Consider the following 68,691-nt stretch of genomic DNA (forward strand, 5'->3'; position numbering starts at 1 on the left):
TGCATTTCGATCACCTCGTCCTTCGTGGCGACATACCTTTCGATTTTGGGGAAAACAATGGTCGAAATTCCCGGACAATGGAAAGCGAGCAAGCAGCATCTCTCTTTGTTCTTTTCTTAAGCAAAGATTGTTTTTTTCCCCTTAATTTTTATTTCGGGTGAAAGAGTTTATGCTTTTCTGAAAAAGAAAGTGTTGTTTTACAAGTTGGAAGGGATCCACATTCTCTATCATAATGGCAGCACTACCATTACAAGCACTGACGTGTGGAACAATAGGAGTATATGACCCACATACCTGTCACGGTAATGGTAGTGATATTATGTTATCCGGTTGTAAGAAATCAGGCTGCTCCAAAAATACTCAATGAAGTTGGTGTACTGCTCTAGTCTTCCACTGAGTAAGTAGAGCAATTAACTGTGCACCAGTAATCAAATCTTTGCATTTACTCGCACATTTAGTAATGCAAATCTCAGCACAATGAATTACTGGTACTAGCATCCAAGTCAAGTTCATGGAACCGAATCTGAGAGTACATTAAACACCAAAGATATATCATATCATATCAAATATTCAAATCAAACGGCTAGAATGCAAAACATACACGCACGCATGTCACGCGTTTGAGCCAGTCGAGGACCACCGGTGGGCCCAGCTGTCAGCGAACGTGGGAGTTGGCACAGGAGAGCGCGTCATCGAGCCGAGCCGATCGATCAGTGGGTGAGGGTGAGAGTGGCCGGCCTTGGCCTTCTATAAAACGTGGCACCTCTCGCTCCTCCTCGCATCATCGCTCGCAGTCGCAGCACAAAAACATTTCTCTCGCGAGTCGCGAGTTGCACCGATCGAATTAAGGGTCGAAGATGTTTGGGTTCGGGCACCACCACAACCAGGCACCGGCGGCGCCGTCGGACCCGAACCAGATCTTCAAGATCTTCTGCCGCGCCAACGAGAACTACTGCCTCACCGTCCGCGACAGCGCCGTCGTCCTCGCCCCCGTCAACCCCAAGGACGAGCACCAGGTCAGGTCCCCCTTCTTATATATGCCTTTTCTTTTGTTTCTATATTCGATCGGATTTTGATGTATACTGAAATGGAATGAATTGAAATGCAGCACTGGTTCAAGGACATGAGGTTCAGCACCAAGGTGAAGGACGGGGAGGGCATGCCGGCGTTCGCCCTCGTCAACAAGGCCACCGGACTCGCCGTCAAGCACTCCCTCGGCCAGTCCCACCCCGTAATACTATATTTCTATTTTGCTGCTAGCTTTGTGCGTGCTGCCATGGAAGATCGAAGAACGTTGACTTCGATGTCATGGACTCATGGCGGGTGATGGGTGTGCAGGTGAAGCTTGTGCCGTTCAACCCGGAGTACGAGGACGCGTCGGTGCTGTGGACGGAGAGCAAGGACGTCGGCAAGGGCTTCCGCTGCATCCGCATGGTCAACAACACCCGCCTCAACTTGGACGCCTTCCACGGCGACAAGGACCACGGCGGCGTCCGCGACGGCACCACCGTCGTGCTCTGGGAGTGGTGCAAGGGCGACAACCAGAGCTGGAAGATCCTCCCCTGGGGCCCCGAGGCTCACTCCTCCTCCCCCGGCGCCGCCACCGCCTGCACCATCGGCGGCGTCCCCGTCCACACCGTCCGCGTCTTCTCCGCCGCAGGCGAGGACTACTGCCTCACCGTCCGCAACGGCACCGCCTGCCTCGCCCCCAAGAACCCCAGGGACGACTACCAGGTACGTATTCTCCTCTTAATTATATACTACTATTCAGATAGAGAAAAACCTTGAGAGATTTGTGGTTGTGGTTTGTAGCACTGGATCAAGGACATGAGGCACAGCAACAAGATCAGGGACGAGGAAGGCTACCCGGCGTTCGCGCTGGTCAACAAGGTCACCGGCGAAGCCATCAAGCACTCCACCGGACAGGGCCACCCGGTGAGCAAATCTTTTCTTACAAAATAAATATTTTCTTACATATGCAACGAATCTCTGAATCACAACGAACGATTTTCTCTGCGCATGCAGGTGAAGCTGGTTCCCTACAACCCAGAGTACCAGGACGAGTCTGTGCTGTGGACGGAGAGCAAGGATGTGGGCAAGGGCTTCCGCTGCATCCGCATGGTGAACAACATCTACCTCAACTTCGACGCCTTCCATGGCGACAAGGATCACGGCGGCATCCACGATGGCACCGAGATCGTGCTGTGGAAGTGGTGCGAGGGTGACAACCAGCGCTGGAAGATCCTCCCCTGGTGTAAGTTCCACCGCTAACAATGCACAATGCCATCGCTGATCGATTAATTTCCTTCGGATCCTCTGAAGAAATCAGAGATTCTGACACTTGGATTGCTGCTTCTTTGCATCTGCAGAGATTCCGGGGAGGGGGAGCTGCATTGCATTGCCATCGTCGTCGCGTCTGCTCTGCTTCTACTCTAGCTAATAATTTGATCGATCTGCTACCGAAATAAGACCGTGTTCGTTCGTTCGATCGATCGGAGTATGGCAGTCAATGGTGTCCGTCCGTCCTCGAGTTTGTGTCAGTGTGTGTCCTTTTGCGAGCCAGTGATTGCTATGAGATGAAACAGTGGGTGATGTAAGTGCAGGAGGAGGGGCCATATGATTCAGAAATCTGATGCAACTCATCTTGCTTTCCCCTGTACTCTCTACTTTTCGTATGCCTAATGAATGAATTATGAATGGCTCATTTGTCTCGACCCTGTTGTTTCCCCTTCTTCTGTTTGTGACGTGTAATTTTGCTGAAAAAAAAGGCGTGGTACTGGAACACGTTCTCCAAGTCATAATGATGAAACAAAATGCTTTGAATTTGGGTAGGACGAAACCCGATTTCGTCGAACTCGAAAAGCAGAGAGGCGTCCAAGGCGTCGATCTCGTGAAGGGGTTCGGATTTTTATTCACCCGGACGAACCCCTTCTGGCCGTCGCGAACCGTTGGATTGGAACGGGCGGCTAGGGCTAGGCCACGGAGGAGGACACACGATCGAAGAGCACCAAGCGCAGGAGGCCGGCAAGGCAGTCCTGGTTGGGCTTTAGTGCACTGGGCTGCATCATGGCCCATACGTACAAACAGTGCAGGTAGCCACAAAAAGAAAAGAGTTCACATTAGATACCTCAAGTAATGGGTATAGAGCGTCCCCTACTATCAAAACATTGTATATCGAGTCCCGCGGTGGTTTAGACGGCAGTTGTATCATATGTGGAAAAAATATTGACCTAGTCTTCACCTGATAAGTCACTTACATGTAATTACAATCAGCGGAAAAAAACAAAAAAACATATGAAGAATAGGATCCACATGTCTGATTTAAAAAAAATCATTGGTCCCAGATGTTATAATCTCGGGTCTGTTCACTTTAATATCATACCATTTTTGGTAAAGTTGCCAAAAAATATGTCTATGTTTAGTTTGTTGCCAAATTTGATCACAAATCCTGCTAAAATTGTAGCAATATTGTCATCTTGCCAATATTTTGGCACTGCCAAAACTTGGTAACGTTTATTTTGGCTACAATCTAAACATGTCCCTCCTCCTTCCTCATTCCTCACTCTCCACCTTACGCCTTTGGTCGATGGGTCGCAGAGACCCCAACCTAGCCAATGAACCATAGTGTTACGCTAAAGCATGCCCACATGCCCACAAACGAGCCATAGTGCCCGTCCGAGAGAGAGAGAGAGAGAGAGCGGGGGGATAGGGAGAGGAGAGGAGAGGAGAGGTGGAGGTGTGAAGGGAGAAGATGAGTCCCACCTTTTTTTTCCTTACCGGATGCAACTTAACCATAGTGGAAAAAACCGGACCGGTAGATGACCCAGTCACCCTTCTGGTTCACCGGTCTCGGACAGTTTGACCATGAACCAGCCGATCGAACCGCAGTTTACTAAGTGCATGCATGTAACGTATGTATTTCAATGCTAACACATACTCCATCCGTTTCAAAATGTTTGACACCGTTGACTTTTTAGCACATGTTTGACCGTTCGTCTTATTCAAAAAAATTATGAAATATGTAAAACTATATGTGTACATGAGAGTATATTTAACAATAAATCAAATGATATGAAAAGAATAAATAATTACTTAATTTTTTTAAATAAGACGAATGATCAAACACGTACTAAAAAGTCAACGGTGTCAAACATTTTGAAACGGAGAGAGTACATCCGATTGGTAGGATGGCCACGGGAGTTGCCATGCATCCCATTGACCAGGGATGAACCGGCCATCGTGTGGCCCATTCATTCATTGACTTGCCTTAGTCCGGCTGGACCAAAGGCGGTTTATTGCCCGGTTCATCACAAAACCGGCCGCCAACCTCTGGTTCCGATTTTTTTCCGGTTAAACTGTCAGTCCGTTCCAGTTTTTTTTCCACTATGCAATTAACGCCATGTTGTAGAAAACCACCGTACAACTTGCCAATAAGGTAGCTTCCTTCTTCTTTCTTTTTTTTTTTTGAGAACTAGGTTAGCTTCCTTCTAGAGCTCCTTGTACGACCTCGTTGGAAAACTCATTGTTGGACCTAATTCATCACTCTTTTTATTTCAAACTAAAGGGTTTCCTTTTTAGACTTTTCTAATTGTTCCAAACTAATAGAGGTGGCATCAATCAAATTTGCTCTTTCTTGTCCTATCTAAGAGTATCTTGATGAAACTCTTATCTTTATCGACTTTCGTAATCAAAATTTTAGTTTTTTCAAGCTGCTCAATGGTCACTTTACGACATGATTAGTGTTATGCTCGGTATTATTGTAGTTGAGGGAGAATAAGTGTAACTTCCGTTCATGATCGGCCCGTTAAGAATTTAGACCCATTAGTCCCACCCCCAACTCCCTTTTCTTTTCTTCCTTTTTGGCCAAATTTTCAAATTTCTGGTGGATACACTGCACGCCCGGGGAATTTTCTGTCGAAAAATTGTATAGGTAATCCCTAATAAATTTCTAAATGTGCTTGGCTGATTCCTTTTCTTCTCGATCGATCCCGTTATTCCTTTTTAATCTTTTCTTGTGCGGAATTGCAGCACTTTTTCTCTGCTTGATCACAACGCAGCAAGGACATGAGAATACGTGAGATTCTCCGGGCGATGGAGCTGCACCGTGTGCTTTGCTATCGTCTCGCGTCGCGCTCGCCTGCAATAATACGGCAGCCAGATCGAGATGGTTCCCAAAACGACTAGAAACGGAATCACGTAAAGCACCATGGATGGATGGAATCACCTTTTCCCCAGGAAAGCGCAAGTGTGGAATGGCATCATCTATCCTACCAAGTTCCTAAGCCCCTGACCATGCAGTGCACGAATAATGCACATCGATCAGCTATCTAGAGAGAGAGAGAGAGAGAGAGAGAGAGATAGATAGCATCTCGATCAGTGCTACTGATCAATCGATCATCCCCTATAAATCCCCCATCCCATTGCCATGCATAGAGGCAGCACATCAACGATCGAACGAACAACGCACTCTGCAGCTAGCTATACAATCTCTGTTTAATTAGCTAGGTAGCTAGCGAGTCATAAATCAAGAAGCCATGGACTTTTACGGGCGGCGCGAGCAGTACGGCGGGTATGGCGGGTACGGTGGCGGCGGCGCCCTGGCGACGCCGGGGTACGCGCCGGCGGCGCCGTACGGGATGTCGCAGGTGAACATCGAGGGGAACGGGTGTGGCAGGACGCTGCCGCCGCAGCCGACGGTGAAGGTGTACTGCCGGGCGAACCCGAACTACGCGATGACGGCGCGGAACGGCGCGGTGGTGCTGGCGCCGGCGAACCCCAAGGACGAGTACCAGCATTGGATCAAGGACATGAGGTGGAGCACCAGCATCAAGGACGAGGAGGGCTACCCTGCCTTCGCCCTCGTCAACAAGGCCACCGGCCAGGCCATCAAGCACTCCCTCGGCCAGTCACACCCTGTAAGCTAGTCTCAGCGTTCTTTCTCTGAATCTGAATCCGCCGGCCATTGATGGCGATCGACGACGATGCTCTTGCGTGCAGGTGAGGCTGGTGCCGTACAACCCGGAGGTGATGGACGAGTCGGTGCTGTGGACGGAGAGCCGCGACGTGGGGAACGGGTTCAGGTGCATCCGCATGGTGAACAACATCTACCTCAACTTCGACGCCTTCCACGGCGACAAGTACCACGGCGGCGTCCGCGACGGCACCGACATCGTGCTCTGGAAGTGGTGCGAGGGCGACAACCAGCGCTGGAAGATCCAGCCCTACTACTGAGCTGATCGATACATCGATCCAGCTCTCTATCAAGGCTCAAGTTGATATCAACGAATCTGGTGCAGAATAATTATTCTCTGCTAGCTACCCACCTATATACGTAGCTAAGAGTAACTTATGCTCGTCCGTACCGTATGATTATCGTGTGGTGTGCTTGTATCTTGTACAAGTTAATTAATTACCTGGCAATAAGAGCTCCTCTCGCTGGGCGACACATATATAAACACATACAGTTGGGGCTTGATTCAACTTGCATATATGCTGTGCATATGCGCACGAATTTTTCAGGTCATCGGACTACGCACACTATTTTTAGAAACATTAATTTCAAAAACAGCGCTAGATAGAAATTCCGGATTTCAACTAAAGAAATGTTAATGGATGGCAAGCAGGCTTTAACAGGCCATATGGGCTGTGACGTCGGACCGTTCCATATTGGAATAAGTTCACTTACCGTCCCACATACCTTATTTCTTCTATTTTTTTTCTCTTTTCTTATCTTTCTTCTCTTCTCTTCTCCTTTCCTCTCCAATCTTCTCGATGCACAGCCGGCAGCAGATGGCACGGCTGTCGCCACTCCGCTCCGCCGGCCGCGTGCTCACCCGCCTTCTCCGGTCACTCGCCGCCGGGGTTACTTATTCCTTCCGAATTACTCGTGTTGTGTTAACGGGCTATTCTTGGAGGATGTGTGGTCCAAGACCAGCCCGGGGTTGCTGATTGTTAATGGGCCCGCCAAGCTCTACGATAGAACATTCATGGTCCTCTGTTGGGCCATCACCTAGTAACAGGCCCCACTTTGGGCCGTCAGTTGTTATCTCTGTTCGATATTGGGCTGTAACTGGGACAAATCGCATCCGAGGAAAGAAGCGGAGTGTCCTTCTGTTCAGCGTCTCTCCTCTCCTCAAGACACGATCGCCGCCGCCCGCCGGAGAGAAGGCCGGCCGGTTCGACTTCGACGCGGCACAAGTTCGCCACCAGTTCCGTCCATCCCAATTGAAATTCAGGCCCTCCCTCCTCTCATCTTGTCCTTCCATCTTTTCATCATTTCCAACCGTGTGAGGTTAGTGGTAACTGGTAAGATCCATGAAAATCTGCAAATTTTGTGCTTCCCACCCAATTTATCGATCTTATTTTTTGTGTTATGTACTTGTGATTTATCCATTCTTCTGGTAGTTATCACACCTCAGATATTTTTCAAGTCAGTTCATGGATGATCCAGACACTTTGAGGAAAAAGACGACGACGATTGTGCCACAAGTTAAAGACGGCCAAAAGCGTCAGCTGCATGACTGCATCAGAAATTGACAATGCCCTTGCGAATTGGATAGCTCTTCTTCATCTTCATCTTCATCCAGGTTGCTCCCCTTCTGTTGTGTCTAGATATTTTTTTCGATGCTGAACTACTCTTTTCAATCGCTGTTCTTTTCCCAACCTGACGTGTCAAGTTCTGTAGTTGAGTTTCCAAACTCTCTGTCAAGACATGGCTTTTCTTTACCAATCCGAATTGTCCAGTTCTGCAATTCACTTCCAAATTCAACCCTATCAGGATTTTACCGTTTTGTTCTGATGGTAAACAAGTGTATAGCTGATTCCTGCGTAACAATATCCGTAACGACTCTATCCGTCTGTACAAGACAAAGATGACACCCTCATGTGAGTGCAGTGACAAGGACCTACTACAGCCATGCGTTACCTTCCAACTCGCAATATTGAGCCCACTACGCCGTTGCCTACTCTTCCATGACAAAAGAATCATGCTCTACCTTACCCATGATCTCTCAATAATACTACAAATTGGCACCGCTGTACCCAATTGATGGAACAGAACAATCAACAATGCAATTCGTATTGCTCTCATTTTGATTAGGCAGCAGTAACCTTCTTCCTGAATCATGACATGGTGTAAAGCAGCATCCAGATCCAAGTACCGACATTTTCGACACAACCAAGTACACTCATTCAGAACTCAAAGCTTTCAAGACCTGAATACTACAGGGATTACGGGATTCAATCATGAATGAATCTAGCATGTTCAATTTTCGATGCAGACGTGCATCACGCATACAGGTCCGTCAGGCAAGGAATTTCATGCCTCCAGCACTCAGCAGGCTCATAAACAAAAATCATGAGCCTGCGCATCAGCATGTCATAACATCAGGCTAGAACAAGCGGAAAAATATGTACAAATTGAAGCCAATCTTGCCGTCGAACCACCGGCTATCTTCCAGATGACAACAGCGAATTCTCAGATCCCTGAATGAACAGCTGCGTCGCCGTTGCGGGCAATGGCAGCCATGGACCTCCAGGTGCAGCAGCTTCCTTCAGGAGGGCGTCTGCAATTGGGACAAGGTCTTGGTTTGGTGTGTAGGTGAAGTTCAGGTCCCTGTTTATGGCCAACGCCATGAGCTCCGACTCCTCGAGCCCCTTCGCCGGGCCGAGGCCACACCTGTCCGGACCATGCTTGGCAAGTGCATCCTTGAACTTCTTGATCTGCAATCACATTTGCAGCAATGCATGTTAGCACATTAACCCACTACTATGGATTGGTGTTTTGGTTGCAGAAACATAATTTGGGGAGGAGCTTACAGTTGCGTTTGTGCAGCTGAAGCTGCTGACACGGCCCTGAGCTCCCCTGTAGAACCTGAAGAATGGCAGAACATGAACATGGAGGCTGTAGCACATTGACTTGTGCTTCTCGTAGTTCACTTGCAAGAACAGCACCTCCGGGTTCTTCTCGGCTAGTTGAGCAATCTGCACGGCACAATCAAACAGATTCTCATCAGCAACCAAAAAAAGGAAAAAGAACACTTGCAGTTATTGGAAACTGAAGAGGATTTGGGCGTGGATTCTACCTTGGGGTGTAGGGCGCGGCAGCCACCGCAGCCCGGGGAGAAGAAGTCGACGACGACGAGCTTGTCGCCGGCGTTGAGGAGGGAGTCGGCGAGGTCTTGCGCCGACTCGATCTCCCTCATGTTGGGCTGCAGGCACTTCTCCCACCACCTCATGGCCTTCCCAATCGTCAGGTTCATCTGTAAAAAGCAACAAAACTTGAAAACGTTAGCATGCATCCGACGCGAACTCAGCTAACTTCTCCAACTGCTCGAACTAAATCCCAACCCCAAAAAGAGTTAAAAATAGCATGCTTGCAGTATTATCCAAAAGCCTAGAACTAAAAATATGAAATTATGTGCTGAAAAATCTCCTGAAGAACTGACGAACAGACCTGCCCATGCGCCGCTTCGAGATTCCGTGGCAGGGGCCTCGCCTTCCTCTCCGTGAGCGCCACCCTCCCACTCGGGAACGTGCTCTTGCTGCTGTACCCACCAATCGGCACAGACTCCGCGAGCGCCGCCGCCGCCGCGGCGCCCCTCACAAGGCCGGCGGCGAACCCCACACCCACCTCCCCGCACGGGGACGCGACGCTGCCGCTGCACAGTGCCTCAGCCATGGCTACCTCAAATCAATTGAACCCCCTCCTACAGCGACCAAGCACGCGAGAGGGAGAGGAGAGACGTCGGAGAGCACGCACAGAGAGAGAGATGGAAGAAGAGGATGAGAACACAACAATGGCGGATGGGGAGATGCGGCGAAGGAGAAAAGAGGCGCCTTTTTAATGCCCACGAGAGGAGGGAGAAACAGAAAGGAAAAAAAAGCGCACTCCTTTTACCCCTTTCACCTTTTCACCGCAACGGCTTTCACATGGGGTAAATCCTGGAGACCGTCCGATGCTCACTGGACGTTGCGGATGGGGGACACGTGGAGGAAAGCGGTTGCCGCGCGTCGGTTTTTTTGGCGTGGGTAAAAAGGGTTGGGGGGGTGAGTGGATAAGATTAAAAGCTGGGGGCCTCACGAGCGGTGGTTGGGTATATAGGTATTGGTGGGTTGAGATGCCACGTGTATTGGTGCACGCTCGGGGGACGTGTGGCAAATGTGCTTTTTGGTCAAGTCTCGGTGGGGACCACGTTACAGCGAAAGGGAGCGTTGATGGGTGACCCACCACCCCCAATCTGCCTTCGTAATAAATGTACTTTACCACTGTAAAAGACTTGATAGTGACATCGAGTATTAAACGGGTTGTACGACAGTACGAGTTATCATACCACATTAACAGTCAAGCTGCATTAAGCTTGATGTCATGTTCAGTTTGATGCCAAAAAAAACATTAAAATTATCAAAATTTTAGTATAGTTACCAAAATTTTGGCAATTATAGTTACTAAAAATTGACAGCAAACTAAATGTAGCCACTTTTTTGACAACTTTATCAAAACTTGGTAAGATTGAAAATAAAATTAAAGTGAACATGCCCTTAATAAACTACTCCTACATACTTCATCCTATAATATAATCTATCCGTCTCGATTATAAGTTTAATTAAATCTGTAGAAAAAAAAGGATATTTTTATCTCAAGTCAAATATATTATGAAAATGTATTTAATTATAGATTTAATAAAACTAATTTAGTGTTGTGAATATTACTATATTCATCTATAAACTTAATTAAATTTGAAGTAGTTTGATTTTGATAAAAGCTAAAACGACTTATAATTTAAAACTGATTGACTATTCGCACAATTTTCAGTGGGTTTGTTTGGAATAGGTGCAGTCGGTGCTTTGATTTTCTGTTCGAGAACCTAGCTGTAGGGTATTTTTAATGTCAATTAGCTCCACGGATTTTCGTGTGCTTTGGAAATTGCTGGGACAGATCAATTAGCCTGGGAAACATGGTGTAGCTGCGCATTTTACTATTCGGGTTATCTATCTGGAGACGATTTCGGAGTATGGAGTAACAAACAAGATCACTTTGTGTTTTGTATCCAGCTTAAGCGCGGCGAGCCTATTGTTGGACAAAATAAGTGGATATGTACGACTGATTTTTCCCTATTGATAGCAAACTTATCTGCAGAAAAAGGGTGTACAGTACACCAGTTGCTATTGATAGCACGGTTTTGCCAGCCATAAGCTACTAGTACTGCAGTAGTTAAGCTGTCCTGTCTGGGAAGGTGATCGCGGTGATGGTGCTGGTGAAGCAGATTTCACAGGAACAGCGTACCGTATTGTTTATATCGCTCTCTTTCTACTGGAGTACTGTATTTTTTTTCTTTTTTTCGTTTGATTAAGAGCAGGCCACAGTTGTGCGTGTATAAGGCAAATGCTATGGTAGATGTGACTACTATCTCTAAATTTATCTATTTTATTCACTCATAAAGCAAGAGGCAACCCATACAATTTACCATCTTATTTCACAAATACCAATATATCTAATACTCTCACATCCTTTTTAAAATTTGTGTGGAGGTTGTCTCTTGATTTAGGGGTGGCTCATCATCTCTCTCTTTACTTTTCTCCTCCACCTCATCACCCAATATAATGTGGCACTTGTAGAAGCAACATATGAAACATTATAGCACTTGCCCTAATGTATTGAATCATCCGAGACATGTGTATAGGAAGACGTATGGTATGGTGGTCAGTTGCGGGATGTCTGAGACGAGCGTGATGCAAGTTGGAAGACGAGAGAGCAGAATCACCTAGGGAAGAGGAGGATTAATTACTCATTCAGTTGGGCGGCACGCAGAATGAGATTAGAGTAGCTACAGTAGGAGTAACAGAAAATGGAACGGAGCGGAAGAGATACCTATGTTTTGTTTAAAGGGAAAAATGCAAGCGCTGTTTACGGAGCAGGAGCCGGCAGCACCGGCCATCGCGTAGGGCGAATCAGAGAATCAGCAGGGTGCACATGGGCAACTCATCTCATCTCATGTGAGTGACGCAAAGCCAAGAAACCGATTTCGCAAAACCGCGCGCGGCACCCAGAGACCGCACCGCGCGACGAGATGGACCGCCGCGCAAGGGACAAAACTCTTGTACAGGCATGCTGCTTCTCCCGTCCTTGTGCACAGTACTACCAGTATTGCGTCTGCGTGTGGATTAGATTGGATAGGCTGCTGCGCAGATGCAGCCTGGCTCTGACTCGGAGCCTAGTCAGCACCATTCATCCCTTCTCTTCGCTGGCTCCTGTACCTCATTTTCATCTCTACCGGACGTCTGGCTGGACTAGCAGTAGTAGTACTACTATTTCATTTGCCGGTAAAAATGGATGCAGCGCTGTAAAACATCAATCAACTGTTTCTCTGTTTGCGCCGGCTGATTCACAGCACAATCACAGCGCTGTACTGTACAGTATGATGGGTAGGGGGTTGCATCTTGCGCCGGTGCCCAACAACCCTGCGACAACCACAGCGCAGAGCGACCGCCGCTTCAGCGTCTTTGGCCCCCAAACTGGGCTCCTCCTGACGCAGAAAAGTGTCACGCCCCGAACTAGTCCCAACCGGAACTAGCCCGTGACGCTCCAAATTAACTTGTTAATCGATACCAGTCCCAGAAAATAGTGCTGGTATCACAGGAAGACAGAATATTACAGCAACAGAGGTCTCTTTATTATAGAGTAGGAGTACTGTCATGTTGGGCTGCGGACAGATCCCGAGCTCACAACTGCATTACAAAAGGGAAGCGGAAGCCAAGACTTGGACCAAACATCAAAGGCGCGACTTGGGAACTAGGCCGAAACCCTAGAACTCATCGTAGCCGGCTTGCTCCTGGAAGAACTCCTTGTCAGCGGGATCCGCTTCATCTTCTTCAGCAACTGGGGGGATTATTTATATAGAGCAAGGGTGAGTACATGAGTACTCAGCAAGCCATGGGAAATAAGTGTTTAATGCCGGCTTCAAGGAAAGGCTGTTGTTTTTGCAATTGATTTTATTTGAACTCTTTTCTGAAACAACTAAGTGAGTGCTTCTCAAACGACACGGATGAGACAGTGTGTCTCGTCCGGTCGGAGTATGTGCAATGTATCAGTCTTTTGAATTGATCAAGATTGGCACCCGGCCAACAGCTTTCAAACGGCCACCCGGGCCTGGCTGATCCCATCAGCCGCAGATTTTCCAAACATCAAACCCATTCCACAACAGCAATTTCACAAGGCAGTAAACAAAACTACGCTAGGAATCACCTCACATCCGCCCATGACCGTGGGCACGGCTGTTCGAACAGTTTTAATAACCTCTGCAGAGGGGTACACTTTACCCACACGACATTACTAACCCGGATCACCCAGCTCGTGGTGATCAGCCACGTCGGGAGACCTCCAAGCTTTCATGACAAGGCATTTCCAAAGCCGACACAGGTTTACCATATGCTGACGAGAGGGGTCCCAGACCAACAACAGGTTAGGTCCCAGACCATACTGTGCCAGGAAGCCCAGGGGTCCTCCCCGACACCACCCCGGCAAATCCACTTGTCTCTCAGCATCAAGGCTCCCCTGATTAGCTAATTACTCAGCCAGGGGTGTCCCATTCCACCCATGTGGTTGCACTATCATATGCTCGGATGAAATTCCAAGGAAACGGTCCTTAAGTGCAAGAGCGGGAAACCGTACACCCGGTACGTTCCCCGGTCCGCGGTTTTGGAAATTCATTTAGTTCGCAAGCACCGACCCAGGTGTCGGGTTTTCCAAGTCTTTTGTAAAACCCAAGTTTTACCCAAGATGTTTCTCAGATTTTAAGTTTGAAGGCGACCGTTGATACCCGTGCAGAGTGCACGATTGCTGAGGCGCAACTAGGTGGGTACAAGGGAACATGGTATAACAATTAACAAAGGAAGGATCAAATGCAACAAATTAGGTATGCTCACCGTTCTGCCTCGTAGTTGGGGCAAACATATTAAGTGCAATCCTAGCAATGCATAATATTTTGCAAGAAATATAACTTAGTTCAAATATAGGCTCAAGATGTTCAAAGGTGGCTTGCCTTGCTCGAGATCTTGAGCTTGATCCTCGAAATCCTCGCACTGTGGGTCTTCGGGCTCCGAAACTACACGCGAAACGGGACAACTCAGCAAACGGCGAAAATAAAGCCCTATTATTGACCTCTAAGCGTGCCATTAGATAGATCTCGAGATTTGAGGAATTTTGGAAGTTGAACGGAGTCAAACGGACTTACGGTTGGGAAGATATTGAATTTCTAAGATTATTGGATTTTTGGTCTAAATGAAAAGGATTTATTTAAATCCTTTTTGAAAAAGAAAAGAAAAGAAAAGAAGGAGGGAGGGAAATTAGACTTCCCTCGGGCGGCTAGGGTGCGGCCCGAGCGAAAGGGGCGGCTCGGCCGGGCTTAATGGGCCGGCCGGCCCAAGAAGGCGGCCCAGGGCGCGCGCGCGGGCGGGGAGGAGAGAGAGAGCCGGTGGGCCGGGTCCATCCCACGTGGTCCCGGGTGGGACCCGCTTGTCGGTGACTCGGCTCACCGTGAGCGAGGTGCACGCGGGTCGTGCTAGGGTTTGGGGAGGGAGGCGCAGCGCATGCGCGCGGTTCGCGGAGGACGCGGTGCGACGGGCCCACGCGCAACCTCACGGCTCACCGCGGACCATGCGCACGGGGGGAAAATGGAGGGAGCGGCTGGCCGGGTCAGCCGATCCGGTCGCGGCCGAGGTGGCGCCGACGTGGCGCCTATGTGGCTGCCACGCGGGCCGGCGGGAGGTAGACGACGACGCCGGCCGGAACGGACGGCGGACGACGGCGGCGAGCGGCGGAGCGAACCATGGCGATACAGGCGAAGGCGAGCACACCGGGATGTTGCACAGGACGAGGGGAGACGAGCCAACGGCTCGGATTCGCCGGAGGGAGCTCGACGGCGGCGGATTGCAGCGGCGGCAACCGGCGGCGAGGGAAGGGGGAAACGGCGATGAGGTCACGAGGGGCCGATTCCCGGCGGCGAGAGCATCTACGCGGCTACGGGAACCCATTGCTAGCGTCGGATTGGGCGGAGCTACGCCGAGCGAGGCCGGCGACGAGCGGGCGCTACGGAGCACGGGCGGCGACAGCGACGAGCACACGGCGAGCGACGGCAGCAGTCGGGGCAGCGCCGGCTAGCTACGGGGAGGCTACACATGCTACTACCCGAGTCTAAGGGGAGGAGATGGAACGAGGAGGGAGAACGGAGGGATGCACTACCGTGCGGGACGGGGCGCAGTGACGAGAGGCCGACGGCACGGGAGTGATCTCTCCGGCCTCGGGCCGGGGAAGAGGAAGAAGGCGAGCGCCCGGAGTCCCCTTCCGCGTCCACGAACGCACCGGCTCTCCCGGTGCTTGGCGATGAACGGCGGAGGCGAGACAGAGGGGCGGCAATGGCGCGGTGGCGGCAAGCGAAACGGGAGGAGGAATCGATGGGAGGGCGCCTTGGTTTATAGGACGACGATGTCGGTTTGGAAACCGACCTTGGGCGGTCAAGGCGCGAGCTGGCGCTCGGCGCTCGCGGCCAAAACGGCGACAGAGGCGGATGACGCCGGCGGGGAGGGGAAAAGGAAAAAGGAAGGGAGAAAGGGAGTTTGCCCCTTGCCACTTTGGGAAAAGGAGGAGGGAGCGGGGGCGACGCGGCAGAGGGAGGAGGAGCTCTGCCTCCATCCCTTGGAGGCTAGCGCGTGGAGTGGCGGGGGCCGGGTCGTGACGATGGCGATGACGGCGGGGGCGGTGTGGAGCGGAGCGGCGACACGGGCGGCAGGCGCGGGCAGGCGCGGGAGATGCTGACGGCGGCAGCGACCAGGCGGTCAGCCACCAAGGCGCGCGCGCGCGGGAAGCAACGGGCGGCGCGGCGATTTCGGCGGCGTCGACGGGAAGCGGCAGCGAGGGCGGAGGGCGCTCGGCTCGGCGCGGCTCACGCGCACGCGTGAGCAGCGCACGGGCAGAGCGGGGGAGAGGGAGAGAGAGAGAGAGAGAGAGGGGGGGGGGAGATGGGCCGAGAGGGATTCGACCCATCGAACTCGAGGGAGGCTAAATAGACTTTTGCGGAGGGATTTGATTTGGGAAGGATTTGGATTCGGGATTGAACTCGACAATAGATCGGGGATTTGAGATCTGAGTTGGCACGGACACTAGACAACAAGCAAAGAAACGGATTTCGCAAATAGGGTTTTTAAGAGATAGTTTTCTCGCTAGGCGCTACGACGGAATGGGCGCTACAAAAAGTGACAACGTGCCACTCCATTCATCGGCTTTACAGAAAATAACACCCACTAAAATACAAAGGATAAAATATCACTCAATATGATATCTTCATAATTATTTATCACTTTGAAAGAATTTAAGATCAAAATATCCTTGACTGGGGAGAGAAATGAAAAAAGAGGGGAGAGAGCAGCACCGAAGAAGGTCAAGCTGAACGGCGTTCGTGCTCGCCGGCGTGCGGGTGACGCCGGAGGCGGCGAGCAGTGAGTGCCAGGTACGGGCGGCGCCGGAGGAGACAAGCCACGAGCGCGCAAAGCCATCCCGTCAACACCGCCATCCCCCTCCCTCCCGTTAGCGCTATCATCCTTCTCCCCCCATCGCCACCATCCGGTGTCCCCCTCCCTCTTGTCAGCGTCACCACCGTCCTCCCCCATCGTAGCGCGTCCCCCGCGTGCTCGTGTGCTCGCCTCCGTCACTAGCGAGTAGAGCCGTTCCCTTTCTTCCTCCATTTCTTTCCACAGTCGAGGGTATTTTTGTCTTAAAATCAAATCCTTTAATGTGGCAAAATATCCTGAAGGTAATATATTCAGTGGCATTTTATCCTTTGCATTTTAGTGGGTGACATTTTGTCTAAACCCAACGAATGGAGTGGCATATTATTCTTTTTCTCTCTCATGATGGATGCTTGGGCTTCGCCTTCGCCTTCGCCTTCGCCTGCTGTCGTGTGTCATGCCTGCAGGGCCACCTTTGCCTTTCTTGCTTTATTGGGCTTCACCTTAGTTTAATCGGACCGTCTAATTCTTATACGATGGACAAAGTACACCGAGGTTCCTTATCTTTTCACCGAATTACAAAAATCGTCCCTAAACCAAAATACCAAATATAACACATCCCTCAATTTACAGAAACGATGCAAACGAGGTCCCTCAGTGGTATTTGTCCGCTATTTTGGTTGACGTGACACCTACGTGACTTCTTTGACTAGGTCTTCATTCCACGTGGCACTTACATAACAGTTTGATCTGGAAAAAAAATGGTGGACCCACTTGAAGATCCCCTTCTTCCTTTTCTCTCTTTCTTAGGAGGAAGGGCAGAGGAGGGTGTGCGACTCCGGTGGCTGTGGGTAACCTCAATAGCGGCGCGAGGTGGCCAAGGCTGCGGTGGCGCTGGAGGTTCAGCGGCAGGGAGCCTTCGCCGCACTCCTTCCCCGTCGGCCACTGGCTGCACCCGCCGCGCCGGCCCTCCTCCCCTCGACCCCACCACGTCAGCTGCAGCCTGGCTCTGACTCGGAGCCTAGTCAGCACCATTTAGCTCTCATTTGCTTCGCTTGCTCCTGTACCTGCAGTACTACTCCATCGGCCGGTAAAAATGGATGCAGCACTGTAAATCAATCAACTGTTTGCCTTGCCCCAGCTGATTCACAGCATAGGCACAGGCACTACTGAGATGGCAACGGTGAATTCACCGTCGGGGGTCATGTTCGCGTCCCCGTCACCGCAGTGAAAATATTTCACCGTCCTCGCCCCCGTCAACCACGACGGGGCTATAATTATTTCAGCCCCGATCACCACACAGTGAAATTTTCCTCGTGGTGAACCTATCCTCGGTTAAACAACATATTCACAGTCACATTATATCATATATATCCAAAATGCTCCATTCAACAAATCAGCAAATTATAGATCACAATGCTCCAAAAATGCTCCTTGCATCGTCGCTGTCGTAGCTTATGGGGGGGGGGGGGAGGCCGAAGCCATGGTCGGCAGATAGCGGCTCCCGGTGAAGATGGCTGCAGGCGCCGCGCCGGCCCGGCGGCGCATTGATGAAAGGCGGCCGGCGACGGCGACTTCAGTCCATGGCGACGGCCGGCGATGACAGCTTTAGTATCCCGGCGAGAGAAGGCAGTGAGTGGCGGCGCGCGTGGTGGCTGGCAGACTGGTGAACGGCGTCGGTGGTGGCTGGCAAAAGGCGGCGCGCGCGGCTCCCGGGCTCCCGGTGGACTGGCGAACGGCGGCGCGCGTGGCTCCCGGGCTCCCGGAGCCGGCGGACTGACTCGGGTGGTGGTTGGTGGCTGGTGCAGATCTGGATGGGTAGAGGATTTGGAGTTTGACCTGTTGACTTAGGGTTAGATTATATACTAGTAATCGTGCACGTGCAAGACACGTGTTGGAAAGATAAAATGTTGGCATAAAATCTTTTATAATATAAGCTTACACAAAGATGAACTCTTTGATGATTCTTTCAGATCAAATCACATATGTTGCTGAATTTCATAACCCTATTTCTAAGTGATTAAGAACTGTCGGGAATAAACATAGTGTCCACCCTAGATAAGCATGCACTGAAGATGTGCAATATTAGTCACAACATCTGCAGTTGGCCTTAGTATATTATCATCATCCAAAAATTATTTTTTCTGGTACAAAAGGAGTAGATGAAGACAAGAAACTAATTACCAGAGATAACCACCTTAGTAAATTATCCTTTAAACTCTTAAATCCAAACGATTGTAGATAAATGAACATAGTAATAATGTTATAGGCTTTTCAACCATGTACATCCTCAGTTTTCCTATGCAGCTGGTCGTTAATAATTAATAAAACATGTGAATCGACACAAAGCATTATACCAAAAGATTCTATAAATGTGCAAAAAGTCAACATGGTGAAAGAAAGAGTATAAACTCACATGCCACATTTCATACATGGTGAAAGCAAGACTATAAACTCACCCATGCCACATTTCTTGCTAGGAGCATATGCTCTGTTCATATATCATGAGAGAATGGTCAGTACTCAGTAGTACAAATAACAACCAATCCCATAGAATAATTCTGTGATCATGCATCAGTGTAACTTCAGTTTTACATTCAATAAGGAATACTGATCTAAAATGAGGACTAAAATGAGAGGATTAGGGTTATACTCATCATTTACTTTCTGATAAACAAAAAATTGTAAATATCCAGGTGAATACATATGTTTTTCTTAGGGGAACAACTAATGATGCCATGAAAACTTTTTCCTCACACTTTCCTCCCTCTGAAGATAACACCCCCAGCCCGATCTGAGCAGTTAATATTGCTAATAAAAGGATGCATGGGGCATGGTTCCAATGTTATACGGAAACATTAACATAAACTATTGAAACTGAATGGTGAGCTATTTTTGCAGTATAAAATTCACATTTATATGTTCATAGATGAATGAACAGTACAGATTTGAAAGCATGAATGTTACCTGTGAAGCAATTGCAGAGCAGTAAATTGAGTGCTTTGCAAATAAATTTCCCGCAAAAAGAAGAAAAGTAGCAACTGAACACCCATATCAAAATTAAAGAGTTATGGGTTGAACCATATCACTCTTACATCAAAATTATGTGGAGAAAACATACCTTTTGACCCAAAATTCTTAGTATTTGTTTTAGGTAACTTAATAATGCCCATACAAACTAAATTGAAGGAAGTTTTCTTTACATAGTTTCTACTACCTCCGTTTCATATTATAAGACTTTTTAGCATTACCCGCATTCATATAGATGTCAATGAATCTAGACATATATAGTATGAAGTACCTTTTTACCTGGTGAGCCTATCAACCACCCCAAATATCATTTTTCAGAGTTCTTGCCCCAACAGAGAGAAACAATATGAAAGTATATTTACAATGACTACTGTTACATATTGGAAAAGGAATCGAATGGCAATGCACATGCATATAGCTATATCAAAATCCTTTTTTGCACGGAGATATATCAAAATATTCATACTAAAACCAGCAACGAAAATAATTTATGTGAATTAAAATAAAAAAAAGTGGTTTAGATAGTTAATTGTGGATTGAAGAAATAAATATAAGGATGCAATGGCAACACATATTCATTTTATATCTTCTATTATTCAGTATAGGAATGGTTTCAGATTTTTCAGGTTTTACAGATAGAAGCAATAACAATATTCCAATATAAACACGAGAGGAACACTCTTACTTGTTGGTGACATCTATAAACGGGAGGCACCAGGGTGTCAATTTAGCTTTCTAGCGTTCATGTCCTGCTTATAAAAATCATCCCAGCATTGTTGTTTGCCTGAATTAGTTGTAGAAAAAAAATATTATTGAATGGATACACAAATTATCTCTAGAAAAATTCTGCACTACAAAAAATAGAAACATGATGTAGTATATCAATTTTAACATATAGAATCAATAAATCACACTAATCTGCTCTGCTTGCTGGGCCTCACAGCTCATAACAACAACAACCGCACATTTCTTCGGAAGTTTGATCATTGCAAGCATGTCATATGCTCTCTGTAAATGTAATGTGCATGGGTGTCATATCTAGTTGCTATTCAAAATTCATATAAAAAAATTTATACTGCACCACTGGGAGTTTATGAGTTACATATTTATGATAACTGTATCCAAATGAGATTATAAATCATTTTCAGATTACCTCTAATAGTAGTAGAGGCAGACCAATTCATTGCTCCATATGCTTCCTTTCTTCCGCTAGGACCGCTACCTGTACTCTCAATTCTTTTGAAGCCCTCATTCCTTTTGTCAGCAGTGAGGGAGGGATACTTCTTTCTAGCATGTTTTCTACTTAATTTGAGTCAACTTAAATTTTAGTTTCTACATGATGATGTTCCATACCTTTTTTTTTTGGGTGGAGGAGAGGTGTGGTAAGCAGAACAGAACATGACCGAAGAGGGAAAAGATCAGCTATAGGAAAGCATATTACCAGTGACATCTATACTAATATAAAAAGGAGTTCACCTCTAGCAATCCTACCGGACAAATCATCCATCTCATCTCATTCGTCCATCCGCCATCTCATCTAATCTCATCCGTCCATCGCTATCCCCTATCCTCCTCGCTGTAGGAAATCATCATCACCAATCCCACCTGATTCCTCTCCACCGCGCTTTCCGCCCGCGCGATGACTCCGCCGCTCGAATCCCTCCGCCTCCTCACTCCTCCTCGCTCCGCGGCTCCGCCCAAATCCCCGCTACCGCCGCCGGTACGCCCTTGCCCCTCGCTCATCGCCACGATCTGCTCCGCCGGTGCCGCCACACTCACGCGCCCCTTCTCTTGCGAATATTCTCACGCACCCCCTCGCCCATCGCCCATCGCCGCGGTCCCCAATCCCCCGATGCTGCCTCTGCCCTCCTCTGTCTCGAACTCACCCGACGCTGCCGATCAGCTAATGCTCCACCGCCGATGCCCGACGCCGTCGCCGCACTCCACTGCCGGACCAGCGCCCTCGCTGCCGCGCCTTGCCTCGCCAAACCTTCTCCCCGACGCCCCCCTCAATCCCTCATACCGCACCCCCAGCTTCGCCGCGGTCCAAACCGCCGGTTCACCCACGCCACCGGCCGCACTCCACCCCACGTTCTACCCGCCCCTCGCCTCACCCACTGCCGTCGGTCGCACTCCAATCCGCCGAGTGCACTCAACCTCGCATCCATGCCTCCCCACCTAGCCTCATGTTCGCACGCCATCACCGCTGCCGGGCGCCAGCCCTCAATCCCCTTGCATCCGCCGGAGACCGAGACTTCTACGACTGCACGAGGTGAGGCTTCGATCTGTGGGAGGGTCCTCGCGCTGTCGTTGTCCTTCTCTACTCCGCCATCGTCCTCCTCTCCGCTACTGCGGCCTAACCCCTAGAATTTAGCTCACGACCCTGCCTCTGTTGCCGTCATCTGCAGCCTCCAAGCCGCCACCACTAAAAGCAGGAAGCCAGCGCCGGAGTCACCACCACTAAAAGCATGAAGATGAGGCCGGAGCACGTGGCAGCATTGAGGAAGACAGCTGTTAGGTACATTGCTTTGTGCCCATGCTCCCCTACTGCTCGATGAAATGATTCAATGGGTAGGTAACCGTGTGCAATGCTTTACCTAATTTAGTACTCTACGTAGTTGTATTGCGAAATGATTGAATGGAAGCCTAAATGCTTATATGTTTTCAATTTCTGTTGATGATTCTGTATGAATGCACGACTTTCAGTTCATCTCTTGTCACTCAAAAGAATTATTATTGAAGGGAAAGTGTATGTTCATGCTTGTGAAGCAATCATGAAATTCACAAAATGAGCACCGATCATTTGAAAGGACTTCATGACCACCTTCAGATGGTTTCAGCTAAAGCACTACACAAACAGTAAGGTTCACCAACAGAAATTGATGATTGCTTCACCCTAGCCACCAGTTCGTTGCCGCCACCTCTGTGTCAATTCTAGAAAGACTTGGGGAAGCTGATCTGCGCTGTAATGGTCTGCAGGTCTCGATGGTCCCATGCCATGGATAAGGATGATTCAGACCGCCCGCGGCACGGCGAAGGGGCTTGACTTCCTCCACTACACTCACCCGCTGGTCATCTAGCAACTTCAAGGCATCTAACATCCTCCTCGACTCGGTGAGCAGCAGCCCGTTCTTCATTTCACTTTGTTCTTTTAGCTGTCATTTCTCTCGACTACAGTAGAAATTTCATTAGTTCAACCAAAAAACTCTCATTGATTAATCAGTACAGTCAAGCATATGTGTTAGTTACAACCATGGTCTGCTAGCTGTGCCTCCATGATCAGCACCATCAAGATCCAAAGATTGATTGAAACAATTAAAAACTCGAATTGCTGAAATCAATTAGAGTTTTTATGATTTGAATGCTGAAAGTCAATGAGAGTTTTTGCGATTTGTAGCCTGAGATCAAATTGAATTTAGCAACTTAGTTAAAATTCAGAGTCTGCTTCACCTAGGCAATGTAAAACTATAAAGGCCTTCACTTAGACAATACTATGCGCCCATGGGCAATCAGTTCTTCAATATAGATTCATGTCAACCCAACTTTCAAAAAGAGTTACTGCTTTGTCTTTGAATCAGTTATCCTTTTCATTTGCGACAATTTTTGGGTTTTATAGAATGTGTTTTGCTTCCTGTATGTTCAGTCCATGATCAACGATATTTTTTGTAATTGAAAGCATTAGGACTTCTTATGCTTTTCAATTGTCTCTGCTTAACATGTTTAGCTTTAAAACAATGCAGCTTCGGAATGATTATTCGCTACTGAAGACAACCTACAACAAGGTTGTTAAGGAAAGAACAATCATCTCTACTTTGTCAAATAATCTAGATCTTCTATTTATTTTATTTTTATTCTCACATTGTCATTAAAATGATATTGCTTTCGATTTACATATATGCACATGATTCCTCACTTCCATGCCCCTAGGTCTCTAACACCTGACACCACTGCTGCCAGTCCGGGCACCCCAATGAGGCCGGTGCCCTCGAATGACACCATAGCAAGTGATAGAGTCGGCCAAGATAACTCCTCTGTCAATTCACGAGTATATTGGCGTGCTTTGGATTAGGAAGGCAGTCTCATCCTATTGGACAGTCAAGGAGAATCTAATTGGCAGTATAAATATAAGAGAATTATGTGATGATCAAGTTCAACATCACAGATTTAGAGATTCTCCCACTTACTTTCTGTGTTCTTTAACTGGTGGCACAATGAGTGCTATCAGTATAATTAAAATATAGATTTTTTTTATATGCATTACTCTTTGGTCAACGAGTTCTTAATAGACCCTTTTTTAAAAAAAAATTCTTTGCATGCAAGAGGAGGCAACCTACTTGGGATGGCAGCACCTCTAGCCACAAGATTTGGAGGGCAACAAGCAGACGCACCAAAGGGAGCTCTGAGGAATGATGTGGCAAAATGAGCTTGCTGGTAAGATATGACATGAGTTCATAGAGTTAATCGCTACTGCAACCATCTCTGGTGAGTTTTTCTTCTTCTTTTTTTTTTTGAGAAAGACCACATAAGAAAGGGATGAGATGAGCACTTCTAGCTGCAAATGCTTAGGCGAAGTTGGGATTCCATACAAAAGAAATGGTATTTAACTTCTCAAGAATACATTGATAAATATAGTGGTGTTTAACTTCTGATGTATGAATTGTACATGCACTAAAAAGCATATTAATCTGCTCTCTTATGTGTGCTTCCCAAGTTTGAGAAATTGCCCAATTTGTTCAATACCTGCAGGATGCCATATGGAATAGCAATAGACACTGACAGTGCAGCACTTTAGCCCCAATTTTATGTTTCGCTATATTTTTTCCAGTTTGCTTTTGTATTGGTTACCTTGTGGTTCATAAGGAATCTGGCAGGCATTTGCGCTTCGGAGATATGATTCATCTAAATCCAGCCTCTATAATTCTTAGCTACTTATTCTCTTACCTACACTCAATGCTTATTTTAAGCATTGAAGCTTGAGCGATTGATCGATTCCATATAGGTATGTTTGTTCCAAATCTTTTTAGCTATACACGTGAGTTTGCTGGGAAATCTTAGCTTGCTGCTTTTGTTGAACTAAACTGGTACAAGACATTTTACTCAAAGTAACCATTTTTTCTGCTCATGAACTGCTCAACAAAATGTTCGTAAGGTTCTATCGTATTCTGAGTATATATGTTATAACTTGATTTAGTATCTCCTAATAATAGTTCCTCCGCACCTCAAGTCCGCCATCATCCGCCTCCACACTGCACCTCTAGATATGTTCATTTACATGTCTGCACTGACTTTTTTTTTCACTGGTCTTGCTTGAAGCAAAAAAAATAGTATAATTTTAGTATGCTCATTGGATCATTTTTAGGCATATTGACCATACTACTCCAGATTAGTACAGGTGTATAACATCCTGTTGTTAAGGTATTCTTGATGCTCATTGATTACCTGGAAAGTTGATGCCTTTAAACTGATATAAGTTTGATTATGTCAATATTATATTCTTAGTAAAGTAATTTATCATTGACTCATAGCACTACTAAGTAGTCTGCGTCTTATGTTTCCTGTGAACTTCTCTCTGCACACTCACTTAATTGAATGTTGGGACTTGGGAATATGTCTAAAGCTCTATTCTAATATGCCTTCTCACCTATACAAAATTTCAACAAACCCCCAACCTATTATTCATCTGGTCCTTAACCTGGACTGAGAATTATTATTCACATGGTTGAGAAAAGTTGCCTCTGGGCTCTGGTTATATATCTTAAATTAAAATTCAAGTCTCTGGTAATTTATTCGAGGGTTCATAAAAGCCAAGTCGATTATTTTCTTAAAAGGGAATGTTTGGTAAGAACTACACTTTCTGATTTTATTTGCTGAGTTACAAAGCTGATGAAGAGATATTGAATTTGACAAGGTGCAAACCCATAATTATTTGCTTGTTTAGTAAATCAAGTTGCATATATTTCTGACATTCTCAAGAAATGGAGTGTGCATCAGGATTTGCTAGCAGCAACAATAAGATACTTTTAATGCACACTGCTATTTGACAAGGTGAAAGCCCATAAGGATCAAATCCAATTTTATTTTCCTTGTGATGTTTATGAAAGAAATCCTACATCATCCAGTTTGATCAAATGGTTAATAGATTTAATCTTTGTATGTTCTATTTGTTAGTACTAGAGATTATGTTGCCATGAGAGATACATTCCTGTTGTTACAGTAATGAGGTGTTTTTAGTTCACAAATCTAACTAGGGGTCTCACATGTTGGCAATAGGGTCATGGAGATACTAATTTGCTGCTTGCTGATTGCTAAGGCGATGGCATTGTTCTATAATAACATTTTCTTTAAGAAGGGAAAGTTATTTTGTAACTATCATTCAATGGAGAGTGGAAATAAACTGGCAATTTAATATGTTTTTATTTGCAATAATATATATTACGAAAACGTGCCTTGCACGTGCATGTTCACTAGTAATTGCAGGAGGCTGACTTGACCAGCCTCCTTATCCGCCTCCACCAATTGTTATTTATATGCATTCTTTTATCAGCAAGCACCCATTGATCCTGCAATTCATGCATTAGAAAACAAAATTAAGTACTACTCAAATACAGCTGACAATAACAAATTAGCTAGCTGCATATTATATTTTCTAGCTCTTCGGCTCTTGACCATTATGCATGAACCATGCTTGCGCCCTTGCGCAGAATAAAGGCTTACATTTTTGCATAGCAGAAAGGCATGATTCTTTGCCTCAATTATTTTTCACATCATGATTAGTGGCAAGCAATATTAAACAGTAAAGGAAAATATCAAGTTTGAAAGAAATACAAAGAAATCACCTAGAGAAAACTCACATAGATTATATAAACAACCTGTACCAGTAATGAAAACATCCAATAACACTTAGAGCAAAACATTGGTTATAATTAGCAGTTATTCAGTCAGATTGTCCCAATATTTCTGGATTGGTCTTCAGATGAAAAATCACTTGTTACTCCTAATGTAGCAGCAAGCAACTTGACTGCAGCTTCTCCATACTTTTCACCATCTGTACAACTTGACTGCCTGGTGCTGTTTGATAGCTTCCAACTCTTGGAGAATCCTCGTGATTCAGCATCAAACATGACATAACAGGAATCGTATCAGCAGTCACCGCAGCATCGTGGTACCATGGCCACCTGTGGGTGACAGCAATTATGAGCAACATCGTGGCAAATTTGTAGAAGATTTGCAATCAAAATTGACACTAAACCAAGAGATTGTTAGGGTAAATACCTAGGGTTGATGAACGTCTATGTGACGGCAATCAGGCAGAAGTCAAGGGCCACAATATGGTGTTGAAGAAGGTGGTGGTCTAGCAACCTGGGCGTTGGCCTCGGCAGCAAAGCTGCGAAGGGGCACAGTGCAGCGACTACACGGTGGAGTGGACTGCGATCTGGCGGTGAGGGGCCCGGGCGGTGAACACAACAATGGAGCCTGCTGCGGACTCATGGCAGAAGGGCTCAGGGTTGAAGGCCTCGGCGGCGGAGCAGCCAGATCCACGCGATCTCGGGGTGGTGGCCTTGGCAGCGGAGCGGCCGGATCAGACCATTTGGCAATCAAGCGTTGATCGCTGAAGTCCGATGCTTTGCATTGAGCGAGGGAGATCGCGATTGAGGTCTGAGCGCATAGAAACATATCAAACTTCAACAAAAAAGGAAACTTATGGTCACTTGTTTTCAGATCGTGTTCGTACGGAGAAGATTAGGGATTAGGGAAAGAGACAGGATTTAAGGAACTTACTTGATGAGGGGCCGAGGCCTGCTCCGGCGGCGGCTCCGAGTAAGAGTCCGGCGGAGCTCCGGCAGAGCTCCGTCTAGGATGCGGCGGAGCGGCGGCAGCGGGGAGGAGGAGGCGCGAGCGAAGAGGCCGGCCGCGTCGGTGGGGATGGGGAAGAAGCAGGACCCGGCGGTGGGGAAGAAGAAGGACCCGGCAGTGGCTCCGGCGTGGCCGCGGAGGAGCGGTGGCAGCGGGGAGTAAGAGGAGCGAGTGAGGAGGAGTCGAGGAGCGATGTCTTCGCAGTAGCGGGTGGATGAGGACGGATGAGCGATGTCTTCGGCCAATCGGTGTGCAATCCTCGGGTGCGAAATCGTATGGTGGAAATAAGTTGCGCGCGGATGGATGGTTCAGATTAATCCGAATGATTTGGCCAGTAGCATTGGAGGGGGGCAACTCCTCCTTTTTATATTAATATAGATATAGATATGCCTGTTAAATGGGCTTTAGTATTATGGACCAAAACATCTAAAAAGCCATGGTACAGTACAGTCAGTCGGGTTAGGGGCCTGTCATCCCCGATGGTGAGAGGTTTTTAACCATTTTATTCCCCTTGGTGAATAGATATTAATTATCCCCGTCACCTAATAGGTGAATTCACCGCGTGGAAACGGTGAATGGGCCCCATTGCCATCTCTAGGCACTACGTACTACTGCTGATGAGTTTATACTACGCCGGTGCCCAACAACCGTATGTCTACTCTCTCATCTGTGGCTCCGGGTCCGTGCGGGACGACCACAGCACGAAGCTCTCGGAGAGCGAGTTCATCGTCTTTGGGCCTGACCTCAATGCCCAAAGTGGCCTCCTCCTGATGCTTGGGCCTCGCCTTCGCCTGCAGGCCCCCGCCTCGCCTCGTCTCTCTTGCTTTCTTGGGCTTCAGTCCAACGAGATGAGCTGGGCCTCGTACTATTTGGGCTTCCTCAAAATAGGCCTTATTACCCTGTTGCCACTTTCTTCTTTTTATACAGTATTTTCTTTGCAGTCCGTCTGCACGACGACGATGAAGAAATGATTCTTGTTCCATCTAACCTAATCTAATTATGGTGTATTATTGGTCTGCCCAATTAATATTCCTTGGCCTAATTCCTCCTCTCTCTCTCTCTCTTTCTTTTCTACTTGCGATTTGTTTCTTGCGTCGACTGCTTTTATCAATCAGGCAGGCAGAAATACTTTTGAGCGGCTCACCACCCAACCGAACTGAACATCGATCAAGCTAAGATCGAAAGAGATACATTGATCTCGATTGCTTTCTGCTAGACCAGACACCGGCAGTGATGCATGGCCACCCTTGATCTCTCATGTGGAGTATTTCTCGTTCCATACCTAGCTAGCCTAGCCTCCTTTACAACTACAATATCCAGTATCAGTACATACTTCAACAGAGAGACAAACAGACAGGACGAGCAAATAGCTAATGAATTGAAGCTCACTTTACGCTTACTTAAAATGATTCCATTCAACGCAAATAGCTAGCTAGCTGCTGCACTGCAATCCGCATGGAGATTGCTCACTCTTTTGACTCCAAATTAATACTAGTACGTCTCCTTTATCCATGATCCATAATATCCATCTATCTGCAAACGGCTGGCATTGGCAATTTGGCATCATCATCATCATCATCGATCCAATATTCCGGTTCTGGACGCACTGCACGCATCATCTCCGCGTTGCAGCCACCACCAAATCCAAATCCTTGCATATATATCTATCACTGACCCTACTAACCGGCCCATATGTATGCATGCATCACCGTCACTGCATATCGATCATATCCCGATATCCGGTTTCACAAGTGCGAACTGTATTATACAAAGTCTAGCACTACTCCACAGTACTAAACTAATAAAGCAAGATAGATCTATCTCCAAAGGAAAGCCTTCTCTTGTAATCTTCTGTCTGGCCTGCACTTATATATCATGCGTCTTCCTCAACTGCAGCAGCTTTATATATATGCTGCTACTAAAACTGGTGCTGCTTCCACATACAAATTGTTCTTTCGCTGTTGATTGAACTTGCACCTCCAACAATTTTATATCTATCTCCTTAATTACCTAAAAACTAGTACTGCAACTTGATTTAATCACACTACTTATAAATAATCATCAGTTCTTGACTTGTGTCAAGGATATTCGATCCTCCGCATGCATATTCTTTTTGTTTGAATTAATGGGAACCGGAAACTGGGAAAGGTTGGTGTTGTCCATTTCTGTAAGTAAAATTTTGAGTGCCTTGGCTGAACTGAACACCTCTCTCAAGCCAGGCACCCATCAAAACCCATTGCATCTGTGTCTGGCTAATCTTAAACTCCTGGATCAAAACACTTCGTAATCGAAAGGGATTTATCACAGCAACGCACTCTAATAGCACAGCACAGAAGCAAACAACTGCCTTAAAAAAAATATTGGAAACATCCAGTATGCTTTGCTTGCCCGTGTTTACAGAAGAACACTGCACGCCTGCTTTTGGATAGAGAAAAAACAAATTCAGAAAAATTAAAACCTTTGCTTGTCAAACTCTCGAATACTACTGCTGCTGATGTTATCTGCAACGTCCCAAATGTGAGCCACCTGTTAACCGGATGGCCACGAAAGGGAGCTGTCAGGGATCGAAGTGCCCAAGTGGCACACTCAAGAAGCATCACACGTGGCATTCATGCCTGCAACACATCGATCGATCGATCGATCAACCCCCCAACTCTTTGGATGACTGATGATGAATCATGCATCATCAGAGATCCCATGCACCTGGACTGTTTATCAGGATTGGATCATATCATAGGACTGGGAATATTTATCCTCATAATATGCATACATGCATGGCTGCTAGCTACAGCTCGGGGAAAGAAACAAATCATTTATTAATTTAATTTTTGATTCCCATTTGATTTGGCAATGGAACATGTGGATGGAATGGATACTATACCAAGCCAAAACAGCTGACGTGGCACAGCAAAACGGCACATGTTTCTTCTCCCAATATACTGCCAATTAATGATGAAGCAGTAGCATTTCAGATCTCTGAAACTCTGTTTAAATACGCTGGGGAATGCAGTCAATAGAGAACTACGAGTAGTAATTGCGAAAAAATATCAGTATTTAGCTCATGAGCCACTAGCTTAGCTAGCTAGCGAGTACTTTTCACAAGTGCACTTGATCTTTTCTTTCTTTCTTTTCAGAAGCCCTCGTCAATTGCTTTCAAGATCTTTTACTTGAGCAGCATTTGACTAGGACTCGAGAACTGAAATTAGCCGTCATTCAATTCTCATCGGTACATGGACAAAAATATCAATTCACTAGGTAGGCTTCTTTCTCCCAATTAAACCGGCCGACAGTGACAAAAATGCAAACCAAACAGCATGGAAAATTACTGGACGACATATATCAGGTCGGTAGCTGAGGATCGATCAGTTTGTTCACATAATTCTCCAACTAATGTACCATAACCTGTATATTAACTACAGTATTATCTGAAAATGGGAAAACATGAGCTAGCTAAATTGGTAGTCCTGGCAAATTTTTTTTAAAAAAGCCAGGAATAAAGGTGAGTGAAGCATGCCGTAGATAAGCAATAGTACGTAGGTTTGAAGGACAAATACTAGCAGTACATGGACTTGGGGTATACTCTAATACATAGTAAAGGCTTTGTCCACTATATACGATCTTCCCTAATAAATATAAATAAATAAATGGTTGGTCCTGATGTGCAAGCTAGTTAGCTATCCAGGTCATCATATAAAAATGAGATTGGTACAATGTAATAAGGCATGTGAAGAATGCATGCTTTATGGTTAGTTAGATGTTCCATGGAAGCCAAGATATAATAGCTAGCATGTGTGTGTTTGGTGATTGAATTCCTAGTAAAGTGTACAATAAGCTTGAAACTAGAAATATCTTGGAGATATAGATATATGCTTTGCACTTTTCCTATCTTGCACTTTTTGCTAGCCCTGCATTGATTGCAAAAAGATCATGGAATGTACCTGCAGTATGATCGATGGAGCTAGTACATCACCAACATGGTACTTGCGCTTGCGGTCCTGCAAATGTGGAGTACTGTACAACTCACACCTATCTGATCTATCTATCTCAGCTCCTTTTTTGTTAACCAAGCAACTGCTCTGCTTTCAATTAATGTTGATCAATTTAATCTCCCACATTATTGGGCAGATGGATACATATATAAGGGAGTTGTTTCACATAAGTTTCTGCAAATATCCTAGTTCCCCGTGTATGACGGCTACAAGTTATACCATAAAGTTTTCAGCATTATATATTACGAGGACTAATTAATTATTTAACTATATGACACCACACTGTTGGAATCAGTTGCCAAGAGAATTTTATTTCATTATGGATGATGTAACATATATTGGCTTAATTATTAAAATATGTGTGGTTCTTTTAGCATGTTATTTTTTTTATTTCTTAAGGGTAACTAGGAATTTATCCTACCACTCTTTTAATTTATTTTAGTAAGAACTAATTGGCCGTATGACAGAGGACCGATGTGATGTAATACATTTTTATTACTAAAAAGAAAAATAATTGACTGAGATGAATCTTCCGTTCTAGAGTATGGGAATGACGGGGCTCCACACAGACGACAGATCCCTATCCGTATGTAGTACGTACATTCCCTCGATGTCGTCGTCGTCTTCTATTAATCCGATATATACAGATGGAGATGGAGGCATTCATATGCAATTATATACTACGCATGCATGCGTCCAGATGGCGTCCACATCGATCACTGCAATTTTTTTCTTCGAGACAACAACGACCAATAAGTGGTGACACGTGGGACCCTGGGCTCCACGTGGTTTGTGGTTTTAGGCCTGGACACGTCGACACGCCTGGGCCTGGCTGGCCCATGAGCGATACGTCCAGGCTTCAACTTTCCCGTGCCGTCGCCTAGCTACCAAAATCCTCCATGCGTTTTGCTGCCTGTAGTATATATGTACCCTACTCGTTTAGCCCTCTTCGTCAAATTAAAACCGTTGCTACGCTGACGACAGCGTGAAAATTACATCAAGGCTAATCAAAACCACAAGTCTTTCGATCGAGTAGTAACAAATAAGTTTGATTTATTTTTTACACACACACCTACCTCTCTGGTTACATTCATAGTACTTTGTTTTATTATATTTTATGTGTGATCTGATTAGATGGTCTAAAACCTTAAGCCTTAAACTTTTGAATTCAGCACTAACCACGTAATTAACAAATTGTGCGTTTGTGGCCTCTAGACTAGAACGAGAGGATACTATATATCGGAGGAAATTCGTATCATTGAAGATTTATATTACACATTATTAAGAATCTCGAAATTAAAGCAACATCAAAGTAAAGTCGTTGTTGGATGGATTTGTCTTCTCGGACAAGGATTACAGGTAATTAATTAAGTACTACGATCAAAAGAGCAGTATCGATCTATAGCTTGTACTGGGGTACAGTTTGCCTACGGACAGACATAAATATCCCAGGAATATTACTAATTGACACTTAGCTTACTCCTCCAATTCATTCATCATTAGCCTCAGCTGGAATAGAGAAGAAACGCGTAGATTAACCTGGAAGATACTATTACACCCTGATCATCATGCATCGATCGATCTCGTGTTTATTACGCGATTAATTGGGAGCACGCGCGTTTCTTTTTCCCCTTTAATTTCTCCCTCCTGTCCTGGGATAAATATACGGATCGATCGATCTACAGGTATATTTGTACGAGACTGGTACGTACTAGTATTCCGTATATATCGATCGGTTAGCCAAATCAAACAATGCAACAGGAAAAAATAACAAGTACTACTAGATTGCGAATCAAATTAACGTGTTTAAGTAGTATTACTGTTATCATGTATGAGTTGTTATAGTAGATACATACCTAGTACCGAGATTAACGGGATCGAGAGTCCTCTGCTTCAAGACATCAACTCTTAGCTGTCTGCAAATTGCCCAATACGCAAACTTAATTATCTAGTAGCTAGTATTACTTACTTATGACATGAGTAACTTAAATAGCTGAAAACCTGATTAAAAACCATTGTGATTTAGGAGGAGTTAATTACAAGCTAGCTAGGTTTGGGTCAGTGGGTCGTGCTATTTCGTACTACGTTCATATTCATCTGTATATACTCCCTCCATACTCGTAAATGAAGTCATTTAGAACAACGACACGGTCTCTAAAACACAACTTTGACTTCTTATTAAAAATATTTATTGAAAAGTGATATATATATATATACACACACACTTTTATGAAAGTATTTTTCAAGACAAATCTATACATATAATTTTTACATTTTTAAACTTAACAATTTGAGAGTTATTCATGATTTATATTCCCAAGGTTTGACTTAAACATTATCCTAAATGATTTTCTTTATGAGTACGGAGAGAGTATGCATACGCATGGATGTCGGTCGATCATACATCAACTAGGAGTAATTAATAAACGTTGTGCTATATAGCTCTGAAATTTCAGCGCGACATGGAGCGATACTGAAACGTGACATAACATATGTAAGGCATATGCTCTTGTCTTGTGATAAGTTTGGCGAATTTGGTGTGGTCGTTAGCGAGTCATGTCAGGCTCATAGCCATATATGAAGGCGTAGCCGTCGACACACATGCAAAATTGTAGCATCTGAGAGGACGGACCAAGCTATCTAGTAATCATGCATGGCAGCTAGACTGCAACTGGTCTTGTTGTCTTGCTGCACTTGTGCAATAATACCAGTATTGTGATTTTTTTTCATTCCCTAAATAACTTTTGAAGTTAAAAAAAAGTTTAGAAACTCCACAGGCAAGTTTAAATTCAACTTACACAAATTACTAAAAATTAATATTTTTAGAGGTTTAGTTTGTTCTTTTTATTTAAACTAGAATGGTCAAATTTAAACTTATTTGTTTGTGATGTGACATATATATCTTATAGTGATATGTCATTTTTTATTATTTCATTTTTTTAACCATTTGATGGGTGCAAAAGTGAGTGTACATCATCCCCTAAGTGATTAATTAGAACAATTTGCCATGCATACTACTACGTCTGTATCAAAATATAGCTATTTTTAAGTACATTATATTGTCTCAAAATATATAGTTATTTCTAACATAGTACCTTGTGCTAAAATAAAGCTAGTATTTCTCTACATACCTTCTCTTAACTAATCACAACCATTCTACTTCACATGTTTTCTTTTCTCAACCAATGATAAACTTTCTTTAATCATTCTTTAATCATTCACACGTATTTTCTTAATAACCCTGTCAACCTAAAAATCCTTATATTTTGAGACAGAGTAATTAAGCACATTGTATCTTGAACAAAAGGATGGGCTGTAGCTGCATGCGTGGCATTTTAAGTAGGAGTACTATCAGTATATATCAGCTGCCAACTCAAATCGTGGCACACATCCTATAGTAACTAGCTCTTTGATAATTGTTCCGATAAATGTACATATGTATAGATTGGTCCCCTTGTGATGATCAATCAACAATCGTACTACTACTGCAGCCGTTAGCCTAGATAGACATGCATATGCATGATCATATATAAAGATTTGTGATGTATGCATGGGATCGATCGATCGAATGATGATATATATGCATTGATTCTTCCAGAATGATGGATGGATCGATTGATATGCATGCCTTCGTACGTACGAACAGTAGTGCGGGAATTTAAATGCTGTCAACGACGACAAAAAGGTTGTCACTATTGAGTAATCAAAGAAGGCTGTGTTCAGCTCAAAGTTTGGATTTTAGTTAAAATTAGAGATGATGTGACTGAAAAGTTATGTATATATGATAGGTTGATATAATAGAAAAGGACTGAAGTTTGGATACACACTTTGGATCTAAGCACAACGAAAGTCGATCGATCGATGCCGTATATTACTAGTACATACTACTCCTATATGATGTACCCCACATGCATGATATGATGCAGATTATCATTGTATAATCACGAGGTAGACCTGACGAAATCCAACTCGTGATGAGTAGCTAGCTAGCTAGGATTAGGAGTAAGCTAATTAAGCTAGCCAGCTAGCTAGATTTCTCCCATGCATGCAGGCCGGCCGGGCCCCATTGATGATGATCGATCGATGTATGTATATGATCATGGATGATCATCCATCTGAAAGCAACTAACGTGGAAGCGCCAATGCATGCACCTGGCGCACATTCATATTCTAGCTTCTAGTGCAGAGTACTCCTTCCATCAAAAAAAAATTAACCTGTGACCACTCCTAAAACAATATATGTAGATAACCTCATATCTAGATAAGACGAGCGGTCAAACTTAAACATGAACAGTGCAAAACTACACTTATTTTAGAGTGAGGAGAGTAATTAAAAATCCAGCAGTAGAATGTTACTGACCGGCAGGCAGTTAGTCCAATTGCACATATGTACAAGGCCAAGCACATGAAAACACAGAGCTCCAGAACCGATCTGGCTGATTGCGTTGTGTAATAAAAACTCTATTGACGTGCAATCCTTTTGCGCGTTCGTGTTTTTTTTTTAAAAAAACACAGTCCCGGGCGACCAGCTAAAGTTTTACGTATCCTGATCTCCTGACTTCCGTTCTTTTATTTTTCTTCAGATTAGCTACTCGCAAATTAACAAGTGCAGTGTATTTTGTTGGGGTTTAATTTGGATGACAATAGGCGAGGTGAGAAGTGAAGCGAGGCGGCCGAGCGCAAAACCCGGTCAGCCTCTCCTTGTGTTGTGTTGTGCCAAATGCAACTAGCCTTTAATTGTGTTTGTTGCGTCGAATGGAAAGCAAGGCAAAGCCATCCATCCATCCATCCATCCATCCATCCAGATATTAGCGACAGCGAGGCGCATCGCATCGCATGCAACACCGCACGCCCACAAGCAAATTCACAAGCCGCTTGTTAAAAAAAAACCCCTCCAAATCTTGGACTTGGATTCATCGTCACAATAGACTTGTTATACTCCATCCGTCCTAAAATAAATTATCCGTCCTAAAATAAATTAAATTATAACAAAAAAATATTATCAAGTATAAATAGGTATATTAGGCAAAGTGAACGTAACTTAACTAGTTAAGTTCTTATGATATGATGGAATCAATCCATCCAGGTTCAAGTTTTATACTTGACACGGTTGCTCGTATTTACTGTTAATTATTCTTTCTGTGGTAGACAACATATCCGTCGACAACAAGACGCCCGTGGTGATATGTTGGTCCAGTCATTCGAAGGAGGTGTTCATAAGGATAGGGTGTGTGTATGAATTTACAGGGGTGAGTGCACGTATGTTACGAGCGTCTGTGTTTGTGTTGTGTTTATAAAAAAAATTCTAGATTATTATTTTGAGAGACGGAGGGATTACTCCACTCTCTCAGCCGGTTAAGGTAAGAGGCAAGGGAGCAATTAAGGGTATGCCTTGGTAATTTACCTTACCTGATGCATGCTCAATCCCATTCCATTCAATTCCCCAAGTGGATTCCACGACAAGGACCTGCCTGCCGTTCCAATCATTGCCTCCAAACAAAACATACATACAAACCCATTTAATTCAATTCTCTTCTCCATCAATATATTTTTCTGCGCAACAGCTGCTTATTCTGGATCAACAGCACACATGCACTGAGCGAAAAGAATTAAGCGACAGATGGATGCAAATCTCGGTTTGGTTAATCGATCAATGGTTGAATTGATCATGTAAGTAAAGCACAACTGATGGTACATGTACAAGGGGTTTAGTTAATTTACTCCTTCCATCCACACACACACATACACAGAAAGAGGCCACATGGCCTATCACACACAAGGCAATATATAATCTGCAGATTAATCAACCAACCGAGACCTTAATTTTGATGAGATATCTCTCTCTAGCTAGCTCATCACCCCCCTAATCACCAAACTAGCTAGCTAGCTAGTAATCTCTATGTATTATCCCCAATCAGATAACTATATACATACAGAATTAAGACAAACAAACCTATATAACTAATTTGATTAAGCTAATTAATGAATTAGTCCGCTCCATCTGCTCTGCACACCTTGATCAGACCAGATCAGCGCGACCTAATCTCTCTCTCTCTCGCATCACCACAAACTCCATCATCATCATCTCCTAGTTAACCCAAACCTTTGACAGTAATCAAGTTAATAAACCAACTAATTAAACAGGATTAATCTGATCGATCATATGGCAAATTAACCACGAAATTAATCTGGTCAGGCCTTCCATATGTAGGAGTAGTCCGTGATGGAGTCCGGGAAGGAGAGCAGCTCGTCCACCACCGGATCCACGTCAGCGTCGGCGCCGGAGAAGCACGCCGTCGACGCCTCCGCCTTGCAGAACCTCCGAATCGCCTGGTCCGCCATGGCGCCGGAGCTGTGGTTATAATTGGTCGCTGACGCCGGGAGGGAGAAGTAGCCGTAGTGGTTGTGCATCAGGTTGGCCGGCGGAGGTGGCTCCGTCTTGAGCGTGGAGGTGGAGGCGAAGGGGTCGTCGATGAGCGGCGGCAGGTCGGCGTCGAGGTGGAGGAAGTCGTCGAGGTCGAGGTCGAAGGAGTCGTTGCGCGGGAAGGGAGGCGGCGGCATTTGGGCAATCTTTGCCGCCAAGTCTTTGTTGAACACCCGGCAAACCGCCCATTCCTCCTGCGCGCACGCAACCATATACTAGTATTCAATAAAAGAGAAAGAGGAACGACGCGACATGTGAGCTAGCCATCGCCATGGCCGGCGGCGAGTAGAGAATACCTTTGCGGAGCGGGGGAGGTTGGGGGGAAGCTTGCCGTCGAGGCGGTATTCGTGCATGACCCAGGGGGTCTTCTCGCCGCGGGGGGCGCGGCCCATGTAGAAGACGAGCGTCTTCTTCATGCCGACGAGGAGGCCGCGGCCGCGGAAGATCTCCTTGTCCTTCCCGGTGGCCTTCCAGTACCCGCTGGCCGTCGCCCGGTTCGTCCTCATCCCCGTCGGGTACTTGCGGTCCTTGTGGCAGAAGAAGAACCACTCCTTCTCCCCCATCTTCGCCTTGCCTGCAATACATGCATGCAGCTCCATCGTCGAATCGGATCGAATAGCTAGCAGACGATGAGGAAGCTAGGCCGCCATGAACGAGAGACTACTACTTACTTGGGAGGTCCCATGGCTCGCAGTTGTTGAGGTTCACGTCGGCGATGACGACGCAGGAGAAGCTCCGGTCCTGGGCCTTGCGGGTGAGGTAGTGGGTCACCACCTCCTCGTCGGTGGGGTGGAACCGGAACCCCGGCGGCAGCTCCAGCCGAGTCTCCTCCTCCTCCAGCTGGTTGATCACCGACACCTCCGACTCCGACATGGCTCCTGCTCTCTCCCCAGACGCCTAGCTAGCTAGCTGATGATTCTCAGCTCTCTGTTCTGAGCTAGCTCAGGTCAGAAATGGAGGAGAAGAAGCTAGTACTAGTAGTAGACGAGAGAGACGATCGAGATTGATCGAGGTGTGAATGAAATAGCTTAGCTAGGTAGGGATCGAGATGGGTTTAGGAAGAAGGAAATGGAGGAGAGGTGGCTCTTATATAGAAGAGGACTCGACCTCCTCTCTCCCATCGAGTGCCGTGATGGAGAAGCCAACTTGCTGCATAAGCCTCCTGCTAATTAACCTCGATCGCCTCCTCCATCCATCTCTCACTTGTTACTACTGCAGTAATAGCTGCCTGGTAATTATTTTGCCTTCATGTCCTAATATTGTTGCTATAATTAATTAACGCGCCAATGATGCTACTCATCCTGATACGACTAACTAGGTTAAATTATTGGCGCTAAACCAATCTAATCTACTAATCCGATCCCATTCTCCTTTTCCCATTGTTTGACACTTCCTCATCCATCGGGTTGGAGTGGAGGAGGTCTAGCTTTGAAAGGGCTTCTTTTTAGAATATTCTTCACTCGAACATGCCTGCCAAATTAAACGAACATGGATGCTGCTCTTTTAATTAGTTTTCTAACTAAAAGAGTTTATTACTTTGTTCCGCGTTGATTTCTTCATCCCTTTCTAAATTTCCGTCTCCAATGCTTATCTTCGTTCGCGGCGAGAAAATTTCAACGGCCAATTAATGGCCACTGTAGATTTTCAGTGTAATATGCGATGGGAGATGTATGCATGAAGCCAAACCAAAGGCTGTGGCTGTCTGCCGCCTGCTACTATTAAGCTTTATGATGAGGCATCGATCGATATATCAAGGTTAATAAATCCAAATTCTACATATCGTTTTCTCACCAATTAAGCTTCCTAGCTAGCTCTGTCCTATCAGCTACAAGTGGTGCTATACAGAAAGAAGGCGACTGAAACGTTAGCTGCAGAGTCGACGACTTAATTTAATTAATTTCTTTGTTTTTATCATACCAAGTTAGCTACTAGTACTCCTGTTTCCACTAGATTAATTACGAAAATTAATGGTGGCAATAAAATGGAAATCAGCTCGCATTTAAAACCCGAAATATTCAACAGTGGAGAATACGGCCACTGCATTCGCGTCAAGTTGTTGCCTAATACTTAATCATCAAGTAGCACTAGGTAGATCTCCAAATGGGAAAAGGATAACCGGGTGAAGTAAATAATTAATCAATTGCAAGCTAATCTAATCATTGAGGAGATTAGTATATCTGTTGATTACCCGACGCGTCCATTTTTTAGCACGCAAAGACCAAATCTAGAGGAAAATGTCATCCACGAACGAAAACATTCTTATCTGATTTTTTTATTTTCAGATCGATGCAGTGAGCTCTACGGAAAATTCAGTCATCAATTCTGTTATATGACGCAGGAAAAAATTCAGTCTTTCGTCATGCATTTGGCTAACGAATTCCTGCCTTGTCAGCTCCAGCAGTCAGAACTTAATTTGTTACATACAGAGCATTATCTCATATATTTAAGACTGTAATGAGAATTTTGTGACATTAGCTCGCTCAACAAATTTTGTGATGACTAAGGCAACTAACTATCACAGTTTGACACATATAAGCAATGACCTGTAGCTGTAGGTAATTTCTCCCCAAACGAGCCACTTGTTAATTAGAAGTTTAGAACAGAAATATTCCGTGTTTTGATGAATCTTGAGTACTACGACAAAATAGAAAAAAGTCCATTGTTTAGAGTAAAATAGCTAAATTAGTACCGACATTTTCCATCCAATAGCATGATGCAACCTAGCAGCTTCCTGCCACACCACAATTCAGAAAACGGTGGATCGATATGCATGTTGTAATATTAATCAGAAACAGAATTGAAGATTTATTTACTACTAGTCTACTCTAGTACAAACTATAACATATATGGACAAATTAAGAATAGTAATCATGCATCTACAATTGGTGATTGTAGACAACAATTATCGTGGCCTAATTTGCTAGTAGTACCAGAAGAAGCTGCCTGCCTGTGCCTGCAACTGCAATGAAGAGACAATAATCTGCAAATGAATGGTGGTTTTTGGTGGACCTGATGAGAGAGTCTCTGTCACCACCACCACAACATTATCAGTTTGGAAGCAGCAGAGAAGTCTTCCTTATCATTCTTTGACAGCAACACTGTACCTTCCTCCCCTCATTAAAAACAAGTCCTATAGCTGCTCAAAGATCACGGATGAATTGAAATGGAAGTTTCAGGGGGCAGTGCAGGGGTATTAAAATTTGCAATGTGACATTTAAAATCCAATCGATCGGCAGAATATTCTCTGGAAATGTTTTACTCCAAAGCCCGGGCAATTTAATAGTACACAATATGCTTTCTGTGGTTTGGCTTGAACACCGGCCGGCCGGCCAGACAAAAGGAAGTGCGTTTAATTTGCTTGATCCCAAAGGGCAGAAACAAACAGGGAATATATGTAAATTATATATATATACATGGCAGATGAAAAAGCCTTGTCCCCTAAGGATATGAGCAGAGCGATAACGGCCATTAATCCTTACGTGACATTAATTCTTCACATTTCTAGCATCGCCAAAAGGCCGTGTTTAGTTTCAAACTATTTCTTCAAACTTTCAACTTTTTCATCACATCAAAACTTTCCTACACACATAAACTTTCAACTTTTCCGTCACATCGTTCTAATTTCAACCAAACTTCCAATTTTGACGTAAATTAAACACACCCAAAGCATGATGATCGCGAAAGGGCTTGTAGCCTAGTGGTTACAGCGGGTTTGCGTGCGTACGTGCGTTGTGTGTGTAATAATTCTAAAAAAAAAGCATGATGATCGATCACTATCTCGATTCAGATGGCAATTACTCCCTCCGTTTCACAATGAAAGTCATTCTACCGTAAGTTCCAGTTTAAAGTACTTTTTGCCGCAAATTAATACAGTACAGGTGCAGTTGGGATCAGAATATGTTGATCTCTTGAAGTAGCAGCAGAGTATAATTTCAGTTATATGCATGAAGTGTGTATATTTGGACGGATGCAAATTAAAAGCGCAGAGCTATCTACTCCCTCCGTTCTAAAAAAAGGCAAACTCTGGATTTTCGTGTCCAACTTTGATTGTCCGTCTTATATAAAATTTTTTTATAATTCGTATTTTCGTTATTGTCATATGATAAAACATAATTAATATTTTTATGCGTGACTTGTCTTTTTAATTTTTTTCATATTTTTTTTAAATAAGACGGACGGTCAAACGTTGGGCACGAAAACCATGGTTTGTCTTTTTTTTTGGGACGGAGGGAGTAGGTTAGAGTGTAATACCCTTGTCATGTGGTCAGTTAAAGGTTCGGCTAAAAGCGAAGGGAGGAAGAATTAAAGTGTGGTGATGTCGCATGCATGCGAGGAGATTATATATTTTCCTCCCTCCGGCCTCTTGTGCTCTGGTAGTGAAGTGCATTGTAGTGCACAGGACAGGAGGCGGCAAGCTTCCAGCTCACTCCAACGTGTTGGTTTGTTTAGGTGATAACAGGGGTGGTCAAGCAGAGGCAGTAGCTATCGCCGTCGGTTGGGCTGTAGCTGGATAAGCTCGATAGATCTCCAGAAATGAAATTACCTCATTCAGTGAGTAAGCATGGAAAATTAATTACCTTATGGTTGTAGCCTAAAAAAAATGAATATTAGAAAAGTATCTAATATCAAATTATAAGGGGTGAGGGGCTTCGAACCCAGATCGTCTAGCCCATCATCTTGTGAAGCTAGTTAAAAAACCCTGGATGTTTCTCTGGTGGTAGCCTCAACGTAGCTTCAACTGGTTGCAGGCATATGTAGTACAGTATATATATATCCATTCCATGGACGTACATTGAACCTGGCGTTGCTAGCTACACGTACGTTACGTTGAACCTGGCGACCGGCATATACGATTACAAGCATCAATCTGGTGTGGAGAGTGGAGACACGAGAGATATCAGGAGCTAGCTGGAGTTGGTAGGGATGAGCAGTAGCTAACCGGCCGGCTTTTAGTTTAGATTCTCAAAAACTATAGTTATAGAATTTAGAAAATAAATTAGGAGTCAGAAACTAGAAAACTCAGTTTTTTTATATTTAAAAACTGGTTATCAAGCGGCTGTTTTTTTTTTAAAATCTTGAGCTCTCTTAGATAGGCCCACCAACCCTGACACGGAACGGAAGAAGCTTCAATTCAATTCGATTCAGTTAGGTTAGGTTTGCTAGTAGCTTGGATTAAGGACTAGTTTAGTTCATGAAAAGAAAATTTTCGAATATCACATCGGATGTTTGACCAGATGTCGGAAAGGTTTTTCGGACACGAATGAAAAAAATAATTTCATAATTTGTATGGAAACTGCGAGACGAATCTTTTGAGACTAATTAATCCGTCATTAGTATATGTGGGTTACTGTAGTACTTATGGCTAATTATGGACTAATTAGACTCAAAAGATTTGTCTCGCGATTTCCTCCCTAACTGTCCAATTAGTTTTTCATTTATCTATATTTAATGTTTCATGCATGTGTTTAAATATTCGATGTGATGTTTTTGGAACTTAACGGGGCCTAATTTTGTTTTTCATTTCTTCTTCGCGCGCGGGAGTGGACGATGGATGACGCAGCTAGGTGAGATAATTAGGATGCGTCCATCAACTAATCAATCGATTAGCTAGCCCTGTATATAGCTTCCGTTGCAACGGACCCAACCAACCGTGCGTGCGCCTAGCTCCCTCTTATCTCATCCGTTGAATTTACTCGCACCACACAATTCTCCTTCTTTTTGCCACTGAGTGAGGCTGACATGTGGGCCCGGGTGGTATTTGGGAATGAAAATTTGGGAGAGTGGCATTTGAGCACTGGTATTTTGAGAGAGTGGCAAATAGTAAATTCTCCCCGTGCTCCTAGTAGCTACTCTAGTGTCACTGTGTCACGGCTGCTGCAAAGCTGGCTCATCAACAAATTAAAGTACAAACACCCAATTAATCCTTTCGTCATTTAATTAATTCCACGCGAGTGACATTTATTATTTGTTTCTAATTAGCCAGACTCATCTTTCTATTTTAATTTAAAAATACATACTATAGTAGTTTAGGTACCAGTACTTCTGACCAGCTTTGATCTTATAGTAACACACTACTAACATGTACACTGTCTAGATATTTATGTTAAGATAGATGGTACTGCAAGCAGCTCTACCCTGATGTTAACCAGATTAATTCCTAGTCTGACCCAAGACATCTCATGCATCTTGGTTCTTGTTTAGATAAAAAAAATTTGGCCAAAAACATCACATCAAATGTTTAGACACATGCATAGGGCATTAAATATGGAGAAAAAAACCAATCGTACAGTTTACATGTAAATTGCGAGACGAATCTTTTGAGCCTAATTACGCCATGATTTAACAATATGATGCTACAGTAAACATTTGCTAATGACAGGTTAATTAGGTTTAATAAATTCGTCTCGCAGTTTACAGCCGGAATATATAATTTGTTTTGATATTAGTATACGTTTAATACTTAAAATGTGCGTCCGTATACTTTAAAAACTTTACACCCAAATAACTAAACACACCCTTGATGTATACTACTTTCGTCCCAAAATATAATAACTTTTGGCTATGAATCTGGATATATAGTTGTCTATACTTATAGCTAAAATTGCTTATATTTTGGGACATAGTAAGTACATTTTAAGTGCATCGAGTCAATGGTTTTAGGTGACCTACGGGAACTAACTAGCTAGTAGCTAGTAGCTAGTAATTCAAGGTCAAGCATCACGCATGCGTATTGTGTCTGAATAAAACGAAGAACCCTAGCTTCATCCAGTAACTTTTCGCAATTTTCTCCATAGCATCTGCATGCATGCTTCTAGTAGTAGCAAAAAAGAATTCGATCGATGAGACATGACTAGCTCATCATCAGTGAATTCATCCCCTTGGCCTACTACCAATAATAGCTAATTAACTTTATCTACTAGTAGTAGCACTAGTAATTCAACACATGGCATTAATCGACCTGATTATCTATATATATGCAGGAGCAAGTAACGAGGCTCGACTGATTAACCCAAAAATAATCTCGATCGTGTCCGAAAGGTAATTAAGGTCCATGCATGCGCACCGACTCGATGGATCATCCAACTTTTCCATGGAGTATGTAGTACGTGTCGCATGCCGCTGCCTGTGCACCAATAATTACCATCATCGATCAGCTGCAATAGCTAGACTAACCGCTGTTCGATCGGTTAGGTGAAAATCGTACGGGGTGGCAGGGTTAATTCAACTGCATGCCAGCCCATAGTTAATCCGGTGCGTGGCGGTAATTAATTAGTCTCCACCGAACGCGCGTTCCGCGCCGCGCGGCGGTCTCGCGATGCCCGGCATAGGCATGCAACGCCGCCTCGTGACACGAATACATCGGCGTGCACATGCCACATGCATGACACTGTAGTAGTATATTGATTCTACATTAGTACTATTGTGCTTGTGGCCTGGCTGGAAGAGAAACAGTCCCAACCCAAGACACTATACATGGTTTTCATAAACTCTACATCATTAACTAGACACTACATATTTAATGCAAACATCATTTTTTATACTTAAATTTAATAATGCTACTTATCTCACATGATGTCTCGGATATTATGTAGAAATCATGTCTCATGCAAGACCAGGTTTCTTCTCTTTCCTCATTTATTCACTTGCCACATCATCTTTCATCCTACTAAGAGCAAGTTTAATAGTATAGCCAACTACTAGCTCTAATTCATCTATAGCCAATCTAATAGCTCATTCATACAATACTTACATACTACACTATTAATATCTGGTCCCACCTGTCATTCACACTGTGTCTTAGAGTCCGTGCTACAGCTGGCTGCAAATCTGTATCCCGCTGCTCCTCTCTCCCTATTTAACTTCTTAAAATAAGTTTGCAGCCGGCTTATAGCTTGCTATTGTACATGCTCTAAGGCCAGTTTCAACCCAATGACTAGGATGGTGTCTATAACATTAAATAAGCTCCCATCTAGAATGATGTGTCAAGTAAATAAATAAGGAAAGAGAAGAAAACCGGGTCTTGCATTGAGACATAGTTTCTAAACAACATGCAAGACATCATGTGAGATAAGTAGCATTAAATTTAAGTATGTAACATTGATGTTTGCATTGAAAGATAGTGTCTAGTATTAGTTTCTTGATAATATGGAGTTTATAGAAACCATATCTAGTGTCTTGTGTTGGGAGTGGCCTAACACGTACTACATCCGTCCTAAATTAGATGTTGTTTTAATTTTTTACTTCCAACGTTTGACTATTCGTTTTATTTAAAAATAATACAAATATAAAAATAGTAAGTCACACTTAAAATACTTTTAATAATAAAACAAGTCTCAAATAAAATAAATAATAATTTTTTAATCTTTTAAATAAGATGAATGGTCAAACGTTTAAAAAAACTCAAAAGTAGTATTTTGGGACGGAGTATTTTTTTTAAGTAGGTAGTAGTATAACTTATACGGACGTACAGGAACAAAAAGTTGACAATCGATCAACCTCGATAATCGTACTTGCTTAAACAAATTTAAGTGAGATGACGGTCAATAATTTGCTTCGGTGGATAGGTAGATTATTAATCCGGGACTAATCATCATCGCTGATGGGATCAAAGAGGCATGTTTGTACCCATTTGTTTATCTAACACAATTAATATATATACTACTCCACTAACTAGTGGTTGGCTCGTCAGGGACTCTTCTTAAGGATATCATTAAGTATGCATGCGTGATTATGACCGACGTGCCCTAACTGCGTGCTCAGGCCTAATTTACTTTTACCCTGCTGTTATTGTCTACTACAACTACTAGTCGTACTAATACATTTTGCATTGGATTTCTGTACATATATACGCGCGTGGGCCATGTCACCATATACTGTCACTTTTAATACCGTATCAAACTTTAGTGGTGTTACTAACATTTGGTAGAATAACAAACTAAACATAATCTTACCAATTTTATAGTTTTATCAAAAATTGATATTTTTGATGCTCTACTATTTTTTCGCAAACGTGTAAAAGAATTACATGGCAAAAGAAAAGCACATTTTTTGATGCACTACTAATTTGAAAAGGCATCAATTTATTTAACTAAACGCGTCTAACGCTACTAAGATTTGATACCACCAAAACATAACATGCTAAAATTTGACATTACCATATTTTATTAATCTTAAGATTAATTTCGATAACAAAGTAAACAAGTCATGCATCAAATTAAAACCGATGGCGCGCGGACTCGCTGTTTTCATTTTAACCCTGCGGTTTAAGGCAGTCTAATTAAGGTTAGCTTAATTAGCCAGAGAATGGAATGGCACACGCAATTAATAAACAGTAGTAGTACGCGGGCACGCCAGAGCTCAACACGTGTCAATCAAGTCACGGCATCTTCCCCGCATTTGTTGATTTTACTCCTCTAAAAAATTCTGAGTTAAACATGCAGCCATTTGCATGCATGCGTACCTGCATTCTACACAGTGGTATAGTAGATGGATTATTTTATTATATTACTACTAGTACGCAACGTCACATGCCAAGCACGCTTGTCACATTTCACAGGCAAATGTACATGCATATGTATAGTAGTACTATACATTTAGTGTGCTCTGCTGCATCAAATCAATAAGTATATGTTGGTTCATTGAATAGATTTATTCGGTACTGTATACATGGCCATCCATATATATACACACTGCAAAAGGAATATGTCGATCGGCAAGCAGATCATAAACAAGCAGATCAATTCCGAATATATATACAACATTCTCTTTTGCATACATATACAGCCATATATATACTACCATGCATGGATGAATTGAATTGAATTTGGAGGGTAGCTAGTGCATGGTACTAGTAGCATTTATCATCGAAGGAACCATGGCAATAATTGCACTAAAAACACAGCTCCAAAATTTGGTCCAAGCGTGACGACGATTGAAAGGTTCGCCGTTGAGACATGCAGCTTGTGTTGAATCGCCAAACCAACAAAATATCTACATGCATGCATGTGTCTTTTGCAGTTAGCTGTACTGTATGTAGGATGGATATCCATATGCATCCAAACAAACCGATTTAGACGGTTAGACCGTTTATTACAGTAATAGTAGGCTAGTAGCAGACTAGCAGTATGCGTATATGCAGCACACAGAAAACCAAAACCTATAGCTAGCCTCATGCCTGCCGGTGATCGATCGATCGAGCAGCAACGTTGTGTTTCGATCTAGAGCAATATGTTCCGATATATATAGAATCTCTGGATTCTATTATTCTATAAAAAAATCACTCTTTCTGTTTTACTGAATCAGCTAAAACGAGCTATATATTATTTCAGTATTAGATGATAATCATTACTAGATCAAATAATTTTATTTCATGATGATGGTGTGAACTTACTTTTTACTTATAACAAGGATTCCCCTTTTTTTTCATTTAGTAAGAAAAAACTGAATTGTTGCAACGATTTTTCTTCTACTTAGCCCGATTGCCACTACATATGTAGGTGTTAGTATTTTTTTTAATCATGGCTCTAGTTGTTATTGGTTACAAATAATTCCTGTTTTTTAGCATGACATAAAAGAAAGAAGCATTAGGTTAATATATGGTAGCATTTTTTTAATATGGTTAGAAGGCCACCGGCTGCAATACATATAAAGAAAATGGCACTGGTAGTAGAGTCCCATCTCAATATATATATAGCCCTGATATATTATACAATTAGTATTTTCTAAATATAAGGTTTTCTTTAACATTTATCACATGGCCTAAAAAATATTACTGACGGTCGGCCTGCATACAGGTGGCACAAGAGATCATGCAAGTAGTGGTTTTTGCTGCGGCCAGCTAGCTAGCTCTAGTTTGATGTGTGCATGCAGGCAAGGACCGATGAAATGTATAAAAACATAGGATTCTCAAAACACAGAATTCAAATGTCATTAAACATTGAATTCTTAAGTATAATAAATAAAAGGAAAACTATATAAGAAACCGTTCGAACGCAGCATAGAAAAAACAATATTTAGAAGAGAGAGGTACGCGGTAGATATAAAGCCACCGAAATTCCCATTGAACATAAGAATTTTTAAGGAATTTTAGTGATGTGATCTTTTTTTTTTCAAAGAGTCTTGTAGAATTTTTTTTACAAGATTTAAATCTTTTAAAATTCTTTTATTTTTCGTTTGTTCCAAATTAAAGAGGGCTAACTAAGAAGGACTCGCAGTGGCGTCGTCGTATCTGCCGGCTATGTGCAAGCTAAGCATGCACATGTGTATGATTATGACACACGTGTTGGGTTTTAATTTGCCACTTCTCTCCCAGAGAAGTATTAGTCCTCCTTGATCCACGCATGTATAATTCACTCTCGCTTGCATGCTCATCTCACGTATAGTTCATACTGCTACACTCTGACACTCAAACAGTATATATTCAACGATAATAATGCATGGTCCAATTCCATCTTCCCTTCTCTGTTCAAAAAAGAATTATTGCGCGTAGCTTGTTAATTCAGCCAGCTGCATTTCGATCTATGGACTCATCACCTAGCTAGCTAGTAACCATTAATTACTTTTGCATCTGTAAATACATATATATAAATTTCTTAATTATTACTACACTCACATCAACACAACATTAGTTCGCTTTCAATATTTTGGATGGATATATATGAGAGCTAGCCACCAGCAATAATTCAAGCGATATGATTGATCGTCCCATATAGAGATCAGATCAGATCCAGTACGTTGCGTGGGAATAAATCCAACGGTCCAGATCATCTCGTCCGATCAGACATTCAGCTCGATAGCTGCATAATGCGCCCAAATTATATGTGACGCGCTGCAAACACGCATAAGTCTCCGCCCTAATTCTCTGCTAAACTCGTAGTATCAATTAATTAACCCCTTTCTGTTTAAACAATTAATTGATCCTCTATAGCTAATTACCATATACACAACATGGTGTGCATGTCGTAGTCATGGACATTATTAACACTGCTACTATTATATATGTAGTAGATGCTAATTAGTATGAAAAGAAATTGGCAAATGGGCTAGCTGATCTACGTGCTTCACCAACACACTGAAGCAACTCGTTGCCAACAAGAGAAGCTAGCTAAGCTAGCTTAGCTAACGCCATGACGCACCAAGCTATTGATCTCTTGTACACACCTTTTCTTTAATTCTTATATATCACATCCAAACGCTGCCTTGGCCGGCTAGCTATATGCAAATTCATGTGTCGTTGCAAAGCTTAATTAGCTAGGCCACAATATAATGTGCGTCGTGTCGATCGAGCTGTACTCGACTTTGTTTCTATCTGCGTAACAGGCTAGCGAGCATCTAATATATCTGTTTGTTGTGTGTCACACTATCTCTGAAGTTTCTGAACATTAGCTAGATATTATACGTTTCTGGACCTTACAAAAAATGCTTTTAATTTATTTGCATGTACTGATGATATTTCTTTGCCATATCTTGTTTCACACAAATGCAAATTTATTCATGTTTCAGCGCCTCGAACTTTGTGGATGATATGGCTGATCTGGACACAAATATGTATATACTATACTTAACGTCACCCATAAGAAGGGATATTATCCTGTGTCCAAACTTGTACGCCTCAATCCGTCCCGTGTATGCATGTATATATAATGCGTCCTACTAAAAAACGGCGCGTGACAAATTAATAGTCTACAAAATGAATGTTCTGGATGAAGGAATTAAACAAAGTGGACGATAATGTCTGCATCAAACGCATAATTGGGCAGCAGTATTCAGAGATTTCTTTTTCTGTCATCACAACAGTAGCTCAAATTAAATGAATACAGTTGCAATCAGCGTACAATTCCATACCTATGCTTTGAGATGAACGCAACAGCTAACTACAGAAACATGCATATGTACGTGTGTGGTCTATATTTTTCCACGTACCACAATTTGTATGAAAAATATTATATATGTGTTATAATGCCCAAAAACAGTGCATCATTGGGGAGCTTACAACAATATATTTTTTTTGGCAGATAGCAACAATGTTCAAATCTTTCAATATGTATGCTACCGCAACAACTTATTAGAAAGATGGAATAGTTAACTGAAAACAACCTATGCCTGAAGCTGCCCATAATTAAACATGACGACCCTTTAACTGCAATTTCCAAAAAGGAATACAATATATATACTCCAAGATAAATTAGTAAAATTAAAGCACTTGATTTGCATCATATTATAGCTGCTGGTTTGCAGATGGACACTTAGTTTCTTTATATAGTAATACCAGTGTATACATGTGGCAATGACATGTTTGCTCTTTGCCATTATCTCCATCACATTTTTTAATTACTAAGGTATAGGCGTGATCGTGTTGGTAGGTTGGTTGTACGCTTGATTGAAGTTACGTGGCATTGAGGCATTGACACGACATTTCTCTCAAACCAGTGCGTCATTGTCGCCACAATACGCATCGCGCTATAGTATAATTAGTTTAGTCGGAACATATAAAAATTGATCATAATGTCGTCATTTTGTTAATCAACTTGCCCATATATTATTTATGCTACCTAACAAAATTTGTCAAATATATATTGATATGACTTGAGTGAACCTGAATGGGCCGGCACATATATGGCACAGGTCAATAAAAGGAAGTTGGCCACCGGTACGCTCGTGTCATCTTTGATAAGATTGTTCGGAATTTTATTTCCCTTAATTATATTTGTTAGTACTACACATTTTGTCCTGGGGCTGGAATTTTCTACCTGATGACTCTAGTACTCCACATCTGAGTGATGTTATTTTATCCGTGGCACACACTGATGCAGTTAATAACTAATAAAGTAGTATAGGCTAGGATTGATGTTAGTTGGTGACCGGCCTATAAATGAGTGTCGCGTTTTCAGGCAGGATTATTGTATAGTTGTGGTTTGCAATTCTGCGTGCTACACTGACAGAAATTAGCAGTAGTAGGAGTAGTATACTAGTATATATTACTATTATATACTTACATCAGATTGTATAAAGTGTATGAAACTGTGACAGTCTGAAAGAGTAGTAATCTGCCGGGAATATGGGTATCATGAGATTCCCAAAGTATGTAGTCGTAAAAGCAGCAGGTAGGTACGTGGATTGGAGAATGGTGCGGTCGTGCGCGCGTCCTGGAAAGCAATATAATGCCCGTAATATCGTGGATTTGTGCGTGCGTTTGACCGTCACTTGTGCGGTTTGGACGGTTGGGCTCGTGCGTGTGCGTGTGCCAGCTGCAGACAAATTGGACGCCATTGCTAGATTTGTTTCAATCTTTGACCCATACTCATACTGGAGTATCTACTAGTATCTGTGGATCCAAAAAGCAAGACCAATATGGAAGAATTTTTGGTCAGATCGCTAGCTAGCAGCTGGACCTTTGTATGCACGATTTGTGGGAGAAGAGAAGATAATTCGTATGCATATGCATGTGCCACCGACGCAATCACCACCGCGTTTCGTAAAAAACGAATAACAGAACCTGTGCTAGCTACTAGCTTGTAGTGTTGCTGATGTGGGGCACCGACGGATTTGAAGCAAATCCTTTCCACAGCCCAATAGGACATGTTACGACGGCCCACCAAAGGCCCATGAACGGTTCGTCCTAATCCTGGCATAATTTCGGCCCATCATGGGATTGTACAATGTATTGGCCCATTGGAGAAATGGCTTGCGGCAGCAGACTGTAGCATCTTACGGCCCAGTGCTAGGCCTTGCAACAGATTTTCGGGTTCGTGTTTTCATTCGCTTGTCTCCGTACGTATGAGATGAGTTAGTTGCAATGGTTGCCAGGTCGCGCTGCTCCAGCTCGCTCACGAGGCTGAGGTCCAACACTCGGAGCTCACCACAAGGCTGAGATTGATGGACGAGATGGTGGAAGAAGAAGGTGGGGTGGTGGCTACTTACATGTGGGCCCACACATATTTCTTTTTTTTTTTTCTTGTTGATTAGGATGTACATCAACGAAACTAGCCATCCATATTGCTATGGGATCTAATTCAACGTGGTTTTATAAGTTGGTGGCTCAAGATTTCTCGTATTGCAATTTAGGAATGCGATTTAAACTCGACGGAAAAATAAGGGACACCAAGTGGACTTAATCCCGGAGTGGAATGACGTCACGGCCCAGTTTCAGACGAAAACAGGCCCGTTAACTATTCGAGGCCCAGTACCTAATTGATCGATGACCTGTTTCAATTAAGTGGCTACATAATTAAAAGTGTACAATACATAATTTAACATTTTTACCGGTGCCCTCAAGGCTAAATAAAAATGGCCAAGTATACAAAGTTGAAATTAACCAACCCGCAGTTGAAAATTACATCGGCCAAATTAAGCCCCCGCTGACTACGCCACGCGCACATACGGCCAGACACAGGATGAAACTCCAAACTTGCAAAGTACTCCCTCCATATTTTTTTATTTGACATTGGTTAGCTCAAAAACGAACTAACCAACATTATACATTTGTGCAAGGAGGGAGTAACTAGTATGAGATGAGCCACGCTGCCCGACAATTATGCTTTTCCCCGGCACCACTTTTTATCCACAAACAATAATTTATTTTGAATTGTCGTGTTACCGACGCATTAGCTGCTGCATGCTTGAGGAGCAATATACATACATATACTCCCTCCTTCTCTAAATATTTAACGCCGTTGACTTTTTTTAACATATTTGACCATTTGTCTTATTCAACAAATTTTGTGAAATGTGTAAAACTATATGTATACATAAAAGTATATTTAACAATAAATCAAATAATAGGAAAAGAATTAATAATTACTTAAATTTTTTGAATAAGATGAACGGTCAAACATTTTAAAAGAAGTCAACAGCATCAAACATTTTGGGATGGAGGGAGTAGTAGAATATACTCCCTCCGTTTCAAAATGTTTGACAACATTGACTTTTTAGTACACGTTTGACTGTTTGTCTTATTAAAAAATTATGAAATATGTAAAACTATATGTGTACATGAAAGTATATTTAACAATGAATCAAATGATATGAAAAGAATAAATAATTATTTAATTTTTTTAAATAAGACGAATGGTCAAACACGTACTAAAAATTAACGGTGTCAAACATTTTTGAAACGGAGGGAGTATATAACAAGACGGCTGAAAACAAAAACAGGTAAAGGTGAGGTCGAACGAATAATTGGCAAGGGGAGATCGATTCGACTCGTGCGAGTGACAGATACTCGTAAAGAATTTGCTTTTGCTTAATTAAGAACAAAAAATTCTCCATGAGACCTAGGGCTAGCTATAATACTAATAGTGTGTGAGAGAATCGAAGAAAAACAAAACAAGGAAACGACGTCGTGCGCATCGCATGCAGGTGGTTGTGGACCTCGGGCTGTTCCTCAGTTTGGAGACATGCCAAGAAAGAAGAAGAGGAGAGGAGAGGAGAGCCTAATCTAAATAGCTTTAGCCTTACTACCCTCTGCCGGTGGCGGTCTGCTCCATGCTTCTGCTTCAGTGCTTTTTTTTCCCCTCTCACCGTCTGTTCGTTCCTTTCTTATCCAGCTCCTTGCTACTCTGCCAAATCGAAGGCTGAAAAGAAATCATACCAAAGCCAACGCAATAAGGTAAATTTGATTTATGCCATTATAAGTATATCATATTGAAAAGAGCAAATTTACAATTGTTGAGGAGGTACTAAAAATTTAATACCTAGATACCAAGATGTACTAAATTTTATAATAGAAAAAATGGTACATCCTAAAGTACCGTAAAATTGCTCATTTGAAAAAGTGCCATAATTTTATTGGGTTCTTAAAAACATAAAACTTGATAACAACGGGATGCCCGATCTTTGATCAGGTGAAGATAAATATTGATTTGGTGAAAATTTGACACACACGATCCGAACCCTACAATTGCAGCACCACGTCTCCTCTTATTATCAACCATGGCGAAACTCGATTGATCTCATCGAGAAGGCTAATCCCTGTGTGTGAATCAATTGTAGATGAATGATTATTCAAGAACTCAAAGTTGGGGTTTCACAAACTGATCTATTGACGAAACTACGAAGGCAGAAATAATTTAAGCAAAACACAACCCTAACTCAATGACGGCTACTGAATATATAGATTCTAGGGTCACCTTAGAGCCCTGAATGCGTCCTTATTAGACTCCGACACGATACATGGCCCAATGGACCCAAAGATGGTGACGCAACACCCGGACAGATTCTGAACGCTTTCTTGTTTCGAAGATTCCGTTGACTTGGATGGAGTTTTAACATGGGACTAGATCTATTGGAAATGTGGCCTCGTTAGCTTTACATACATATGTAGAACGTCGAAATCGGAGTCCGAATGCAACATGGGCAACGAATTTATCGTGGACTGCTCCTGGAGCCCGAAGTGGACTCGAACTTTATATGAGTTGGATTTCCATCTTGTCTTGAACGTCCATGATGACCTTATCCATCTCCTAACCTCTCTCCAAGTGTTCTATGGTTTTCTTCATAGTTTCTAACCATTATTAAATCATTAGATAGCAATCTATTCTCAAAAGTACATAAAGAAGTACTTAGGAACAGGCTCACCTGTAAATTAATTGTCAGGCGTGAGCTCTACTGATTGGACATTGCAAAACAACTTGAGGAGTAACATGTGTATCCAAAAGAGTGATATCCTCATCAAAACTAGTGATTAAAATTGTACTAGTTCAACGGAGGTCTAAGGGTTCATCGGTTGACTATGGGTCAATTATAAACGAAATAGTTTATTAGTTATTAAAAAATAATTTATGAGTATAATTTTTATGCATAGATCTTTAGCAACTTAAATGCTAATAAAAATAGGATGAGTATATCTTAAAATCAACTCCAATATTATGTTTTTAAATTTAAATTTTGAATAGCGGCTAATCCTTTACGTAGGACAACCGATCAAAACTGACATTTTTTTATTATTTTCTACGACGAGAATGAACGGTACCGCTTGCTACCTGTGGACTGTGGTCACAAGCTCACAGGCAGCGAGAAAGCAGACAAGACAAGCAGTCCATTCTTTTCCTGCTTTTAGATCTTAACTTCCGGCCCTGCAACACAGCTGAACTGCACCCTGCCTAGCTAAGCTTGTTCTTCATTTGCTCACTTTTAATATAATTATGCAGGAAACCAACGAATTAAGATCGATCGATGTCAATGCAAGTGTTTAACAGCGATAGGTATCCGCGCCGACGGCAAGAGAGAAGCAGAGCACATGGATGGGTGCGTGGCGTCAGGAGTGGATGATGAAGCGGCCAAGCGACACCGCGACACAGCTATCTATCTATCTCGATCGGCCTCGATCGGTAGCTAGCTCACGGCAAGCTAGCTACTCCATATAGGAGTATGTTCATCTCACAAACCTGTCTCTCTCTGTCTGATGCTGAAGCATCTCTCTTTTCTCTCTTCTTTTTCATGAGATGTAAAGCGCTGCTGCATATGCATGCATGAATTTGATCGTTCCAGGAATAACATGGACAGCTTGTGAGCTAATGCATTGCATGCTTGCCACATATCTATCCTTGTTCCAAACACCCGGCTGGACGTTGTCTCTCTGTCTGTCTGTACCATTGTCACTATATTGTTTAACTTACAAACATGCATTGAATTTCTGAGGAACAATGATCGATTGTACACCTGCTACCACAAAAAAAAAAGAAGTGCCCCCTCCGTCTCATAAACACTTAAATCCTAACTTCCCAAGAAAAATTTAAAGAGAGAAATAAAATATCACAATGCCCTTAATTAATGAAGAAATTATATTTGTTAATGGATAGGTAAAAGATATTGAATTAATAATTTTTTTTGATTTGCAGATTGGTGGTAGGTAGTAAGTTAGTAGAAATTGATTTATTTTAGAATAAATTTTAAAACTCTATAAGTTGAATTTTGTATTTAAAGCATAGTGGAAAAAACCGGACCGGGCCGACGGTTCGATCAAAAAAACCGGAACCAGAGGTCTCCACGGCTTGGTTCAACTGAAAGACCGGACATGCATTCGACCCGGATTGAACCGGCTGAACCGGGCGGTTTTTGACTTAACCGGCCATTAAACCGGCTCAGTTGGACCGGACAAAGGAGTCGGTTGGACCGGACAAAGGAGTTTAATGGGCCACGTTAAGGCCCAGTCCATGCCCTACAGGCCCACGTGGCTGTTTTTTTTTTTTTTGACAAAATGGATAGAAAAGGGTGTTGGGATGGGGATTCGAACCTGGGTCTGCGCATTGAGAGTGAGTAACCATCTCACCTTTGCTTCGTTTTGTTTTAGAGATATACATGTTGTATATAATAACTTATTGAGCCGCGGTTCAACCGGCGGTTCACCGGTCAGACCGTCGGACCGGTGAACCGAGGCATCGTCCGGGTTACTCACCGGTCCGGTTTTTTGCACTATGGTTTAAAGGATAGAGTGAGTACTAGTAGATAGTAAGGGCCCCTTTGAATCGCAAGATTGAGAAAACGTAGGAATAAGAAAAACGTAGGATTTTGATAGGAATGTAAGTGTAAAACAGATGATTGCAAAACGTAGGAAAAACACATGAATAACCGTTTGATTGAACAACAGGAAAAACGTAGGAATTGGATGAGAGAGATAGACTCAAAGGAAAGTTATCAAGAGGTTGAAGCTCTTGCTAAATTTCCTCAAAAATCTCTATAGGATTGTCCATTCCATAGGAATTTCAAAGGATTGGATAGGATTTGATCCTTTGTTTCAAAGGGCTTCATAGGAAATTTTTCTATAGGATTGAAATCCTCCAAAATTTTTATGTTTTTTCTCCAATTCAAAGAGGCCTAAGTAGGTATATAGGGCTCACGTACCTACGTTTTAATGGCCAAAAAGGGGGAGCTACTCCAGCTGATAGCATATGGGCACAACACGGATTAGGCCAAGCAGCATTTGCTGACTACCTGAGCATGCAGATATGATGATAAGCTGTACATTATCAATGAGTACAAGTCTAGACTGTTCATAGTCACACGCAAAAGCAGTGCACAGGACGAAGGATAGGATGCCCCGCCACGCGCGTACACTAGCAAAAACAATGAGGGGTCACCTTGTTTTGTCTCTGCTCTCTACACTGATGAGCATTTCTTGCTGCGTCGTCTCGCAGGGAGCAAAACAAAAACCAAGTCGGCCCTCAGGTTCCTTGTCTCACCTCCGGCGTTAGATCTCTCTCGCTAACAAATAAATAAATTTTCAGTAGCAGCTGGGTCACCAGGAGCAGCTAGTGTGCTGGCCTTTTGGGGAGCAACCGGTGCCCTGGCCACCAGGGTGTTGTACGTACCTCCTCCTCTGCCATTAGACCGCTTCTGCTAGGAGATTTCCACTGAGATTGATGGTTTGATTTGATTCCCTACCTTGCTTCCTTGCTAGCTATATATTGTCATTTCGTCCTCTAGTTCCGCCTGATTTACTCCTCAACGCATCCATCCTGAGGCTATCCATAGTGCATTAGTGCACCGAAGTAGCAAGTGGCTCTAGCTCGCCATATCGGATTATAGGTGTGTTTAGTTCACGCTAAAATTGAATGTTTGATTGAAATTAGAACGATGTGACGAAAAAGTTAGAAGTTTGTGCGTGTAGAAAAGTTTTGATGTGATCGAAAAGTTGGAAACTAAACCAGACCTATGGCTCCAATTCAACTGAGTTTTTTTTCCCTTACAAGGCTCCTCGTGTCCTTCAGAGAGCACGGGTGTCTTGTCAGGATGAGACCATCCGTGGGTGAAGCCATGGCAGCGAGCCGCGTTGGTTGGGAAGGACATCATCTCGCATATGTCTTGGATTTAGGAGAGACACGAAGAAACGGTAGCCGACGTGATGAAGTGGCGCTGGGGATTATATTGTCATCGTTATAACCACAAACAATGACTAGAAAGATCAACAAATCTAGACAGATCTAATTAGCTCGCAGCTAGCACGACTCTATCATTGAGCTCCTTGCCCCATCCTCGCTCACCGCCATGCTTCATCTAAGCCACAAGCTCCTTGTCACTAGATCTTTGTTATACTAAGCCCCCTCGTCCAATCCGTAGTACAACTTATCATTGTAGCGCGTGGAGAGGGAGAGGGGGAGAGAGGTGGAGAGGCGATGCCCGTAGAGTTTGTCGGATCGTGCCGCCTCAATATACGTAATGTAGATCTTGTTGTCTAGAGCCATAGTTGTCAGCATCCTAGCCAAGGAGAAACTTATTTGACCAGTTTTGTTTGTTCCGAAGGAAGGGTGTCGTATTGTGCAGTCAGTGGGCCAACGTCTTCCCGGGAAAGGCACTAACCTACCACGTAGCGGGAAGGTCCACACGCCTCCTCGCTACCATAACCACGGAACCACGATAGGGCTAAAACACCCGAGAACCTAGACGGTGAGCCAGGGATGTTCGGATGTGGCTTGTTCATGGGGTGTGGAAGTGGTCGGTTGACGATCCGAAAACTAACACGGTGCTTTTTGCGAGAATAGCTCCAAAGTATAGTCTATCCAGGAACAACCACATGTTCTGTATTTACGGTATAGTTGGCTGAATCAAGTGGATCATCCTTTCTTGGGCTAGACGTGTGTCCTTATCCGGGGAGGAAGATGCACCCACATTCCACGTGGTTTGCTCCGGGAACTCCTCGACTATCTGAGAAGGGCTGTCGTTGTACTCTATGCGGCCCACATCTTTTGGTGCGGTGTACCAGCTTTGGGGCTTGTCCATCGCATTTAATTTATTATAGATTGACTCAAGCTGTTTTGTTGCAGGTCATGGTAAGATATCTCAGCACGATCTCTTCAATTTGTGTTTTTCTGAGACCCGAAAACGTTCAGACCGATGTGTATCGGGCTATCAGTTCGGTCGGTGGTGCTTTTGATGACTTGTAGTAGATTGGACTAGCAACAGGAGACGGTTAGACCGACGTGCTCAATCCGATCGATCAGACCGACTTCATCTGATCCATTTTTTTTTTTTCATTTTTAACGTTTCTACCATTTACCCGTACAACAAGCTGATCGCTGGCCGTGCCACTCTGGGGCCGAGCGACACGAGAGCGTCCTCTGCTCTGCCTAACTTACCTGAACACGCTAGTGCCTTCCGTTGTGTTAACGGCTTGAAAATCCATGGTCCGGAGAGAGATCAGGGTCACGCACGCATTATGGATACAAGGGTGTGGCGTCGTCTGTGCACATCTGGACGCGACAGCGAGCTCGTGCTGTGTTGGCCCGTTGCCATATCCATGGATCCTGGATCCAGCAAGCATGCTTGTCCAGTGCTTATCACTAGCTCCATCTGATCGATCCGCCCGCGACTTCCCGTTGTCTTCGCGCCATCACCTCCTACACAAATCAACTCTACTACTGCACAAGTGTGTACAGGGAACTGTCCATCCATCTATCCATCCATGGGAATCTATATCTGTCGTCTGTTAGTTGAGGCTGCAGCATCATATATGTCGCCAACTAATTAACCCCTATTTACCGTTACCCATTGCTGTCCAACTGTTCTACACTTCTATTCCCTCTGTCCCATAATAAACGCTGCTATGGGTTTCAGTGCTAACGTTTGACCATCCGTCTTATTTATTTATTTTTTATGATTACTATTTTTATTGCTATTGGATGATAAAATATGAATAGTACTTTATGCGTGACTTAATTTTTAAAGTTCTTTCATAAACTTTTTAAATAAGGCGAAAGGTCAAACGTTGGATACAGAAACTTATAGTTAGTTACAGTTAAAACTTAAAATGGGACAGAGGGACTACTACTTCCATCTCCTGATCCAGATTTCTGTACCACGACAGATTCTGTGTTTGCAACGTCTTCCAAATAAGGCCTTGTTTAGTTGGGGAAAAAAATTAGGGTTTGTTTATCACATCAGACAGACATACATTTAAAGTATTAGACGTATTCTAATAACAAAACAAATTGCAGATTCCGCCAGGAAACTATAAGACAAATTCATTAAACCTAATTAATCCATCATTAGCAAATGTTTATTGTAGCACCACATTGTCAAATCATGGCGCAATTAGGCTTAAAAGATTCGTCTCGCAATTTACACGCAAACTGTGTAATTGGTTTTTTTACACATTTAATACTCCATGCATGTCTTCAAATATTCGATGTGATGGGTGAAAAGTCTTTGTTTTGGGAACTAAACAAGGCCTAATGAAACTCACTTGAATATGTATTGTTAAATATTCACTATATCCCAAAATAAATAAATCTAATATGAGATGTGACATATTCTACGAGAAACGCTCAGGGGTCTTCCGGCTAGCTCCACTGGATGGTGGGCTAGCCGGCCTGGGTTTGAAGTCTCTCATCTATTCTATTTATTTGATATTAGATCTTTTAATATTTGTGTTTTTTTAATTCTAGTACTACGAATTTAAATAGAGTTGTATCGGTGATATAGGCCCAGGGATATCATGTTTGGAGGGAGGAGGCCGCCCCAAACCCACGTGGCACTCCCTCGAGGAGGGTCGGGCCTAGGGTGGAGTGGCGGCTGCCCTCTCCTCGCCCGAGGGTATTAAGACTTAAGGGAGGAGGCTGCCCCCTATACCCACGTGGCACTCCCTCGATGAGGGTCGGGCCTAGGGTGGAGTGGCAGCTGCCCCCTCCTCGCCCGAGGGTATGAAGACTTAAGGGATGAGGAGGCTGCCCCCTATACTCACGTGGCACTCTCCTGAAGGGGGTCGGGCCCAGGGTAGGGTCGGCCGCCCCCTCCATGGCTGGAGGTCGGGCTGCCCCGACCCCCTCCACAGCACGCCACGCGTACGGGATTAGGTGGGCAGCCCCAACGCCCACCTAACAGCATTTAAGGCGGATTGAGCGGGCGTGCCATGCCGCATTTAATGTGATGTGCTGCACGCCTAACCGGTGTGTGACCGGTCGAATGACGGATGGGACCGGGTTAGTGTGCCTGCTCACTGACCGCGTGTATCAGGTGGCGTGCAGCCTGCCATGTCCCATCAAATCATGATGGTGAGAGGTTCTCATCCTCTCATCCCAGCCAGAGTCGGTCCGTCCTCTCTGATCAAAGCAAGGTTCCCGTTTTCTGATGTAACATCAGCCCAGAAGTCTTCACCCGTTAAATGGCGAGCGACACGGGCATCCCCCGTGTCAGGTAGCGTGATTTGATGGGACCCATGCTGTGACGCTCGTGGATATGGCTTCCGAGTCAAGGAATAAGACATGCATTGAATGAAAAGATTGTCATACTTCTCCACTAAGTTAGGTTGTTGGGCCCATGTGGTAACCCTTGAGGTATAAAAGAAGGTCCAGGCACTATCTATCTGTCAATGGTTTCTCTATGTTTAATACTCTAAATTAGCGTTCAAACATCCGATGTGACAGGGACTAAATTTTAGTCCATGTGAACCAAACAGGGCCTAAAGCCCAACGTGATCAAATTCTTGATCTGCCACTGTGTGCCAGTACGGATTATTCGTTCCAGCAACTCAGCTACACCATAATTATTAGGGGAGTGGATTTTGATCCCTCGAGGAGATGCCCCCTCATTGTTTGAATGTTACTCAAATGGTTATAAAAAAACTCAAAAAAATTTAAGAAAATATATTAACATGTGATATATCACTCTACAAACATGCAAGTTCAAATTTAACTTCTACATCTCGCATCGAAAAAAAATTAAACTATAGCTAGTTAACGTATTCTCATAGTCAAAATTGTTTTTTTACGAGATATAGAAGTTAAATTTGAACTTGTATATTTGTAGAGTAATATATCACATGGTAATACTTCTTCTCAAATTTTTTCAATTTTTTCATGACCATTTAAGTGACATGCAAACAACGAGTGGATATCTCCTCAAGTGATTAAAATAGTTTCCCTAATAATTAGCTAGCTATATACACAGTGCACACGATCGAGATAGATCATTGTTTGATATACTTGCACCGGTCATTTTCCACCGCAATATTTAGGATTAGGAGTGTGTGCGTAACTGTGTATATACACGATGTGACACTGCATGTGTGCAGTTAAGTTTAGTACGAGACACTCATTAATCCGCTAGCCACCAAAATATTATCCTGGATTAAAGTTAAGCATCATCATGCCTCCTAAAGTTCATTAAGAATGCAAGTGGCAGCTTAAAGGATACTCCATTACCTAACACACCGACAATTAAAGCTAAGTGTACACACACATGTGGTTTAATGCTCCGGCCTCCTGCACTCGTGAATTATTTCATCTCGGTCATGTAAGGCGCAAGTCCAACACTCCAACAGTTATGCACTTGTGGCGTCGAGCGATTTTGGTCGGTACCACGTCACAGTTAAACAATTATTAAGAGTTGTAATATTGTATCGTAAAAAACAGAGAAAGTAAAAAATTATATCATTTTGTTAGATATTATCGTTTTATTCTGAAAATTTTCATTCCCAGTGCACACCAAAGATTGAATAAAATCTAACAATTTTATATATTTAAGTACAGAGGGAATGCATTTCTCTAGCTAGGCCAGGTTAAATCATTCCCAATGCAGGTTTCACAAGAATTTCAATCTCATTAAATAAAATACCACATAGGCTAAATTAATACCACCTCCATCCAAACACTAGTACAGAAACGATTTTCCTGTACAGAACTCACTTTAGATTGCAGACGGACCGTAAATGGTCGCGTCTGCAAAAATCATGCTCCATTTTCGCATGCGGCTCTTTAAAATGACCGTATAGAAAAATAAATTTTCATAGGAGGACCTCTTAACAGATTTGCACGTGAAAATAGACTTATTTTTGCGTGCGGACCTATAAAGTGACCCGCACACAAAAATAGCTCACCCACCCTTTTATCTCCCGGCGCCACTCAATCTCCTCCCATCCTCCCACTTGGCCACTCCCACCAAGGTTTCCCAAACCGCCGGGCCCGGGGTTACAGCGCCCCGGCGGTAAGCACAGTAACTGCGGTAGCCGAGAAAAACAGTACAAAACCGTACAAAATTTATCAAAAATTTAAATTATTTTTTAAATTTATTTGAATTTAAGGAGGTTATCGCGGTATTTCTATTACCGTACCCCTGCGGTAAGCCCGGTAACCGTGCGGTTACCGGCGGTAACGTAAACCCTGACTCCCACTCTCTCTCCCTATCCCTTTCCCTCTCATCCTCCCATCTCTCCTCCCACTCCTCCCATCTCCCCCTCCCCCTCTACCCACTCCCGGTGACGGCGGCGGCCTCGGCTAGGGCGGTGGTGGCGGTGGCATTGGTGAGAGCGGCGGCGGCATCGGCTAAGGTGGTGGCGGGCGGAGCGGATCCGTCGCCAGCCACCGTGGGGAGGGCGGATCCGTCGCCGACCACCGCAGGGACGACGGCGGCGGGTCTCGGGCAGGGCGGTGACGACGGTGGTGGCGGCAGCGGTCTCCTAGCCTCGGGCGTCTAGATCCGTCACCGGCGACCACAAGGACGATGGCGGCAGGCCAGCGGTGGCGGCTGGATTAGGGTTCCAGGGTGGCGTTTGATTTTCTTTTTTTTGTTTCGATTTTTTATTTCCTCGTGCGGGTGTGTCACCGCACGAAAAAATCGGATTTTCGCAAACTCTTCGACCGCATGGAAAAATCGTTATTGTACTAGTGAAAATATAGCAACCTACAAGTTACTATTATATTTTGGGACGGAGGAGTAACATATTAAGAAACTTATGAAGAGAGAGAAGAAAGATGAAACTCGGTTTACACACTTACCTATGCCTTAGTAATAGAATGAAACTTCATTGGGACTAAATCATTTTATCATAATCTTGAAAACGAAAAAAAAAACTTATTGTAACCAAATAGTTTCACACCATTTAATATTTAAATGCTAGCAAATGAAACCGTACATTGAAGACGTTTGTTTCATTCACCATTTCAAACCTCTTTAGATTGTGTGGAATTCTTGAAAACCAAAAAATAAAACTCTTCACCAGGAATGTCCTTGCAGCTTAAGGCTAAGTTCGGGAGGTAAGGTTTCCAACCTTGTCTCTTGACACGAAAAACAAAGCAAACAATTAGAGCAAGATTAATTAAGTATTAGCTAAAAAACTTAAAATGGATTAATATGATTTTTTTAAAGCAACTTTCCAATAGAATGCTTTTGTAAAAAAGAAAAAAATATACCGTTTAGTACTTTGAAAAACATGCACACTGAAAACGGAAGAGCTTGAGTTGAGAAAGAAGGGGAAGAACACAGACTAATTTGTTAAAATCGGCCTACCATGGGCCAGAATTATTGCTCTCTTCCTAGAATAAATGAGGCAGTCCAGTCATTTCACACTCTTGTAATGGACAAAAAGAGAGGGCGGTGATTATATATATATTTATTTCATTTTTGCAACGGTGTTTGCAATCTGTTTTTGTTCACAAATTTTATTACGAAAATGGGCAATGATTGTAATAGCTGTGACCAATTTTACTCTACATGTATAGGCATGTCCTGCAAGTGCAATTTCCAAACAATGTTATCCTCTTGCTCTGTTTTTAGCTAGCTGGTAACGACAGGGAACAAGATGGACCTCGAGACAATATAATTATACAGTTAGTGACGATCACACTCTCAATAGGTATTTTGTGAGTATCAATCTATTAAGCTCGTGTTACCAAGACATATTCATGGGTGGGTACAACTGATGTACATGTACTGTGAACGTATTCTAAATAATTCAAGAAACATTCGTTATATTGTCAAATCTAGCAGAGCGGGTTCTTGGGCTAGTTTGTTAAATATTAAGCCGACAAATTGTATAGAGATGGTGCGATGCATTTGCCCAAATTAAAGCCTAGCTAGTTGATTAATAGCAACCGTGGCGGGCTTTTGCACGGCAGAAAAGCAGAGGTGATGTGTAACGGTTCTCTCTGTCAGCAACTAGCCAGGAAGACAAGCTCAAAATATATCAGAAATTAGAGTAGCCTCTTGCGATACAACAATTATTAGACATTAAATATGGCACTGCATGTCACATCTTGATTTCTTTTTAGAAAAACATTGTGGGTTTCTTTGCACGGATGAACCTGGTATACGATATATTGCTAAATTTATTAGCCCGTCTCAAGAGATTTTTTTTTAAAGAAACAAGTTGGCGCTAGCGACATAACGTTTCTGTGCACACAATATTTTTATTGTATAAACGATGTATGCAAATGCCAATATATATATTGACCCTGTGTCTAACAGTAGAAGCAGAAGGTGCATATAGTTTTTATTATTAAAAAAATTCTAATGTATTATCATACCAAAAGAGGAAAATATGTAGTGCAAACTACATATGTAGTAAAAACCTAAAAATTACCATTGGATATCAAAATGGACAGCTTCTTCAGGTTCTAATTGATTTTCTATTGCACTATTGCTTGTAAAAGATTTGCCCACATTACCCAGAGTAAAAATTTAACTCCTGAATTTAACCATGAGTAAAATTTTTTTTGGGCTCTGGGTGACATGGACAAATCCTATGCGTTCATTTTTAAGATCCAATGATAGTTTCCAGATTTCCACTATATATGAGATTTGCACTACATTTTTTCTCAAAAGTTGTCATAAGTTTGGCCTAAACCATCCAAAATGAAATGTGTGGCCTTTTTAACTACTAGTGCAGTGTGAGTACGTTGTGAGCGTATGCGATTGTATTGTGTTTCTAAAAAAAATATCTCCTAATGAAGCTGTGCATGTAGTAAATGAATACTCCCTCCATTCATAAATACAATATTCTATGTTATTTAGCAAAGTTTTTAAATTGGGGAAAACAATTTCCTTTTAGTTAACTTGATGGTCAAACCTTAATTTCTGAATTGTTTGAATTTCTCTTATAATTAAGCACATGATTGGCTGGAAATGCATAGATTTCCATGAATTAAAAATGTTTATATTGTGTATATATTTACGAAGAGCGGAAGCAGTAAGTTGCAGTGTTAGTTTTCAGTAATTAAGAAACAAGGACTGGGGACTGGAGGGAGGGAGGCAGATTAAAGTGGAGGTGTTAGGCAGGTTCCCCTGATTGGTTTTAGTTCGGTTTGGTAACATGAGTAGTAGCTGAAGAAGCTGGAGGTGAAGGAGATGGGAATTCCTTTTTTCGGCCGGCCACTGACGGTTTGTCCAGCGCCGAAATCGATCCGGATGGATGTGATGTGGCAGCGGGCAGCAGCTGCTAACTTTAGACTGCCTATCAATGTGTATATTAGTATTTAATTTAATGGTCATGGTTTAGGTTGACACTTGCTTAAGGTGCATCTATCTATCTATCGTACGTTTTCATAGTATATGATAAGTATATTATTAGAGCAATTTTATCGTTCTTGAGGAGGTACCATTTTTCTATTGTAAATTCGATACCTCTTTACACCTAAGTACTATGAGGTACAATGAGATACCAAATTTTACATTAAATTTTTGGTACCTCTTCGAGAACCGTAGAATTACTCATATTATTATGTAGGTGTCTTGGTGAAGACACGTACGTGGTGAGGATCGACATGGGCAGGGCAGGGTATCCGATTACATGGATGAAAGAATTAAGTAGAGTAAAGAATGGAAGGAAGGAAGGGTCGAGAGGAGGTGTCAGGGAGCAAGCAAGCCAAGACGATGGATGTAGCTAGGCCGCAGGCGGCTATAGCTATGGTGTGTGTGTGTGTCTCTGATGGATGGATGGATGGATGCATGCATGAAGACATGAAGTGGGGATCGGAGTGGAGTGATTCCTTGATCGAGGAGCATATGCAGTGGAGGCTGTCTGTTCACCGCACCGCAAAGCAGACACGACGGCCGGCCGGCGGAAGGCGCCAAGGGCAGGGCAGGTGATGCTCGCGGCCGCAGGGCAGTCATGCAGCTGATGGAGAAATATTGCAGCTATAGATTAGCTTGGGTCACAAACAGCCAAGCAAAACCGATCCATGGCCCAATCAAATGCTCTGCCGTGCCGATGATGAGCAGCAGCAAGCAACCAAGCTGAGATCGATCGATATATCGAGCTGGCAGGAGAAAATTAAAGCGGCAGCATATATATGCAGGAGAAATTTCTCCGGGCTCGCCTGATCCATCACACGCGGACCGAAGCAAACCCGGACGTCGAGATCAATGCAGCTAAGGGTAAGGGGTAAGGTAGATGCCGGCGGCCGGCAGGGGAGGGAGAGAGGAAAGAAAGGGTCAATGCAGGGGGCCAAACCGTGGGGCACATGTGTTCCCCGTTCCAAGGCCACATGCATGTGCCTTAGCCGCTTTTTGTTTCCACCACGCTCCCTTCTCCTTCTTCTTTCGCCTTGCCATTGTCTGTAGCTCCCCCTCACTCTCCTCACGGAAGCAGGGATGATCTAACTAGCTGCCTGCTACTAAAACACAAAAGCGCCATTGTACCTGGTGTGTTTTTTTATATATAACAAGATGATGTCTTCTCATTTACATGTTATTACATTGTTTATCCGCTGACTACGTGGCTATCCTCTATAAACCGGGATTTCAATACTATTATGGTGGCATCATGATAGTTGGATCAGGTGGCACAAGAGATTTTATACATATGAATATGGGTGGCGATCTAGTTTACGGATAATTGATAGTCATTAATCTACATGTTCTTTTATGCTTGGAAAGGGTGTTTTGGTTCATTTGGCTGTATGCATCATATGCAGAGACCAGGGGAGGATTCAGTGCGGTTGTATCATCTTAGTGTAATTGACTGAGTCTTAATAAAACCTCTATTATCTTAGAAAAAAAAGGCATTGTACATATCATATCTTTATCAATATGTGCCTGCACATGCCACATAAGATATACATACCAGACAACGGCAGGTTTTAAACACCGCTCCATCACCAAGTACTACTCTGGGGGCGGTTTCATTTATGTCTGATTGGTAAAACTTCAGCTCCAGCTTCATCTTTTCTGAAGCTAGAGTCCATCAAA

At 43.4% G+C, this 68,691-nt stretch overlaps 4 protein-coding genes and 2 long non-coding RNA genes across 29 annotated transcripts; 2 read left to right on the forward strand and 4 right to left on the reverse strand.

Annotated features, from left to right (window-relative positions):
- Positions 1-780: 780 nt before the first annotated feature.
- On the forward strand, positions 781-6,485 carry LOC112936024 (ricin B-like lectin R40G3). 2 transcript variants are annotated; one of them, XM_066311946.1, is made up of 8 exons: positions 781-1,016; positions 1,109-1,231; positions 1,339-1,734; positions 1,813-1,935; positions 2,026-2,258; positions 2,370-2,418; positions 5,514-5,915; positions 5,998-6,473. In XM_066311946.1, the coding sequence occupies exons 1-8, from the start codon at positions 858-860 to the stop codon at positions 6,229-6,231; spliced, it is 1,719 nt and encodes a 572-aa protein (XP_066168043.1). In that variant the 5' UTR covers positions 781-857; the 3' UTR covers positions 6,232-6,473. The 2 variants fall into 2 exon arrangements, with proteins under 2 accessions (XP_066168043.1, NP_001390200.1); NM_001403271.1 differs by lacking the exons at positions 781-1,016; positions 1,109-1,231; positions 1,339-1,734; ... (1 more) ...; positions 2,026-2,258; positions 2,370-2,418 and having other exon boundaries at positions 5,433-5,915; positions 5,998-6,485.
- A 1,609-nt stretch (positions 6,486-8,094) lies between these two features.
- LOC4344321 (thioredoxin-like 1-1, chloroplastic) lies at positions 8,095-9,814 on the reverse strand. Its single transcript, NM_001403272.1, has 4 exons — positions 9,455-9,814; positions 9,084-9,260; positions 8,818-8,982; positions 8,095-8,721 (listed from the first exon to the last, which is right to left on the reverse strand). The coding sequence occupies exons 1-4, from the start codon at positions 9,677-9,679 to the stop codon at positions 8,449-8,451; spliced, it is 840 nt and encodes a 279-aa protein (NP_001390201.1). The 5' UTR covers positions 9,680-9,814; the 3' UTR covers positions 8,095-8,448.
- An 8,003-nt stretch (positions 9,815-17,817) lies between these two features.
- LOC9266496 (uncharacterized) lies at positions 17,818-20,895 on the reverse strand. 2 transcript variants are annotated; one of them, XR_010742299.1, is made up of 5 exons: positions 20,684-20,895; positions 20,216-20,314; positions 19,468-19,541; positions 18,917-18,991; positions 17,818-18,339 (listed from the first exon to the last, which is right to left on the reverse strand). It is a non-coding gene; the product is annotated as an uncharacterized lncRNA (long non-coding RNA). The 2 variants fall into 2 exon arrangements; XR_010742298.1 differs by lacking the exon at positions 19,468-19,541.
- Positions 20,784-24,250, forward strand: LOC4344322 (leucine-rich repeat extensin-like protein 5). Of its 20 annotated transcripts, none has more exons than XM_066312062.1 (6): positions 20,784-21,802; positions 21,939-22,048; positions 22,273-22,389; positions 22,510-22,644; positions 23,271-23,312; positions 23,458-24,250. In XM_066312062.1, the coding sequence occupies exon 1, from the start codon at positions 21,170-21,172 to the stop codon at positions 21,710-21,712; it is 543 nt and encodes a 180-aa protein (XP_066168159.1). In that variant the 5' UTR covers positions 20,784-21,169; the 3' UTR covers positions 21,713-21,802; positions 21,939-22,048; positions 22,273-22,389; positions 22,510-22,644; positions 23,271-23,312; positions 23,458-24,250. The 20 variants fall into 20 exon arrangements, with proteins under 20 accessions (XP_066168159.1, XP_066168167.1, XP_066168168.1 ...); XM_066312070.1 differs by having other exon boundaries at positions 22,273-22,394; positions 23,851-24,040; XM_066312071.1 differs by having other exon boundaries at positions 22,273-22,394; positions 23,856-24,040.
- On the reverse strand, positions 22,243-27,568 carry LOC9267143 (uncharacterized). Of its 3 annotated transcripts, XR_010742297.1 has the most exons (5): positions 27,310-27,568; positions 26,803-27,186; positions 26,382-26,705; positions 25,977-26,090; positions 22,243-22,701 (listed from the first exon to the last, which is right to left on the reverse strand). It is a non-coding gene; the product is annotated as an uncharacterized lncRNA (long non-coding RNA). The 3 variants fall into 3 exon arrangements; XR_001547644.3 differs by lacking the exon at positions 22,243-22,701 and having other exon boundaries at positions 25,921-26,090; XR_010742296.1 differs by lacking the exons at positions 22,243-22,701; positions 25,977-26,090 and having other exon boundaries at positions 26,231-26,705.
- A 9,428-nt stretch (positions 27,569-36,996) lies between these two features.
- LOC4344324 (NAC domain-containing protein 87) lies at positions 36,997-38,853 on the reverse strand. Its single transcript, XM_015792377.3, has 3 exons — positions 38,469-38,853; positions 38,094-38,371; positions 36,997-37,991 (listed from the first exon to the last, which is right to left on the reverse strand). Exons 1-3 carry the CDS (start codon positions 38,668-38,670, stop codon positions 37,566-37,568), a joined length of 906 nt encoding a protein of 301 aa, XP_015647863.1. The 5' UTR covers positions 38,671-38,853; the 3' UTR covers positions 36,997-37,565.
- Positions 38,854-68,691: the final 29,838 nt, after the last annotated feature.

Source organism: Oryza sativa, chromosome 7, assembly GCF_034140825.1.
Source record: "Oryza sativa Japonica Group chromosome 7, ASM3414082v1".
In the NCBI taxonomy this organism is placed as follows: Eukaryota; Viridiplantae; Streptophyta; class Magnoliopsida; order Poales; family Poaceae; genus Oryza; species Oryza sativa.

Bases quoted from the DNA above. Each gene is read 5' to 3' on its own strand.
- LOC4344324 (XM_015792377.3), bottom strand. From the start codon at position 38,670: ATGTCGGAGTCGGAGGTGTCGGTGATCAACCAGCTGGAGGAGGAGGAG. The intron at 38,372-38,468 runs GTAAGTAGTAGT...CATGTATTGCAG, and splicing joins CGAGCCATGGGACCTCCCAA to GCAAGGCGAAGATGGGGGAG. The intron at 37,992-38,093 runs GTATTCTCTACT...GCGTGCGCGCAG, and splicing joins ACCTCCCCCGCTCCGCAAAG to GAGGAATGGGCGGTTTGCCG.
- LOC4344321 (NM_001403272.1), bottom strand. From the start codon at position 9,679: ATGGCTGAGGCACTGTGCAGCGGCAGCGTCGCGTCCCCGTGCGGGGAG. The intron at 9,261-9,454 runs GTCTGTTCGTCA...TGCTTTTTACAG, and splicing joins TCGAAGCGGCGCATGGGCAG to ATGAACCTGACGATTGGGAA. The intron at 8,983-9,083 runs GTAGAATCCACG...TGTGCCGTGCAG, and splicing joins GCCGCGCCCTACACCCCAAG to ATTGCTCAACTAGCCGAGAA.
- LOC112936024 (XM_066311946.1), top strand. From the start codon at position 858: ATGTTTGGGTTCGGGCACCACCACAACCAGGCACCGGCGGCGCCGTCG. The intron at 1,735-1,812 runs GTACGTATTCTC...TGTGGTTTGTAG, and splicing joins ACCCCAGGGACGACTACCAG to CACTGGATCAAGGACATGAG. The intron at 2,259-2,369 runs GTTCCACCGCTA...TTGCATCTGCAG, and splicing joins AAGATCCTCCCCTGGTGTAA to AGATTCCGGGGAGGGGGAGC.
- LOC4344322 (XM_015791428.3), top strand. From the start codon at position 21,170: ATGACTCCGCCGCTCGAATCCCTCCGCCTCCTCACTCCTCCTCGCTCC.